The following is a 61937-nucleotide window of genomic DNA, read 5'->3' on the forward strand; positions in this document are numbered from 1 at the left end:
CTTTCCAGTTCAGCTTGTTGTCCACTATTACACCCAAGTTCTTGTAAAAGGTCTTTATCATTAATACAAATTTGATTGAAGAAAAAAAATCCCCTAAAATCTACCACCTGCTCTTTGGTCTTTAGTAGATTCAGGTCCAGGTAGTTGGCCTCACACCATTTCACAAAGGACTGTTGTTTCCCTGTGGTGAGTATTGTCTCATCTTGTGACACAGCTTACTATAGCAGTCATCAGTTCAGTGTTGTGTGTATAGACATTTGTGTAAAGGATACACAGGAAAGGTGACACGACCGTCCCTTGCGGGGGCCCCCATGTTTGTACATATCCGATCCGATACTGCCTGGTTCAGTCTTATGAACCGTGGTCTATTGATCAGATCACAATCCATTTGATTATGTGTGGGTTGAGATGAATGTCCTAGCTTTTGGGCCAGAAGGTGGGGTTGTATGGTATGGAAAGCACGGGAGAAGTCAAAGAACATTGTTGTCACCACACAGCCAGGCTTCTGCAGGTGCTCTGTGGAGATCGAGAAGAGCATCTTCAACAGCAGTTTTAGGGCGGTCTGCAAATATCAAAGGATCCAGGTAGGCTGCCACCTCGGCTCTTAATAAGGGCATTCAAATTTGTTCAATCATAATGTAATAAAGATATAAATAAGTAATATTCTTCCAAAATCAAAGGGTTTATTTTGGTCATAATTCTATAACACCTATTCAATTGTTTCAGATCAGGAGCATTTGAAATTCAGAAAAATACTTCAGTAAGTTAAATGTTATTAATGTGCAAAAGATGGACAGTGTGTTTAAATGAAAAAGGAAAAACCTTTGTCTCGCTTTATTGCTATTACAAACTGTACAATATTGTATGCTAAATTGAACACCTGATAGAATAACGCTGCAAGTATGGATGATGAGGTACACCTATAAGTTCAACCTGTCAGGAAACTCCTGAACATGCACAAACAGTGCCTCCTGTTTATAGGCTCAATGACATCAATTTCAGAGATGAACCAGGTATCTATTCAGTCCTGAAACTGTTTTTTACCGGCCATGCTCAACATCTCATTTTAAGTAAGTGGTCTGTATGGAATGTCAAAAGAAGACTGTCCAGTAGCTATCCAAACTTGCCACCCTACTGCCTGCCCCTGCGTCGTCCCCTAGTCCCCCCAGGTGTCTGTGTTCTGGGGGGGGTGGCAGGGCTGTGTGGGGTTCGTCTGAAGGGAGGACATTTTGCGAGCACGACGGCGTCTGGATGCTTCTCTCCAGGCCTCCCTCTGCTGTCTCTGGGTCACTTCAGGTAGATCTGATATCAGCACCCTCTTCTGATAATACCTGTAGAGAGAATGAGTATGAACACAGGCTCCACAACACAGATACACACTAGGTCTGTCATAGTAGAACCGCCCACACTTTGCTTTTGGAGAATGTGCTTATTGTTTTCTAGGTATTATCACTGCAATGTTGGAGCTAGAAACACAAGCAATTCGCTGCACCTGCGAAAACATCTGCAAATAAACTTTGATTTGATAACCAGTCATAATTAGACCGTACACTAATTGAAGTAAGCCTAAACCTTGGTGGACAGTCATTGTTTTACATTTCAGTAAATCTATTTATTTTGTTTGGAGTGGTACACTTCCACATGGAGATTAAAAGAATGAATGACGCTGTTTTGCTGCCTTAAGTCGTTTATTTATCAGCCCTCTATAACCGGCAGATGCTTGATAGAAAACATGAACATGCATGCAGCTGTTGCACAACATTTAAAAAATACTATTATGGCTAAACAGAGTTTGGAGAGCACACCTCTGTGGTGTAGTGCAGCTCGCTCTACTTTGTCTTCTTGGCAGGTGGCTGGTAGTCAGGTTCTATGTCCTCTTCATCTCCCTCAGTTCTATGTCCATCATCTTCTCCCACTTCCACATCTGCAGCCCTTTCGTCCACTCCTTCCCCAGTGCTAACGTCACCCTCCTCTCCGTCCTGTCCCTCTTGTCCTTCCAGGAGACTACCACTGGTGGCTTCTGTGGAGTTGGTGGGGGGCTGGATGACAGGGATATCTGTTTGAAGAAAAATGCTAGGTATTTTTTATGCAAGGTATATCTTCAATAAAATAAAGTAGCATACATTCTGCAATCTTCACTTTAATGTGTTGCTACACAGAGGGGAGTTGTTGGTGTATGCTGTTGTATGTATGCTGTTGAACGTATACTGACTGTACAAAACATTAAGGATACCTACTACCATACCTTGTTGAAAGGCACTTAACTCTTTTGTCTGGCCCATTAACCCTCTGAATGGCACACATGCGACAATTGAGAAATGGATTGTGTAAGGCTTACAAATCCTTCTTTAACCTGCCTCCTCCCCTTCATCTACACTGATTGAAGTGGATTTAACAAGTGACATCAAAAGGGATCATAACTTTCACCGGGATTCAACTGGTCAGTCTATGTCATGGAAAGAGCAGGTGTCCTTAATGTTTTGTACACTCAGGGTATGTTGTGTATGCGGTTGAGAGTGGAGAGTAACTTACGCTTCAGTAAAGATTCATAGTATTTGAGCAGCTCCTGGAGGCAGTCCTGCTCCAGACCTGGCCAAGGGTTGGTGGGCATCATGATTGTTACTCCCCAGCAGCCTCCATGGGACTGCTTCCCTATGAGGACGGACCTAAAGCCCAGAGCATGCACTTTCCGGAGCTGCAGAAGTCAAAAGAGTTTACAGAATTATAATTTCAATCAGATGGCTGCTAATCATAAATACAATAGGAATTAGTTCAATTCAAATAGAATAAAGCTAAGAATGTGTCCAGAAATATGGAGGGTTACCATTATAAAAAAATGAGTCCAGGAACCTGGCAACGTTGTTTTAAAGGATGGTCGGTCTTGTCCACTCTATCAGTGTCTTGTCCATTGCATTATTTTGTAATTTGTGGTATTTCTTAAAAGGCTGCACGGTTTTGCAGCTCTCACATATTTTAGAAGCATAATTTAACAACCATTTGCAGTTGTCACACACCTTCGTTGAGCCATGAGTTGGTTAAATTTGATAAAGAATGAACAAAAAAACAAACAGAAAGGCGTCAAGGAGAGCACATGGTTAGCACACTTGATTTGACAATAAACAGAAGTTGCAGTCAATATTACCTCTTGAACAGAGACCCTGAGTGTGGCTTATTACGATCAGCTAGATTGGGTGGGTTTTGATAATATGATAGCCTTAAGCATAGCCTCCCCACTCCCTATTAATCCCATTTCAAGTGCAAAAAAAATGAAATAACCTACTCAGCAGCAGAGCACACACATCAAGTACAGGTTGAAGGAATGGGGGGTTAATGGAGATTTGATTGATTTATGGACAATTGAATTTAAACTTGTTTAACATTTTACTGTAATTTAAGGTGCGAAATTGATTAGCTACCAGTCAGAGAAATACACTGCACTGTCAGGAATAGACTAATTCCAATCCTCAAGCTAGATCGGCAATGGAAAAATGCAGTTTAATCCAAAACAGAATGTTTTATCACAAATCAATATTATTGAAAAAGATAACATCTTAAGCCCCCATGCAGTCTTTGTAATTCTCTTTTTAAATCACCACTGTATGTCTAATAAATTACTGTGTTTATTTAGTGAAAATAACACCAACATATACTGTATGTTTAACCATTTATTTCCCTGAGCCTCCGTTGGCCCTTAAAATGCTCAGTCTGTTTGTGTGGGCATTAGGAAACACATTTGAAGATACAGTATTTACATACACAGACCCGATTGGCTGATAGGATGGTCTAGAACCCACCCCCTTACCCAGATGAACAATCATTGGTCTATTATAATCAGATCACATTGTGACGTCATGATGTGGGCCAAAAGTTCCAGCCTACCTGAACAGGCTTAAATTCCAGGCAATTTTCAAACAGCTCTTACACAAAACAGGCATCATTTTCACAATTTCTGAGTTTTATTTCAACCTCATTGTGTGGAAATATAACAAAAAGCAGGAAAATCAAGTTTAACTTCACTGCCCCTTTAACACTGTAGTGAAATGGGAACTCGTTCCGAACAAAACTGAATTTATCACACTGATTTTGTTTACAGTAAGTCAACAAAACTTCTTAAAGAAATCTGTCAACATAAAAAAAAACACTTCCGGTAATCATTTAGAACATCATTATAACATACAAGTTATAAAATCACGTTTCCCCATCACAGACAGCCAACAGAAACATAGGACAAATATTCCAAGATGCATCTCGTGATAGATGATAGAACTCAATTGCAATCTGTAGTGGTGATTGATTGATATTAAACAAGAGCAACATTACAACATTTGAAGCTATGCATCATGTATGTGCATCCTTGTTTGTATCTCCTATGAAACTGGTTCACCATTCAAATTCAGTCAGGTCTTTGAGGAAGGCGGCAACTGCATCGGTCTTCCTTTGCACAACTCTTCCAGTCCTGCGGCTCACCCCGGCTTCTGAATCAAGGTACGAAGAGCATTTGGTTCCTTCATTTGGGTTTATCCCTACTAGAAACCTAAACAGTCAACATGGAAGCGTTAGTCAATCCAGGCAATCAGGCATTGCTTTCACAACTCTTTCAATTCGGGTTGCAAAGCTACGGGTAATTTAGAAATCTAACGGAATCTTCAGTAATTTTGGTAATTAAGAGAAAATGTATGGCAATCTATTGTAACTTTGGTAATTTATACTTGAATAAAAATATATGTATTCATATATAGTATTCATTTTTTTTATTTTTTATATCTGTGTCCATATTGTCCATGAGTTTCTAGTAGATATGGTTCAAGAGAAAATAGCCTAATTAATGAAAAAAGCATCTAATCAACTTTGGCATTATTTTCAATTAACTCTGCAAATCTTCCAACGATTTACTTTTTTACAACTGCCACCAGTTTGACGCCAAAACATTGACAAGAAATACATACAGGGCGGACGGTAGCCTAGTGGTTAGAGCGTTGGACTAGTAATCGAAAGATTGTAAGATCGAATCCCCGAGCTGACAAGGTAAAAATCTGTCGTTCTGCCCCTGAACAAGGCAGTTAACCCACTGTTCCTAGGCCGTCATTGAAAATAAGAATTTGTTCTTAACTAACTTGCCTAGTTAAATAAAGGTTAAAAAAATAACACATTTTAAAAAAGAATGACATAGTAAAATAAATAAGTGTGTAAAAAATATATGAAGGATACTTCATGCTGAAACCCTCATATGAAACACCAATGGTATTCAATAAGTTGATGGTTTATATTTAGGATGTTTTACAGCTTTGTTTTTCTATTTTAAAATATTCTTCTTTAATTATTTCATATATTTACATGCGATAAGGCCACACAGAGGGCCAGAGATAATTACAGACACCTGTGATAATCTGAGGTACCCAAAAGGGCCACCATATGTATTGTAATAGATTACATAAAATCCTTGAAAGATACCAAAAATCTGGCAGTTTACTGGTAAACAAATGTTTCCAGAAATATACCCTCCCTTTGCAACACTAGGTAAGAGTCTCAACACTGAGATGCAGTTAAATTACATTTCGTCTTTGCGCAAGGCATGCAAGACAAATATAAGTGCTGGATCAATAAATGTTCAATACTTGCCTCTGAATAAGCTCCAGTGTTGCTGAGGCTGTCTCATGGTACTCTGTATTGAACACGTAGAAACATCCGAAGAGCACAGAGAGGGCAGCAGCAAAGTCGGACTGATTTTCCAAAACACAGACCACTCTCCCCTCGATCGACACCATCCACTTAGATGAAGCCAGCAGGGAACTCCCTGAAGTATACAGTAATAATGATTGTGTTAAACAAGATACTTTTTTAATATAGGCCTACACAATATATTTCTGTTCCACCACAATTAAATATTACAGTATTTAGGCTAGAATTCATCTTATTGTTCTATTCTTCTGTGCAGCGTTAACATTATGTAGTTAAGTACCAGTACGTATTTCTGGTGGTTTATMTAGCCMMACCRTSGACATAAKCTGAKTYATGAATATGATMATCTCCAGTCCATACACAAAATGTTGTCATTACCAAGCATGATAAGTCTTGGAGTGGCCGGCAAATGCAACTGAGCCTCTACATCCATCTGGGTGTCATTCACCTACATTAAACACAAAAAGAAGAATGTTGTTGAATCCTGATATGATCAATCATGTGTGTAAAAGCACAGTTAAATGTATATAGTCCCAGTATAAAACAATCAGATTACATGTTTTATTTGAATAAAATCACACACACAATAACTTACATCAGCCAAGAGGAAGAGAGAGTCCTCTTTCTCTCTGAAGTGGGACAGCACCAGAAGAATGGCAGCACAGGCTGTGAGGTTTCCACTGACGTCACCTTCAATGTCATTGAGGAGACTTTGGATGCCTCTCCTCCAGTTGGGTTTCTGACTTCGGAAGAAATTGACAATGGTCTTTCCTTTGCTCCGGAGAGCGTCACTGAGGCAGCGGTCGATCTCAACTCCAGTGAGCATGTGGAAGTGGGCGCAGAGCCATCTCTTGGCAAAAAGAAAAGGCCATTGTTCCTTGACGTCACCAATGCTTGGGGCTGGCCATGCATTTATCATGTGGCGTTGGTTAATGTACGTAAGCCTCATGAATTCGTCCACGTCTCCCCTGTCCACACCACTGGGGCTTGCACTGTTGAAAATGGTGGCCATAATCTGTCTCTTATTTTCCAGGGAGTCAGGAGTCTCTCCTTCCGGAAGGTCCTGTGGGTGCCAGTTGATGCACCCATAACTGTCCACTTTTGTTCTTGCTGTTTTGACTTGTCTGTTGCTGTTTTCCCCTTTTTTGTTCGTCTTGGGTCTGCGTATTCGATTTTCAGTGTTCCGGTTCACATGCTCCACTCTGGTCTTTATTTGGGTGAGCAAGGAGGAGTACCTTCTGCTAAGCAGTTCCCCTTCTTTTGACAGGTCTGCAAAGCTCTCTGGATATTCTGAAACTATAGCTTTGGCAATTTCTGAACATACTTTCTTGTTGGGGTTGAGGCAGTGTACACGCATTGCATCAACGGTGATCCTCACCATCAGCCGCCTATCTGCCGCCTCGACTCTTCGTCCCTCTGCAATGGCTCGCCTGAGGCTTTCAGGCGTCTGCTGCCAAGGGACATGAAAGTTGCTGATCCAATCCTCATCATCATCATCATCCTCCCTAAAAAGCAATACCAATTGCATGGGATAAATTGATGGTTGCTTGTGTGGCAAGTGTTCACAGTGCTATACAAAGCCAATATGTTATTATATGTTTATTTTTGCCTGAGCCAAGAGGATTTGGTACATCCAATGAATCCTGGTAGAGAATTATTGACAATGATGATGGGAGGCTCTTGTAAAAGTCCATTTTCTTTCAAATTTGACCATTTGTCATGTCCTCATTAGCAACAAGGTGGATCATTTTGTACTGGTCTTTCGCTGTTGACAGTCCAAGAATAGGTGTCAGAGTCTCTTTGATAGGGATCTACTGACAGAAGCGTATCCTGGCTGTCGCATCGGAACCAAGACATCTGAGCTGAATTGGCTCAACATAGCGTCCGGTTAGACCATACACCTTTTCCATTTATACTGTACGCAGATCTTTCGTGACAATCAATGCTTCTTAAAATATCTATTAAAATTTGTAGGTTGTACAATGTAACAGCAATATTTAGACTTAGGGATGCCACCCGTTAGATAAAATACGGAACGGTTCCGTATTTCACTGATAGAATAAACGTTTTGTTTTCGAAATTATAGTTTCCGGATTCGACCATTTTAATGACCAACGGCTCGTATTTCTGTATGATATTATGTTATAATTAAGTCTATGATTTGATAGAGCTGTCTGACTGAGCGATGGTAGGCACCAGCATGCTCGTAAGCATTCATTCAAACAGCACTTTCGTGCGTTTGCCAGCATCTCTTCGCAATGCTTCAAGCATTGCGCTGTTTATGACTTCAAGCCTATCAACTCCCGAGATTAGGCTGGTGTAACCGATGTGAAATGGCTAGCTAGTTAGTGGGGTGCGCGCTAATAGCGTTTCAAACGTCACTCGCTCTGAGACTTGGAGTAGTTGTTCCCCATGCTCTGCATGGGTAACGCTGCTTTGGGGTGGCTGTTGTCGATGTGTTCCTGGTTCGAGCCCAGGTAGGAGCGAGGAGAGGCACAGAAGCTATACTGTTACACTGGCAATACTAAAGTGCCTATAAGAACATCCAATAGTCTAAGGTATATGAAATACAAATCGTATAGAGAGAAATAGTCCTATAATTCCTATAATAACTACAACCTAAAACTTCTTACCTGGGAATATTGAAGACTCATGTTAAAAGGAACCACCAGCTTTCATATGTTCTCATGTTCGGAGCAAGGAACTTAAACGTTAGCTTTCTTACATGGCACATACTGCACTTTTACTTTCTTCTCCAACACTTTGTTTTTGCATTACTTAAAACAAATTGTACATGTTTCATTATTTATTTGAGGCTAAATTGATTGTATTGATGTATTATATTAAGTTAAAATAAGTGTTCATTCAGTATTGTTGTAATTGTCATTATTACAAATAAATACATTTTCAAAAATCAGACGATTAATCGGTATCGCCTTTTTTGGTCCTCCAATAATCGGTATCGGTGTTGAAAAATCATAATCGGTCGACCTCTAACTTAGACTAAATAATGTTAAACAAGGTTGGAATGTGAATCAATGACATGGGGTATCAGTCTACTCGGTGACACCCACAGAACACAAATGTGAAGATTTTACGCAAATATTAGCATTGTAGCTCTTATCACTGGACTGTGACTGTGTGAAAACACCTCCCCAGTCAACCCATTGTGTGTATTGACATTCATATTGCACTGTACAGCTTTACCTATGGATTGGAGATCAATGAAATGCGGTATCAGTCTACTCAATACCCAAGATATTTTTTTACAACATCCTCCTCAGAGTTATCAGACTCAAACATCCATGTAGTATTGTTTTTCCTCAGGAATAGTGTTAACATAGATTGACAATAAATGTGGCTCAATTCACAGTTCTTTCAGAGTACCGCAATAAGAACTACGACACTAATGTTCTCTGGGTGTCACTGAGTAGACTGATACCCCATGTCATTGATCCACAATCCATAGGTAAGGCTGTACAGTGAAATAAGTATGCCCCCAATGCAATTCTAAAGTTTAATAAGTGTGATTTCAACAGATTTGTCAAATTAACAAATTATTGTCTTCTGTTGATTTTATATAACAACATTCCAACCTCGTTTAGCATTATCTATTCAATTATGGCATAATTATACTATTTGTAATAATTTGCATCACTGTCAATTATACTTTTATTTTGAAGGCTAACCGCAAAGTAGACTATTGTGGCTAATCCTTATTGTGGCTAGCTTCACATAGATGGGTCTGACCACCATTAATCAGAAGTGTCTTATAAATTAGGGTTATTTCAGATGATGACACCTAGCTATATAGTTAGCTAGCTAACTACTGAGTATAGCTACTGAAACGTTTTGCTATGTTTTTGGGGAAGAACATTGTTTGCATCCATGAGCTAGCTAGCTTTTATGACCAGCACTGTAGGTGCGCGAGACAACTTTACCAGCATCATAGCATACGTATCGATGAATCGTTGTGACATATGAAATACGAGTGATAGTATAATCAATGTATAATAACTATGTAAAACATGTATGAACGCGTTAAATTATTATGTGACGTGCAGTCATGTTCAGGTCCTGATTGGTCAACAAGTTTATTTGACACTTCAAATAGTGTTATTTAACACGCAAAGACCCACACGGTGTTTCATAGTATCCGAAATCCTGGTTGAGAAAGACACGACTGAACAAATAAACAACTAAACAGCACAGCAAGTAAGTGAAATAAATAGGTTTTGATGTTTTACTGGTAATGGGGACATGCGTAAATTCCAACAAAATAACTTTTTGGTCAGTGTGGTGTGTGTGTGTGTGTGTGTAACCTTTAACTAGGCAAGTCAGTTAAGAACAAATTCTTATTTACAATGACGGCCTACCCCGGAAGACGCTGGGCCAATTGTGCGCCGCCCTATGGACTCCCAATCACGGCCGGATGTAATACAGGCTGGATTCGAACCAAAGACTGTAGTGACGCCTCTTGCACTGAGATGCAGTGCCTTAGACCGCTGTGTCCATGTGTGTGTGTGATCTATTTAACTGTACTAGAATGCTTAAAGGGCCGCAAAAAAAAAATTTTGGCAAGGAAAATATCGGAATCGGCCAAAAATGTCATATCGGTGCATCACTAATTGTAATGTAATCTACTGTGTTACACTGCAAAACACACTGAAGGTATTTTACTGTGGATTTGTGACAGTCTTTCACAGCACTGATAAATAAAAAATAATTGACAACCCAGAACCCAGGCCTGTCAAAGCAGGCCTGAGTTCTGGACAGCCAGACTGTGTGGATGAAAGGTCATACCTGCATTTTGCCCTCTCCTTGTAGGCCCGCAACTTCTCAGGGTCAGCACGGATTCTCTCTCTGTATTGCCGCTGTGTCTCTGCGCTTGACAGCCTCCCTGATGTCAAGAAACAATAGAACCGTATTGTTATTGGCATGATCCTCTTAAACCTGAATTTAACTTGGATTTTACCATGAACCTCATAGCAGACAGTTGTTTTTAAATCCATAAGACCGCTTACAACTTTACAACCCCCTCACCACTCCACTATAAAAAAATCAACAACAAACAAAAAAGGACAGAGACAAGACACACAAGCATACTTTTCACACGCTCTGTCGATGTCTCCTCAGACAGTTCTGAACGTCTATCGCCTGGACTCTGGCTACCAGCAACAGAAGACGTTCCATCAGACTCTTTCCCCAAGACGTGCATCGGGCCTAAGCCCTCCTGTTGTTCCGCAATGCTCTCCTCACTCATCTCCCATTTGATGTAGAAGGACCCAGTGTCAGCAGGCTCCTCTTTTATCACTGGGCTGGTGACTGGACTGGCTGATGGGGACTGGCTTCTGGTTCTCTCTGCTGAAAGCCCAGGAGTCCCTGCATTGAGACCTGGGATTGAAAAAATACATTTTATCTAAAGCTGGGGTTGGTCTCAAACTGGCCAGGTTTGAGCATAGACATGTTCAAGTAGCCTTTACCAGCAGATCAGTTACCATGAACAAGAATATGTCTCATCATAGGCATTGCAATGCTAAATAGGGCAGTAACTAGTACACAATGATAATCTGCAGAACATATACTGAGGCTAGTAGGGTAGTTAGCTACATGACCACATGAGAAAACATTTTATGTCATGTACCAGATTTGTCCCACTATTGGCAATGGCATAACTTTAGCATATGGGGAATATCAACTATGAATGCATTCATCATGATATCATAGTGTCTATAATGATGTACACACTGACATTTATGCACCGGTGACCTGAGTGGGAATGTGCAGTATTATGAACTACTGATAACCAAGCAATTAGGACAGAGCTACTCACTGGGGAAATCCATTCTCCAATCATTTTCGCTTGCCACCTCGTTCTCATTGCACATTGGTTTTCCAAAATCTCTTCCTGGTGAAAGTGCAGAAAATTCAAAGGATAGGCCTACTCGAAATGCTGTTAATTCGTCTTCAGCTTTTTTAAGCTTACATTTAAGCGTTTCATTTTCTTTGTCCCTCTCGGCCACCTTCCTTTCATATTCTAGTATTTTGGTACTGTTCATATTGTAAATAACATCCATGACAGTATTTACCGCTGTTCTGATAGCATTTTCCACTGCACGAGCGTTTTCTTCGTTTTGTAAACAGGAATTCATTGCTCTACTAGGGAGATAATAAAAATTCACCGACACAGCCTAACGTTACCTAGTTTGCTAAATTGGCCAAGTCACAGAGTGAAGCAGCAATACCAAAGATACTTATAACTAGCTAGCTAACCCTTTTGTCTGTGGCACTGTAACGTTAACGTCACTAGCTAGCTCAGCTGGCTAAACAGCAGCAAACAACTTTACCGATGTGTGCGTCAGTTTGTAACACTTCAGTGACAATATTATCGAAGAGAGAAAGCGAACTAAAGTGTGGTATTTCAAAGGCACTTTCATAAAATATTCGGAAAAAAAGAATTTGACATGTTTTAGAGAGCAACTGTATTGCAGCTAAATGTTTACCTCGCAGTTCACTTCCGCCGCGTTGAACGCGCGCGTCACGTGTCAAATGTGTTTGTGGTGGCTCAATCACAGCACCATCTAGTGGTAAATCAGTGAATAATCAAATAGCAATAGGTGTACAATGTGAACTAATTTATTGACATTTCTAAAAAATTCATAAACATACAACATTAACAGCCCCAACCAATTCATTGAATAACTGGATTGTTAGAATATGATACAGAACTCATTCCCTCAACAAAGGAGATATCAACAATTATGATCCCCAAATCCCCATCTTTGTTCAGTAGCCTAAACTCATCTGTGCAGGCCTAATCCCCCCCCCCACCGAATTCCACCCTACTGCCTGCCCCTGCAGTGTCCCCTAGTCCAACCAGGTGTCTCTGTGTTCTGGGAGAGGTGGCAGGGCTGTGTGAGGTTCATCTGGAGGGAGGACATTTTGCGGGCACGACAGCGTCTGGATGCTTCTCTCCAGGCCTCTCTCTTCAATCTGCGGGTCTCTTCAGGTAAATCTGATATCGACACCTTCCTCTGCTGATTCCTGAAAAAAAGGAGTGAGTATGAACACAGATATTATAACAAATACACATGATCACAACGTTAAACATATTGCATGCTCTGTTTTCAAATGTCTATGAAATGAACGTCTCCATGCAGGACAATGGAATTAAGATGAATTCTATTCACGGTAATGTCAATATTCTCATCAAGACTATTGAAGGTGGACACCCAGACTGTGGTAGTGAAAGGTACTGTAACCTATTTACCTGCGTCGTTCCTTCTCCTTGTAGGCCCGGAACTTCTCAGGGTCAGCACGGACTCGCTCTCTGAACCTCCGCTGTGTCTCTGCACTTGACAGCCTCCCTGAGACAATAGAACCATATTGTCGTTAGCATGATCCTTTTAAACCTGAATAAAAAAAATAAAAAAAAATCATTTCACATGCATACTTTTCAGATGCCTGGTTGGTCTCTCCCCATACTCATGTCCACTCTGGCTACCAGCAACAGGGTGAGTTCCGTCTCTTTGCATGGTTGGAGTTCCACCCCTCTGCTGGGCTTCATACTCTTTTCCCAGGACGTGTGTCGGGCCTAGGCCCTCCCGTTGCTCCCCAATGCCCTCCTCACTCATCTCCCATTTAATGTAGAATGTCTCAATGTCAGAGGGCTCCTCTTTTATCACTGGTCTGGTGACTGGATTGGGTGATGGGGACTGGCCTCTGGTTCGCTCTGCTAAAAGCCCAGACTCTTCTGCAGAATGGGAGGAAGGGTTCTGGTGATGGGACATATAAATAGTTGATGCCCCAGTGGGAAGAGCTGTGTCTTTGCACTGGGAAAAAACCTGTGGAGGAGTCCTTCCACCAAGACCTGTGATCAAAACAAAGATATTTGGACAAAAGCAGGGGTTGGTAAGTGTATGTCAAAGAGTTAAACATTGGGATAAAATCAATCGGGACAATACTCACTGGGGAAATCTATTCTCCAATCAGCTCTGCTTGACACCTCGTTTTCATTGCAAATTGGTTTCCCTCTTTGCATTTCTGGTGAAAGTGCATAAGTGCTTGACCTGACTTGATGACATTCATTTCCAGAAAATTCAAAGGAGCCTCGCAATGCTGTGATCTCTCGTTCTGCTGTTTTAACTTTGCGTTTCAGCGTTTCGTTTTCTTTGTCCTTCTCGGCCAACTTACTTTGATATTCCTGTATTTTGGTACTGTTGATACTAGAAATAACACTCAAAACATTATGTATCGCTGTTCTAACTGCATGTTCGACTGCACGAGTGTCGTCTTCATTTTGCAAAAAGGAGAACGTTGCTCTACTATGGAAATAATTCATTTTCTTTCTACATGAAAGCCGGCCACTAAAGACTGCATGTGCACCAAGCAGTGCTAGCCGACAGCTTCTAACACAGGTGATGAGATAACAACAAATTGGTAAGAGAACGAACCGGCGGTATTTCAAAAGAACACGTTAATACCAGAGAAAATAAGACAACAGACCCAGTTCATGTTGATTATCTCCAAACAACATTCACTTCCGCGTGTATTTTAAAGGTGGTGGCGAAGTCACAGCGTCGTCTAGTGGTGGCTAACTCAATGCTGATTTTGTTTAAAGTTTCACGTTTTAATGTCACATGCGCAAGTACAGTGAAATGCCTTTCTTGCAAACTCAAAACCCAACAATGCAATAATCAATAACAATGTATCACCAGAAAGGAACACACGAGAAATACTAATAAGAAATATGAAATACACAGTAAAGCAAGTAAGTAGGCATACTATATACAGGAAATATTTAAAAAGTCAGTTCCAATACTATGCATGTGCAGGGATACTGGAGTGATGGAGGTAGATAGGTATAAGGGGAATAGGCAACAGGATATACGATAGACAGAGTAGCAGCAGCTTGCATGTGAGTTGGCTTGCGGGTGTGTAGAGTTTGTGTGTTGTGTTGGAGTGACAGTGTGTGTGAGTGTGGTGCCCTGTTAGTGTGCATGGAGACATTGCAAATATTGAAATAAAAGGGCCAACTTGCAGTAGCAGCTTTGCTCCACATGATGGTAGTATACAGCAAATAATATGGACATAAGGGAAGAAAGTTGCCCATTGCTCCAAAGCTGTAGGTACCAGCTTTTGACAGATGGTCACAGTCCATCATATATGCACAGGTGCATTATATCATCAAAATAAAGCCAGAAAGTTTTATGGGAATATCTTTACAAATTAATGTGGATATATCCATATAATGTGGTTTGCTGGCTCATAACATTTCAGGTTATGGATATGCATGGAAATCTAAATAAATTGTTGTGAGCAGAAAGTATGGGATAGATTGGGGTGGAATTACAAGTCTAACAATAGACAACCAAAAATATAACATTAAAAATTATAGCTTTGGACATTTCTTGATCATTGGAAGGATGGACCAATATGAGGTAAAGTCAGGTAATCTGTATACATATCCTGCTTAGTTCTTACTGTCTGACTGAAATAGAAAAACACATGGAGTCATCACAAGTGCAAACACAGTCACAGCATGTTCCTTTTTAGCCTTTTTGTGACCTGGGTGTTAGGGGAAGCATTCTTTTCATTAGAAGTGGCTGAAATGACTCTCCCAGGTCTAGGGGTTTTAACGCTCTTGAGGCTGCTTCACCAAGTTGTTCTGTGACCCGGATACTAAAGCAAAGTGGTGGAGGTGTCTTATCGTGGGGGGTGTAGGACTTGTATGTTGAGAGTAGATGGAGGTGGTAGGGGGGAGAATGCAGTCTTGCAGCTGTGCGTGTGCTTGTGTGTCCGTGTGTTTGAATAAGGGGGGGCAGAAAAGATTCAGAAGTGTTGGAGCAGAAAATCTCTCTCCCTCCTCTTTTCTCTCACTCCTTTTCTCTTTCTCTCCCTCTGTCGCTGGGCCAGACGTAAAGCAACAGCAATTTGCGCGATTTCACAGCTCACTGGGTCCCTAAAACTCTGACTGCCCTGCAATGACAGAGGGAGAGGAGGAGGAGAAGGGAGAGGAAGGAATGAGGAAGAGGACAGAGATAAAGGGATGGAGAGGCAGGGTGGTGGCGAGGGTAAATAGAGGAGGAGGATTAAGAAAAGCAAATTAAAAAAGAACAGAGAACATTGTAGAGAGATGGGGGAAGATTTATTATAATATATACATATATTTGGCTAAATGTGAGGGCAGGGCAAGATGTGTACTGTATTGTGACGGAAACAAGAATACATGCATGTGTAGCACTGATCCAACACTGAAACTGTCAAACCTTGATGAAGACATGGGGCTAATATATTCCCATCTGTAAGAGACTTCATCTTACTTAAACAGTGTAAACAGTTTTATATCTCAGGTCTATAAGGAAATACTTGGACATTTCATGAAAATACTATGGACCTTTCTGGGAATATGTGTAAGAAATAATAAGAGCCATTTTGGATGCTAATCCCAACATCTGACCCGGAGTCCTAATCCGTTCATCTCTCCATGCCCTCTTAGACATCAATAGGGTTCCCTTTGGGTGGTCATTACCCTGCCAAGTGTCTGTCCTTTGGAGCAGGGTCACCCTCGAGACCCCTCAAGGACCACCACCAACTTCTGAAGACCTGCACCGCACGAGGTTAGAGACACATTCTTGAACAGAGTCACAGACAGGGATACATACAGACCAACTTTTCCTTTCTTCATTTAACTTCATACAGATAGCGGTTGTCTTTGTCAGTGGCTCTCGACCTTGGTCAGCTATTCTTAAACACCTTGCAGCAGGCATGCAGCAGAGGATTGAGACCAAGAGACTCAATTCCATCCTTAAGTCTTTCAGAACCCCAGTCCAGTCGAGGGATAGTCGACACTCCGAACACCCTCTCTCAAGACTAGAGGGCAGGGAAAGCCGTTAAGAGGCTGAGCAAGAGAGAGGGAAAAGAGGGAGCCATTGAGATAAGAGGTGTCACCTGAATGCTTTGTCTTGAGAGAGTTAAGAGCGGGTTCAGGGGTGGTTCAGGACATCTGGGCAGGGTTTGAAGGGTCAGCCAAGGGACAGGAAACCCTCCTAATCCCCCAGCTGGGCCTGGAGGAGAGGATTTGGCCCCACTCGGCCCCCGGCCCCAATCCCAACACCCACAACAGTAGCTAATTGAGCACCACTCTGATCACAGCACTCCCATCTAAAGCCTGAATGCTTTCACAGGCTTTTGGAGCTCAGCCTGGAAATCTGTGCTACTGTATCTATTATGGTAGATTGATAACATCTATGTGCACAGCATATAGGAAGCCTGCGAATTGAATTCTAAGCACTTCACACAGATGTACAGATGGCTGCAAAGGCTTTGAATATGTTCTGCCTGCATGTATGCATACAATTATACACTGTTGGCAGGCATGTTAAGAATATTGATAACAAGATAGGCGGATGGATGTACTTAGAGTTCAATGAAGGAATAGAGGGCAGTAGTTTGTATACAAAGATGTGCAAACATAGCTAAGGCAGGCTGGTACATAGTTAGAGGACACTGGCCTTGAGCTCATGTTGTGTGGCCTCTCTCCTCTCAAATAACTGCCCCTCCCCCTACATGGCATTACCATACAGGCCGAGGGGTCAAGTGAAGGTGCAGTCCTCCACCAGCCAACTGGAAAACTAAAGAGTTCAAGAGGTCATGGATAAGCAGCACAGTTGGCTGGTTGGTCAGACAAATCAAATTTACATCATATTGTGTTCCCTCTTAAATCACGGTACATATGGAAATAGGTTGGAAGACTGCAAATTTAATTGAGTTTATCCTGGTACTTGACCAAAATATTGATAAGAAATGACATTAGATCAATTGACAATGCTGAATTATGTTTTTTAAGTTTTATTTAGCTTATCTAATAATATCATGCAAAATTATTACAACTTTAGTTTGCTGGTTCTCATGAAGCAATGTGTGTGCTTATACAGTCCATTCTGAAAAATATTCAGACCCCTTCACTTTTTCCACATTTCGTTACAGCCTTATTCTAAAATGGATTAACTTATGTTTCCCCTTCATCAATCTACACACAATACCCCATAATGACAAAGCAAAAACAGGTTTTTAGAAATTTTTGCAAGTTTATTGGAGTCCACCTGTGGTTAATTCAATTGATTGGACATGATTTGTTAAGGCACACACCTGTCAATATAAGGACCCACAGTTGACAATGCATGTCAGAGCAAAAACCAAGCCATGAGGTTGAAGGAATTGCCCGTAGAGCTCCGAGACAGGATTGTGTTGAGACACAGATCTGGGGAAGGGTACCAAAAAATTAATCTGCAGAAGGTCCCCATACACAGGGGCCTCCATCATTCTTAAATGGAAGAAGTTTGGAACCACCAATCTGGCCTTTATGGTAGAGTGGCCAGACGGAAGCCACTCTTCAGTAAAAGGCACATGACCAGCCCGCTTGGAGTTTGCCAAATGGCATCTAAAGGACTCTCAGACCATGAGAAACAAGATTCTCTGGTCTGATGAAACCAAGATTGAACTATTTGTCCTGAATGCCAAGCGTCACGTTTAGAGGAAACCAGGCACCGCTCATCACCTGGCCAATACCATCCTTTTGGTATTGGCCATCATTTTTCAGCGAGAGGAACTGGGAGACTAGTCAGGATCAAGACAAAGATGAACAGAGCAAAGTACAGAGAGGTCCTTGATGAAAACCTGCTCCAGAAACTGATATTTCATTTTTTTTATTTCTAAAACCTGTTTTTGCTTTGTCATTATGGGGGTAGATTGATGAGGGGAAAAAATTATTGAATCTATTTTAGAATGAGGCTGTAATGTAAGACAATTGTTGGTCAGGTCATGTCATAGTTCTTTGTCCCTGCTCTTTTGAACAGTGCTGAATAGACTGTTGAACAGCCATCACTAGCCGTCTACCGGGTGATGCACACTCACTCACACAAAACACACACACAAGCTATCACACACACACACCTCATACTCACAAACACATGCACATACACTCATACACACACAGCCAATGCTGCTGTCCCATGTTGGAGACATTGAACCACTGGTCACTTCCCGTTTCACACTGTGTATTTAAATACTGTATCCCCAACTTAGCTCATCATAATAGTTCTACTACTGTACATTGTATTTTAGTTACACTGTTTATACACACATATGTATTTACAGAATACACTGGATTCTTGACAGAGCTTACTCTAATATATCCCCTGCTATACATATGCTATTTGGGTTGTTAATCAGATTTGTTCCAGATTTCTTGATTTCTTGTCCTTTTTTGTATTTTATTTCCTTACATTTTAATTGTTTGACATTTTACAGCATTGTTAGGCACTAGTAACATAAGCATTTCACTGCACCAGCTATAACACCTGCTAAACTGTACGCGACCAATAAACTTTGAATCGATTTTTCTTTGAATCAGTTATTCAGTCCGTTTCATGTACAGAGGACAAGCTAAAAGTGAAGGGGTTTGGGTCCAGTTTGCCACCACCACCCACAGGGAGATGTGCATTACATGCTACATTGGTGTTGGCACCTCTCATCTGAACTCACTATCTCTGTAATTTCCTTTTTATCCCTTCCATGACTTTGACCTTCTCTGCGCTGCGAGCATTTGGTAAGCAGTGATTTATCTGCCAAATAAATTTGTTGGCTCCATTGAAATGTGTTTAAGGTGGGGGTCATTCTCCAGGCCAAAGATGGCAGCTAATAAATCTAAGTTGGGTTGAGGGGCGAGAGGAGAGATAGATGGACCAGGAGATAAAAGGGGGGAGTTAACAACTCTGTGAATGGGGGGGGGGGGGGGGGGGCATTCTAAGGAGATATAGGGTGTTTAATAGAGGCTTGAATGCTAAACGTCTCGTACAGTGCAGCGTGGGAGACCTCACCTTGAGTGAGATCCGCATTAAATGGAGCATCATCATGTTGACAGTTTGAGGTTGAGCCAGCAGGTTAGAGGCTCATCTAAAGAGTAAAGGGCGGTGTCCCTCCCTCCCAGCTCTCTGGGTTTAGAATGCTTTAGTTACATCACCGGCCTGAAAAATGACTGGCCTCATTCACATTATTACCCACAAACACTTCTCTACTCCTAGCCTGTATCACTGGCATTATACATTACTTTGATGATCTGACTCTTTTAATAAGCATTTATGACAGTGTATATGATTTATGAAGAAAGGTGAAGGTTCGAATCTAGTTTGAATACTGTACTACTATCCCATATACACTCTTAGAAAAAAAGGTGCTACCTAGAACCGAAAAGGGTTATTCTGCTGTCCCCATAGGAGAACCTTTTAAATATCATTTTGGTTCCAGGTAGAATGTTGTTATATAAAATCAACAAAACACAATTTGTTAATTTGACAAATCTGTTGAAATCACACTGGATGTATTATACTTTAGAATTGCATTGGGGGCATACTTATTTCACTGTACAGCCTTACCTATGGATTGTGGATCAATGACATGGAGCATCAGTCTACTCAGTGACACCCAGAGAACATTAGCTCTTATTGCGGGACGCTGAAACAACCGTGATTTAAGCCACATTTATTGTCAACCTATGTGGATTGAACACTATTCCCGAGGAAAAACATTACTGCGTGGATGTTTTGGAGTCTAACTCTGAGGAGGACGTTGGTGGGAAAAAATCTTGGGTATTGAGTAGACTGATACCCCATTTCATTGATCCCCAATCCTTAAGTAAAGCTGTACAGTGCCATATGAATGTCAAAACACAATAAGCTGACTAGGGAGGTGATTTCACACAGTCACAGTCCCGCGATAAGAGCTACAACGCTAATATTTGCGTAAACTCTTCACATTTGTGTTCTGTGGGTGTCACTGAACAGTCTGATGGCCTTGAGAAAAAAGCTGTATTTCAGTTTCTCGGTCCCAGCTATGATGCACCTGTACTGTTTCCGCCTTCTAGATGGTAGAGGGCTGAACAGGTCATGGCTGAGGTCCTTGATGATCTACTTGGCCTTCCTGTGACATCGGGTGCTGTAGAGGTTCTGGAGGGCTGGCAGTGTGCCACCTGTAATAAGTTGGGCTGACTGCACCACCCTCTGGCGAGCCCTGTTGTTGTGGACGGTGCAATTGACAGCCCAACAGGATGCTCTCAATGATGCATCTTTAGAAGTTTGTAAGCGCTGTTTGAAAGTTTGAAAGCGCTGTTGCGCCTTCTTCAGCGCACTGTCTGTTTGGACGGACCATTTCAGGATGTCAGTCGAGGAACTTGAAGCCTTTCACCCTATCCACTGCGGCACTGTCTATGTGGATGGGTTACCTACTCTCTCTGCTGTCTTCTGTCCACGATCAGTCCATGATCAGCTCCTTCGTTTTGCTGACGTCCTCCATGGATTTGTTGGGGCAGTATGCAAATTGTAGTGGGTCTAGGGTGTCGGGTAAGGTGGAGGTGATATGATCCGTAACTAGCCTCTCAAAGTACTTAATGATGACAGAAGTGAGTGCTACGGGGCATGCAGCCTCTTCTGTGTAAAAGAGACTGGACTCAGGTTTTTCTTACCAATGCCAAGTCGCTCACCCACCATTGCACCTTGTATGAAATGGTGGGCTGGACCTCACTTTACATGCGCAGACAGCTACATTTGTATGTGTTCATCCACAAAACCCTTCTGGGTAAACTCCCCCTCTATCTTGGTACCCTGCTCTCCTTCACCACTATCATTTATCAGATGCTTTCTGCTAGGTGGTTGATACTAAACGTCCCCAGGGCCGTTACAGAGTTAGGCAAGTCTGCCTTTTCCTATTGTGCACGGGAGGAATGGAACAGTCTGCAAAATACGCTTCACCTATATGTACTAGTGCCCCTTAGTGAGTTTAAAACTCTGTGTAAATGTTTCCTGTAGGCCGGATCAGCTCTTAATGATGTGCTGTTTTTTATTGCATGTTTTAAATGTTGTAATGTTGTATTGACTGCTGCTGCTTTCTTGGCTAGATCTCCAATGCAAAACTGTGTTTCAGTGGGTATCTTCCTGGTTAAAGAAAGATTAAATAAAACAAGATGGTGCTACATATTCCAAAATATTTCTAAGCATTGATCAAGAAACATCAAACATTCTGCAATCTTAAACTAAACCAAGGCCAATACAGCACATGACTGTACAAGCAACTTGTTGGCGAGCGTCGCTCAGTGTCAGTCTATCCATGATTGCCCTTTTGTTTACCTTAATTCACCACCAGTAGTTTCGCCACAAATGAGGTGGCCAGCGCTGGTACCAGGGGTCGTTTGGTTGGTTCACGCTGCTATGTATTGCGTCACAGTGGGAGGAGAGGGGAGTGCAAGTGGCCAGAACCCCGAGCAGATGTCAGCAGCTCACCATTAATGAGGCCTAATCACTAATTAGGGAGGGGTGGCTAATGAAGGTTACTACTGAGAGGGAGCCAGGGAGCAGCCTGGAAAAGGGAGGATAGGACAGTCACTAGCGTCTTATCAAAACAGGGCTGTTATGGAAGGTTCACGGTAAACCGTAGACATATCCAAGTTAAATGTGCTCTATTGTTGTCCTTGGGCCAGATGCCGTGTCTGTGAACGTTTGAGTTCTGAACTGTACACGACCGCCGACCGGGGGTCAAGCACACGCTTGTTTGTCTTGGAATAGGAATAACTTTGTACTGGGGATTGCATTTGCTCGTGAAGGCAGCACAATGAGGAAATCAAAAGCGGTAGTAGCAGATGGAGACAGAGATGGATGGAGGGTCCTAAGAGGCAGATTTTTATGGGCCATTATTTACAAGCTCTTTAATCTGGGCTATTTCCTCGCCCTTGGCAATGGACAGGTCTATGGGTCACGCTAGCTGAACCCTTCCACTCCTGGTCATCCATCTCCCACTGGCTATGAGATACAGAGGGATGAAGGGATAGAGAGAGAGAGGGAAAGAGGGTGGAGAGAGAGAGGACTAGTGGAGGGAGGGAGAGAGGGAAGATAGAGAGAGACATGGAGCCACTCCACTGAAAAGCTGTCACAGCCATTATTCATGAATCTTTCTGTCGTTCTTTCACTCTTTTTCTCCCTCTGCATACATTAAATTAGTGGAGCCCTTACAGTGTTGTTGCGATGCCAACAGCGCTCCTCTGGCCCAACTCTTGCCTAATTTTCTCATCTGCAAGATGAATATTAGCCGAATTGCTGTCCATATCGATTTGAGCTAAGGTTAAAAGTTTTGAAGACCTTGGCTTGAATATGAGTTGCCTAGCAACCGGCCCTTCACCCGGCCCCCCCCCTGTTTGACTGGGGTCCCGGCCTACCCAGACAGCTTAAGCCTGGACCTTGATTTCYTCTCCCATYTGTGATTAAATGCAGMCCCTTCWGCCTGACACGGCGACCTTAACCCCGGACCTCCCTGCTCCAGGGTCACTTAACCTTGAACCCAATTACAAGATAAGGTTACTTAAGTGTGACCCACGCCTTGCTTCACTCAGTTAATAGAACAGTCAGGAAAAAGGGCCAGCGCAGCTGATTCGCTTCTAGCTAATTCGCTGGGTTGACAAAGGTCGGGTGGCTTCCATAAAGAACGGGCAGCTTCGATTTCTCATGCAAAATGAGACTCAGCAATACAATATTGTGGCGGACTAAACAGCAGCGCTAGCAAACCTGGTATTCAGATAGGGCGGTTTCATCACTTCAGACACCTCTGCTGAGCCTTGTCTTCTGTGTTGCATATCAAGTAGGAACTGTCTTGTAGTCATAGAGCTATGCTCTACTAAACAAATATATTGTCTATTGTCAGTCCAACATTGTTCTAACAAATCCAGTTTGCTTTGCTATGATGCTTGGGACCCGTTATGGCTGAATTAACTAGTCATTCTCTTGTTCTGCCGTTCACCCCTCCAATCTGGCACTACTCCTGTTGGAACCTGGCCAATGGGCTGGCTTAACAAGCTGTGCTACATCCATAGCAGACCAGAGGGAGAGAGATCAAAGTCTACAACTGACGAGCTAGCATTAGCAGCTAATCCTGCTAGCTTGCTAGTTTTAATGCTGCTACTGGTGTTGCTGCTACAATGTACAAATGTGATACAAATGTATTCAAAGACTAGAATAATACAAATATATTAATATGGACTGCAACTGTCAAACACTACAACTACCAAGCTAGCAATACATCATTACAGTGTGCTAGTTCTAGTGCCGCTACTGCTTGTTAATGTATCATTATGGGCTGCGTTACTGTTATTGGTGTTACACTTTGTATTATTCTCCTGATCAATTTAAGATAGACTTAAGCTAAGACTTAATATCTGTGTATGCTACTAGCACCATGTATTTTATGCACTTGCCGTCATAGCAAATATCTTCAAACTCCAGTTCAAATACAAATAGCCATGTATATGAAACAATGATCTTTGACCACAATGAGCAATGCGACAAGGGAATGACAATGATGTGAGCACACCGGCAAGCGTAATGGCAACGACTGGCATATGTTCAGCCACTGACTGTAGAGGACACACTGTATTATAGTGGTCTGGTTTAGCCTACATGGGCTTTGGGCTTGTTTTTAGGGTTGGGTTGTTGTGTCACAGTGGTCCTGAACTCTCTGGAACTGCCCACAGATCAACACATGGTTAACCTTATCAACACATCGCCTTTTTTTATCAACTCCCAAAATAGGTCACACATTTTACCCATAGTGAAAGACAAAGGGTTTCTGATCAAATTTTGCGACCATGTTTGCCGACATATGGATTTAACCAGATCACAGCATGTCAGGTCATACACACGTACTGTACAACCTCATCACAATCTCCATCGTGAAATAAATACTTTCATATGGCGGACCACAATGTACCATAACACAAATTTTGTTAAATTGGATAAAATCTCAACTACAACCACTTTACTTTGGGTATAGTAAAACGGTAAACAGGCAAAAACATTTATACACAGACAAGCATGTACTTAAACACTTAGCCAAACACACAGCGTATATCTCCCTCGATCGAGCACGCATAGAGGGAACAATATGGCCATTGTGTTGGCTACGGCAGTAAAAATAACACTCGTTTTTAATACACTCCTTTGGAGAGAGTGCTGGCTGATTGCTTAACGCAGTCAAAAAAGAGATGGAGAAAGGAGAGGGAGAATGAGAAAAACAGGGGGGAGGGGGGCGAGCAAGCGAGAGAGTGCCCTGGTAGCAGCTTGCTGACCGCCAGTTGAACCTATCACTGAACTGAGGATGAACCCTCAACTTGAGGAGCGTCCGTCACAGATCTCCCTGGGAGCTACAAGCGAGGGCAGCCACCGCTGGGACACACACACATTGGGTACGTCATACACGCATAATCCTCATTCATCCGGTACTGGGTGTGCAAACATACGCCCAGACACATCCCCATTCATGCACGCGTGCGCACACACACACAACACACACACAGCAATGTAATAATGACACACACTCACATGCACACTTTCGATCCCTGACACACAGGTCGACCCTGCGTGCCATTTTCACAAGCACATGCCCTCTGGTCCGCAGAGGCGTGCGTGTACAAGCAGACATGCAAAAGCATCACGCACAGCGTTTGTGTTCACACACACACGCAAGCACGCACATACACAAGCGCAGCTAACACAGCTAACACTTTACCAGACACATTCGCGCAGCTAGCCCTTTAACCATCCCACTGTGACACGCCCATGGGGCATGGCAGAATGCACCCGCAGGGTCATGGACAGGTCAGCACAAGCAATACCAACCCTGTCCCGGTTTGGCATTCATCTCCAAATGTCAGGGGAGGGGAAAGAGAGAGATGTAGGGGAAAACGGTTAAAGGTTGCAGAAGGGGCGCTGTTTTTCATGTTATCTGACTTTCTGAGGGGTATTTGGTGTTACCATGAGATCCCAATGGAAATCCTACCTGTACGCAGTGGGGCCAAAGGGAGCTTCGGGGTGGAGGAACGACGGTAACCAGGAGGATTTCGGAATCACAAACCCCCCCCCCCCAACCCTCCTTGTCTGGTCTGGCAGGGTGCTGTCAACATGTCAGACACAAAAGCACAAGAGTTCCACGTACTGGACCCCCCGTCATGTAGCCTGCCCCTTCCCCCCCCCCAAATGTGACTTTTCCTTTTGTTTATTTTGATTCAATCACATTATGGCGACCTTGAATCTAAACGCCACCAGGATGCACTGTGGTGGAAATTTGGTCTGTTGTTAAATGTTTTGACAAGGCCACAGACTCATAGGATTACAGTTTGCGTGGTATGTACTGTGCGTTGCGTTATTGTCACAGATGCTTGCAGCAAATATACAATATTCCAAATCCATTTAGTCTACAACAGATTGTCTATCCTGAAATACACAACAATATATTACGCAACCATTTATGTCGTAATATAAATGCAGGGATATGTGTATGGTATTAATAACATATTTATCAACATATATTATTCATTGCCCAAAAAATTCCTAAATACTAGTGTAAATTGATTTTTGTCAATTCGCATTTGCTCTGTAAAGGTAAGCACTATTGTCCACAAATGGAATTGACTCTGGCTTGGACACAGTCAAGCTTCTTGTAGAATTTACAATATCCCATTGTTTGAGAATAGCTGAGTATTTCATTGAACGGGTGGATGAAATAAAGACATTTCCTATGTTTCCTCTGATCATTTATTCATATCCCAGAGGATGGAAGAAGGAAAATAACAGAAGCTTGGTGTACTTGTACAAATGGGCTTACCCCAGGGACAATCATCACACAATCATTTCCTCTTTTATTGGTGTTATGTTCTGTCTAATTTCTTCTAACGTTTTTTAGTCACTTAAGTGGATCCCAATTAAACTGTAGTTGTTGTGTCAACCTCCTTACACTACATTTGTAATGGATGAGACACTGCATAATTGGATAACCTATTACAGGGTAACTACACCTAGGTCCTTCCACTGGTTGTATCTGGTGTAGGGCTTATTCAATTTAAAGTGTGACCTCTTTATTTTATATAATAAAATGATCTTGAACCTCTTTGCAGAACACGCATCTGTCAAAATGATGAAGACATAGGTCTGTGTAAATGACAAACGGTTTGAAAGACAAACACACACAAGTGATTTTTAGGAGTGACACGAGGTAAGAGGATTTCCAGTTGATCCTCTGTTGTTTCCTAACTGCAGATGGATATGAGTGTCGTCTCAGGTCAGTAAGTTATGTCAGACATAGGTCACGGAAGCATGTCTTACCCTTGTTGTTATCCAGGCCAGCAGGCATCACATTGAGAGTCCTCACAGAACACTTTAGGTTTACTTGTGATATCACACACTGTGAGTGAAAAAGGGACTGTGTGACCCCTGGAGGGGCTGGTGGGGGCCCCCCGCTGTGTTGTTCTGTCCTCCGTACAGGGACACTGAGGTCTTTATTGAGTACTGAGGAGGTTTGAACATTGGCCCATGAGGTCTATCATGTTGGGACGCTTGTTTGTGAGTGTATAATTAAAATTCTATGGATGTGATATGAAAAATCTACAGTATGATTGCGTATCAGAACGTCCACATCTAATTCTAAATTAAGTTCTAAAACCAAGACAAGAGTTACAGTCTATTGACCTGCAGTGTCTAAGTTTTTGTCCTCATTGTTTCAATACTGAATGAGACCTCTCGAACCAATGACTCTCACCATTAATGAAATACAAAGGAATAAATATCAACCAGCAGACATTTGGGCCTTCATGGAAACGTGGCAATTTTCTGGACTTTATAAAAACAACAGCTGGGAGTCTGGCTGTCCCTGAGGTAATGACAGGTGTTGGTATCTCCGGGTAACGTGCCTATCGACAGCTGCCATGGAGACCTGGCTGGGCGTTGGCCACACAGACACAGAGCAGGGGAGGCTGACAGGTGGTGGAGAGGGAACCGCTGTCAACATCCCTGTCATGAGTCATGACCTAGGATGGGGTTTCACCTCCAGGCAACTGGTAGGTCATTGATACACATACACAATTCCCTTTGATAGAACAGTGGTGGTTGCTTTGTTATCGTTCCTCACAAATACCGGAACAGTGTCCATACTGGTTATTCGAGGGTGACTCTCACACTCACTTTCTAACTTTCTCACTTTGAGTTTATGTGTGTGTGTGTGTGTGTGTGTGTGTGTGTGTGTGTGTGTGTGTGTGTGTGTGTGTGTGTGTGTGTGTGTGTGTGTGTGTGTGTGTGTGTGTGTGTGTGTGTGTGTGTGTGTGTGTGTGTCAGTGTCCAAGCCAAATAACACAGAATTTACAGCATTGATGGAATTTCTTTCATTCTGACCCCTGTGAAGAATTCATACACTCATAAAAGACTCATTTCACCAACACACAAGTGCACACCAACATACACACACACACGCGCGTGCCCAAAAGTCTCACTCTTTAATCACACTCGATGAAGCACTCAGGAACATACAGCTGCATCACCCAGCATCAATTATCATGGCGGTGACCTCACACATCCGGGTCAGTGATTCCCACAACAAGAACAAAAAGAAAGCTCGTCCTGGAATCCCTGTTCCCAATTACTCTACAGTGAGCTGCCCGGTGGACAATGCTGCAGGTGAGAAGTTGGATGGGGCCTCTGTTAGAGCTTGGCAGAGACACAATGGAACACTGTGGCTTCGGCTGGAACAGCTAGGCTACATGCTCGCTGGCGATTTGGCGCTCGCCCTGCTCTTGTATCATCTGATATTTCATATAAAGTATGACAAGTCACAATGCTGGAAATGGCTATGCTAGTTTTACTACCTGTCCTGATCTGGCATCTCTCTCTATAACTTTTATTTAAATGACAGTGCATTGTCTTTATTCAATTTCAGATAACATAATGATCCATAAGGACATCAAATGTTAAATATCAGATTTTAAACTATTTCAAATCTGTTCTCCACTTCAGTAATACATTCTATAGGGTTACATGGAAACAAAGAAGATGAATGTATGAGTTGCAATGCACAGACCATCTGAGGGCAAAAGCAACAGAGCTCTCCATTGATCCCACATGGGTCAAAATACATCATGGGACATTTACTCCTGAGCCCATTGTAATTGTTTATGTTTCTGGGAAAACTTGCAACATGTTTTCAGTCCATCTCCGCAACAATTACCCTGCCCTCTCTGCATCCTGTGCGCTCAATGCAACATGCATGTGATCTAATATTCCTGATCTATGGCCACTGGTTTGAGGGCACTGGAACCAGAGGACCATAATTAGTCTACTGTACAATATAATGGAATTTTTCCTTTCCACAAAGAGTGGTTACAAAATCTATATGGTATAAAGTGTTCTCTTAAAAAATATAAAACAATGTTGATCTGCGAACCGAAACGGACTATATGACTGACTGACACTATTCACTCCAAAGACCAATCCTGAAATGGATGATATAATGGATAATCCATAGTGGATGATGGTTCGCATTGACCCCAGCAGCCAAGGCTTCAATGTCACAACCTCTGTGGCTCTTCTGTGGTTGGATGTTTACGCTCAGTTCACAACCAATTACAGAGGGACCCTTCTGCACACAACGTGCGATTGATATCGCCTCTGGGCCATGTGAAGTTGACTTAGTGGGTCAAATGGAGCCTGCAGACATGGCAGTGAATGAGAGAGAAACAGAGGGAAAGAGAGAGGAGATAAGAGAGGGAAAGACGGAGGGAGCAAAAAATAAAAACTGAAAAAGAGAGGGGAACAAGAAAGAAAGATAGAGGGGGAGGGAGACCGAGAGAGGGAGAGAGCAAGTGAGAGAGTAATGGAAAGAGACAGGGAACAAGAGAGAAGGAAAGAGAGAGGGAATGATAGAAAGAGATAGAGAGGGAACAAGAGATAGAGAGATGCACTGGTGAACACCCATGAGGTGTACAAAAAGTGGAAACAGACGGGCTAAAAATAGATCATCTGAAATATTTAACTTACTGACCCAGAAACAGCCCCAGTGTAATCATATCTGTGCTCCAACAGAAGAGACTGCAATGGCACAGCCATGATATCATTTGTGCCAATGGAAACGGTAATGAAATGCCAGGAGTACGTGGCTCGTCGCAGGAGAATCACACTAGAAAACCTACGCAAATGAACCACATAATGTCAGTGTGTCGGGTATAATGTTGGCAGCGAAAATCTGCATGACTGAGACCAGAGTACCATTGAGTAAAATGAAGACACTCACTCAGAACGTTTGATGCGGTAGTAATTTATCAATGAACTCATAACACTTTTCACTATGGTCCAGTTTTTAAACTCTCACGTGACCTTTCTCTGCAATGAACAGCAATAGGGTATTACCTTTTTAGATATCTCAATCAGATATGGAAAATACAACTTTTGCATGGCAATACTGAAAGAACATAAGAACAATAGTCCTTCTCCTTATGATAGAATGGTCGAATGAAAATAATTGAAATGTATTTGTGTATTTGGATCCAAGTTAGCTTTTTACTCTTCCTGGTGTCCACAAGAAACACAGTGACTAGACAACCGTCGACAGACACGTATTGTGATGGTGAAGATGTTGGAGAAGACCTGGTGATTGGCATGTACCTTTGTCCCTTTCTAGCTCAATCTCCATGTCCATATTCAGCAGTGAGATTGGCCTATAACCCCAGCCCTGTTGCCATTACCATTTTAGAGTTCCAACTGAGCAGCGGGGAAGCTGCACAACACCATCAATATTAATGTTCTGTGGCTAAACCGGCTTTGGAAGAACTTTCTCCCACATTAATATTGATGCTGTTGCCATATATTGGAGTTGGGCTCTCTTTAAGGATTTATAACAGGAACAGTGGAGGTGCACTCCTCGCGAGGGGCAATGCCATTTTGGATCCGTACCTCGATGATGCAGACGATTTCTCTCTGTTCGTAGCAATATCCGTGGGAGAGGGGTGACTTCTGTGCACCCTTGATGAGATCTGAGGAGAGAGGGTTGCCTTGACGCAGATCCAATTCCCTTCCGATGCTGCATGGCCGGGATGATTGTTATGAGCTTTCCATTTCAAGGGATCTGGGAATGTCAAATGGGTTTGTTGATTCTGGAATACGGGGTATTGCTTCTGGAACATCTTCACAAACAGTCCACTGTTTAGCCACACACACTGACTCCCATATCACATTCATTATTAGTTTCGAAGATGCATTTCTTTACATATCAAGTGTCAAGTGGGCTTACTTATAAAAGCGTTCCAGGCCTGGATATTTTGTCATGCATTCTGTGATAAATTGACTGTGTAGAAAACCCAGTATAAATTAAACGGATGTGAATGACCTTGACATCGCTGCCTGACATACAATCATTCTATCAAGACTTAATAAGGAATCCAGAAGCATTGGTCATCTTCTTGACTGTTACATTTAGTGACAGAGATATTATTGGACATGATTTTGGGGGTCTCCTTCTGAATCTTATGTCCCTACTAGCACTTTATGAATCCGTCTATTTCCATCAAGGACAAACATTTCTAACTAGGCAACACAAATTGCTTATCATACACTACATGTCCAAAAGTGCTGTACACCTGCTCGTCGAACATCTCATTCCAAAATCATGGGCATTAATATGGAGTTGGTCCCCCCTCTTCTGGGAAGGCTTTCCACTAGATGTTGGAACATTGCTGTGGGGACTTCCATTCAGCCGCAAGAGCATTTGTGAGGTCGGGCACTGATGTTAGGCGATTAGGCCTGGCTTGAAGTCGCCGTTCCAATTCATCCCAAAGGTTCGATGGGGTTGAGGTCAAGGCTCTGTGCAGACCAGTAAAGTTCTTCCACACCGATCTCAAAAAAAAAAATCTGTGTGGACCTCGCTTTGTGCATGAGGGCATTGTCATGCTGAAACAGGAAAGGGCATTCCCCAAACTATTGCCACAAAGTTGGAAGCATATAATCGTCTAGAATGTCATTGTATGCTGTAGCATTAAGATTTCCCTTCACTGGAACTAAGGGGCCTAGCCTGAACCATGAAAAACAGCCCCAGACCATTATACCTCCACCAAACTTTACAGTTGGCACTATGCATTCAGGCAGATAGCGTTCTCCTGGCATCCGCCAAACATAGATTAGTTTGTCGGACTGCCAGATGGTGAAGTGTAATTCATCACTCCAGAGAACGCGTTTCCACTGTTTCCACTCCAATGGTGTCAAGCTTCACACCACTCCAGCCGACGCTTGGCATTGCGCATGGTGATCTTAGGCTTGTGTGCGGCTTTTTGGCCATGGAACCCCATTTCATGAAGCTCCCAACGAACAGTTCTTGTGCTGACATTGCTTCCAGAGGCAGTTTGGAACTCGGTAGTGAGTGTTGCAACCGAGGGCAGACAATTTTTACATGATATGCGCTTCAGCACTCGGCGGTCCCGTTCTTTGAGCTTGTGTGGCCTACCACTTCACGGCTGAGCCGTTGTTGCTCCTTGACATTTTCACTTCACAATAACGATACTTAAAGTTGACCGGGGCTGCTCTAGCAGGGCAGAAATTTGACTTACTGACTTGTTGGCATCCTATGACGATGCCACTTTGAAAGTCACTGAGCTCTACGTTAAGGCCATTCTACTGCCAATGTGTGTCTATGAAGATTGCATGACTGTGTGCTTGATTTTATACACCTGTCAGCAATGGGTGTGGCTGAAATAGCCAAATCCACTAATAGTGTATATTAAACATTTGAATTTGCATGGAACAAAACGTGTCAACAATGAAAACCATGTCTTGGCTCAGACTCCCAATGAACATGTTACTGACAAACCCATATATCTCTGACATGGGTCGCCAAATACAGCTGTCCAGCTAAAATCCCCCTCTCTCCCTCCCCCTCTCTCTCTCCATCCCCCTCCCTCCATCCCTCTCTCCCTCCATCCCTCTCTCCCTCCCTTCAGCCCATCTAGCTTTTGCGTGCGAGCCAGTAAGTGGGACCTCTTAGGGGACAAAGAGTGACCTCAATTCAATCTGACGTCTCGCCTATCGATCTCCTCCGATGGCGGCCTGGGCTGTCGTATCCCCCGGAGACAGACAGCTTGGCCGTCCTTGTAATGGCTGACGTTCACGTTTAAAAACCTCTGGCCTGTTTATCAAGCACAACCCCCCATCTCCCTCTACCATCCTCCTCTCCGAAATATAAATTACACAGGCTGAATCAGAATACAATCCCCCAACTCCCCAACCCTGTTTTACAGGTTTTCCTCATGAAGTGTTTGTCATAACAGATTGAGGAGGTGTCTGGGTTAAATGCATGTGACTGGTGCCTGTGTGTGTCATCTCCAGAGGCACCTGCGTGTTTTAGGGGGTGATGGGACGCGGAACAATTACTGTCAGGCTACGGGTGACATATCAGCAGGGTTATTGTATTTATCATCCCAACCTCTGACTTGAGCCTTGATTGGTGAGACTTAACCTCCAGATTGCATGCAAGTCTTTTGCAATGCTGTTCCAATATTGGTTTATTCAATGAAATACTTCTATGTTCACACATGGGGAAGTACTATACAACCTTGAATTTGGTGTTTGACTCCACCTACAGATTCATATGTCTATGTAGTCATGTTTTGATGGTATGTGTAGGTGGAAATGTTCGCCGTAAAAAGGCAGGTGTGCAAAACGGAAGGCAAGAGTAATTATTCTCAAGCCATTCAAAGCAGCCATGTCAGGGTTTGATTTACCCTTACCCCCAGTAGTGCACACACACAAACACACACACACACACAGTCACTCACACACACACACACACACACCTTTGGGCCACATGTGTTTTTTATATTCATACCAGGGGAGGGAAAAAAGTGTGCTTCCAAAATGGGGGTTGAGGGGTCATGGTGTTTGGCCAGGAGTGACAGCTCTGAAATGAAGGCATAAGTCACTCTCCTACTCACCACACACACCATTCTGGGATAGTGTGAGAGGGGAACAGAACAAGGCAATGAAGGGTAGGGGACTGTGGAGGGAGAAGGCTGTAAGGCAGTTGGTGGGAGGGAGGTGGGGTGTAAAGGGCACAAAGTTACAGTGTGGGGTAGTGGTGTGTGATGGGAGGAGGGGGGCGGGGGAAGAATGACTGAATATAAAGCATGTCTTTAGGGAGGCGGAGGACCTGTGAGCTCTTCTCTCTTACCTTTATCAGGCTGACACAGAGCTGCCACTGAGTGAAGGACCACAGATGTTGTTTACACATACAGTACCCACCCACCAAGCCACTCCCTCACTCTCTTATACACACACACCACCTTGAACTGAAGGGTCGAAGACCATGTGTGCACTTTCTCTTGATTCTCTCTCAATTTTTCTCCCTGACTCAAACACACACATACATCATTAAGTGAGAGGTTAGAGTGTTTGTTTACACTCTATCTCTCACACTAACAGCAGGGGAGTATCAACATTTGGGCTGCACCCTGCCGTGAGAGTTGGGGAGTCCCCCACTTTGTTTCTCACTGATTGGTTTAGAGTATTGATTTGTTTCATGCCTCTGTACCCCATCATATCCGAACAGCTTGAGATAAACACACTGTCCACACTGAGCGACTACTACTCATGGCCAATGCACTACATGGAATTACCCATATGACTTGAGCCATCTGTCATAAGCTCTGTCTAAAATGGCCACTTGAATTCATATYGACTTGGTGTATCACCTGATTTCAGCCTGTTCTTTGGTAAGAGAATTTAGTTGTATTACGTTGTAGTCATAATGACAGAATATGCCATGGTGATTCAAGTGAATAAACCTTTGATAGTATAGTTAAACATCTCAAATGTTAGTCATTGTTATGACTGATTATGACATCTGTAAGTCATGTGTTAACAGCATTAGGCAATACGTTGATAGAGTAGGATGTTAGCTGTTTCGGATCACAGCAACACAAGATGGAGAAATAACTGTGAACAACACATTTTTATTTCAATTCATGGATCCATWTTTCCAAACAAAAATAGAGAGAAAAAACATACTCTTATAGAAATATTCTGTGAACAAATTTATCAACAGACAGTCCTGTTCTCCAAGGTCCCAATGGCTTTCAAATCCCAATAATTGTTGCTAAAACCCCAGTGCCACGTTAAAAAACAGACTGGTCGTCCAACAATCAGTGTTGCCTTGCAGCCGTCATCAATTGATGGTAACACAAACACATAATAATATCTATGCTAAATCACAGTAGATGACCATTGTAACTTTATTGGAGGTTTGGAGGTTAGTGATACAATGTCCTAGTATGCTGCTTGAATGACAATTGAATTGAGGTGGCCTCTACCCTACATGACAATGTCATGTGGAGGACATATTGCCTGTCATAACAGGTMACTTCAGATTATGGCACAGTCATAAAATAAATGCTCAGTGACAAAATCTTGTTCTAAGGCAAGTACAACTAGAGTTTTCAAATGCTTATTGATCCAGGCTCCATAACAATTTACATTTTTCACAAAAACATCAAATGTGATTGTGACATGAAACTAACAGGGATTAACTGGCATGTGTTATGTCATTCCTATGACAGCATTATGTAGATGTTATGAAGGGATACTTGTATAATATTCCGCTTTGGCGGAAGTACACTGACCATTGGCGGAAGTGGCGGAAGTACACTGACCATTACCAGTTAGTGGCCCTGTAGTTTTGACCTCAAAATGGCGGCTGAGGAAGAATCTACCAGTGCTGTGTTTATGATGGGAGTGGGTCAAGTGTGGGTTCTGGATAGTTTCACATTGCAAGTGCCTATTTTTGTATATATATTTTTTGCAACTTCCCACACCCTCTGTCATCTAAATACAAGTAAAAGGTCAAATTATAGACAAACCAAAAGGTGTTTTTGTCACCACTACCACAAAGATAATCCAAACAATTAATATCCATGTTCCACTTTGGTACAGGCTGTTGATAGGTGTTTTGCCCTATGTGAGGCGTGATTCTCTGTTTCCTACTGATAGTGGCATGTCTGTCCTGTCTCCCCAACCTAAACCTGAGCTAGTCCCAACATACCCCTTAACGTGGATGTCTATGAGTCAATGACATACATATGGACACAATCATGAATTTCTCTCATTATAAACAGTGCTAATACACACACACACACACACACACACAATAAATGTCTTCTGAAAATTCCAAGGAAATTTGGCATTTGTTTTTTAATGGCTTCGGGTTAATAAAAAAAATATTGGTTGATGAAGAACCTTAGGCCTGGCTCTCTCGGTCAAGCAGTTCTATCGGCAAAGGCCTTGCTCTAAATCGCCATACAGTGGAGATTCTTGGACATGTCTCCTTTAGATGCAAGCACAGTGCCGACAATAGAGTGACTGCGTCGCCAGTAGCCGCCACCGCGTCGAGTCCGAGACTGACAAAGTCGTCTTTAACGGCGTGAATCCGACAGAGCTGCAGGAGAATGGCGCAAAAACCCTTCTGCCAGCCGGCCCGTCTAGTGTCACCTCTCAAATGTGGCAATGGCGAAGTAGGAGGGGCCATGACAGCCACCTTGTCTCTCTATTGGCCGTGGTCACCTGGAGAAGAGGCGTGTGAATGGCTGGATTGGTGAATGGGGTAGGGATGTGGTGAGGTGGTCAGTCTGCTTTTTGGCAGAACGGTGGTGGTCTTCCAGGGGATGGAGGGAGGAGATAAACGGAGGGAGGTTATTGAGGGATGGTCGATGAAGGATGGATGAAGAGCTGAATACGCAGCGACTCGTCCTCCTCAGGGCCCGTTTTCATTGTAGTGGAGGGAGATGGGGCGGTCGCGCTGCACGGGCATGTAGGGCCAGTTGTAGCTGGAGCCGGAGAGGAGCATGTCGCGCAGCAGCGTCTCGATGGGCGTCTTGCCCACCAGGCGYACRAAGAAGAGYTGCTCGATGACGGGCGAGGAGACGATGCGGAGGGAGGGCAGCCGCAGGAGCAGGCGGCCGAAGCGGTTGGGCTGGCTGGGGTACTGGTTCCTCACATACTCCTCCAGGGCACACTGGGACTTCTCCTGGATGCTCTCCACATGGGCCACATCCGACAGGCCCATGGCATTGTGAAAGGGATAGGAAGGTTAGGTGTTGATGAGTTTCTGGTTCATTATGGTTCTGATGAGTTGACCTCACACTGACATGCAATGTGAAATTGTGTCCAGCTACGTACAAACATTAGAGCTGAAATGTCTGTATCCCTAAGTAAATATGTCATTCTATGTAGTGGAATACAATTTCCTTTGCCTTCAGTTGTGGGTCGAGGTTTTGTCCCTGCTCTCACACCTTCCCTAGCACCAGTCCCTGGTGTGAGTCTCACACACCACTTAGCACGCGGTCCCTGGTGTGAGTCTCACACCTCCCCTAGCACCGGTCCCTGGTGTGAGTCTCACACCTCCCCTAGCACCTGTCCCTGGTGTGAGTCTCACACCTACCCTAGCACGTCCCTGGTGTGAGTCTCACACCATCCCCTAGCACCGTCTCTGGTGTGAGTCTCACACCATCCCTAGCACCGGTCCCTGGTGTGAGTCTCACACCTCCCTTAGCACCTGTCCTGGTGTGAGTCTCACACCTACCCTAGCACCGGTCCCTGGTGTGAGTCTCACACCTCCCTAGCACCGGTCCCTGGTGTGAGTCTCACACCTCCCCTAGCACCTGTCCCTGGTGTGAGTCTCACACCTCCCCTAGCACCTGTCCCTGGTGTGAGTCTCACACCTCCCCAGCACCGGTCCCTGGTGTGAGTCTCACACCTCCCCTAGCACCTGTCCTTGGTGTGAGTTTTACACCTCCCCTAGCACCGGTCCCTGTGTGAGTTTTACACCTCCCTAGCACCTGTCCCTGGTGTGAGTCTCACACCTCCCCTAGCACCGTCCCTGGTGTGAGTCTCACACCTCCCCTAGCACCTGTCCCTGGTGTGAGTCTCACACCTCCCCTAGCACCGGTCCCTGGTGTGAGTCTCACACCTCCCCTAGCACCTGTCCCTGGTGTGAGTTTTACACCTCCCCTAGCACCGGTCCCTGGTGTGAGTCTCACACCTCCTAGCACCTGTCCCTGGTGTGAGTCTCACACCTGCCCTAGCACCTGTCCCTGGTGTGAGTCTCACACCTCCCCTAGCACCGGTCCCTGTGTGAGTCTCACCACCTCCCTAGCACCTGTCCCTGGTGTGAGTTTTAACCCCTGCCCTAGCACCGGTCCCTGGTGTGAGTCTCACACCTCCCTAGCACCTGTCCCTGGTGTGAGTCTCACACCTCCCCTAGCACCGGTCCCTGGTGTGAGTCTCACACCTCCCCTAGCACTGGTCCCTGGTGTGAGTCTCACACCTCCCCTAGCACCTGTCCCTGGTGTGAGTCTCACACCTCCCCTAGCACCTGTCCTGGTGTGAGTCTCACACCTCCCCTAGCACCTGTCCCTGGTGTGAGTTTTACACCTCCCCTAGCACCGGTCCTGGGTGTGAGTCTCACATCACACAGAGAGTGTGTTGAATGTGTGTGATACTTTTCACATCCTTCGAGCGCCGTGGTTATGGGGTCAGAGATGGGTGAACTCAAAACAAAGTCCCATTTAGTGTACTGCATGGTGCTGTGCTGTACTGCAGTTCTACTGTGCCAGTGTTTCTGTCCCCAGTATGAACCTTGTTTAAAGGCTGCATCGAACAGCGAGGGTAATTTTCTCCCAAGTGCTTTACTCTAGTGTGCAGTAGAAGCACTGGGCCAGGATTTTTTTTTACCCGCCACCCAGCATGCTAGTCCCTTTGTTACAGTACCCTTTAATCGGCCCCCTGCGCAAACTTGGTCCTGCTGAGCTTCAGTTCCGCGTAACAAAAGATTCATGTGCCTCATATTTTTGTCGCAGAGGCCCCCCCCCCCCCCAGGTGGGGTATAACTGCAAATTCTGCCACATTTCCCACTTTGAGGGCAGGCGTGCAGTTTTTTAGCTATCCACCATTTTAGGGTCTGTGTGAGGCATCAGTGGCTGAGAAAGCTAGTTCTGTCTGTGTGACTGAGCCCTTGCGTGCTACCACGACCCCTCCGCAGGCATCTTTTACAGGCACCTCCTCCCTTTGTCTGGCTCCCTGGGCACACACAGCCACACTCTGGGGATGAGGATGGTGGCGGTGGTAAGATGGCCGCTCTTTGATTTAGGGTGATGGGACTGGGATATAGGGTGGAATGTCTGAGGGTGGAGGTGAGAGGGGGTATAGAGATTTTGTCTGTCCTTGTTAGCTCATGCAGGCAGGTCTCGATGGGGGGCCTGGTCTACGAATGGTCTGTCTATCTCATTGTGTGTACATGCATGTGTGTGTGTGTGTATGCGTGTGTGTTGGCTGGAGTTGTGGGACGGATCACATGGATGCTCAGAGCTACAGGGGTTGTGTAGGTCAGGGCCTGGGCTGCGGCGAATCCCCCTTGTTGCTGCAACCCACCATGAATAATTCAAGCACGGTGGTGGGGGCAGGGGTGAGAGGGCTGGGGTTTGGAGAGGAGGAAAGGGGAGGGGCTGCCTGACTGGTTTCAATAATAGATGGAAGCGTGAAGGAGAAGAGGGTGATGAAATAAATGAGAAGAGCGAAGGGGTTCTTCAGCCATCCAAATGGAAGAGTGCGAGCCAGAACTAGGTACATGCAAAGTGATTCTGACAAGCTGTGTGATGGAGACGAGGAAAAATGTGATCGACAGGAAACAAAAAGCAAGACCTCAGAGTTGGATTCTCTCACACTCCTACCCCCTGGGTCATAAACAATGAATCCTCAACACATCCCAAACCCAGATCTGACAGCATTCTGGGTGGCGTAGAATAACCATAATTATCTACTGTGCCTCATACAGTGGCAAAAGTGGTGTATCAAAGCAATAAGCAAACTATTGTTTTTATATTGCTATTTCACCAATATTTACGCTTCTTTAGCTCATATAAGTAGTCCATCCATGATAATATTGATATGGTATCCATATATTATAGATACATTGTTTACAAATACATTGTTAACCACTTGGTTGTTAACCACATGCTGTACTGCAGACTCTATACGTCTGCTAACTTATCTGGAGTGACCACTATGACCTAAATGTGTAGTTCTGCACAAAATACAACACAAACTATCCTACAGATAGACATAAACAAAGACATATAGAAACAGAAACCACTAAAGTCAACGCCACTCACCGGAGGTGAAGAGCACGATGGATTTGAGGCAGGAGTACTCAGCTGTGTCCACCTGCAGAACCTTCAGTTTCTCCACCTGCTCCTGGAACACCCGGATGTGGTCCATGAACGCCACCACGCGCTCCGCAGACATGGGCGATGCGTGTAGGCCGGCCGCCGCCAGCAGGGGCGCCACGTGCAGCGGCATGGAGCACTGGGCCGCGTTCAGCACAAACAGCTCGCTCCATGACATGCGCAGGAGCGCCACCTAGGGCACGGGAGGAATGGTGGTAGAATTGGTTAGTTCAGAGTGGACAGAGGGTGGTTCTGGGAAACAAGGATAATAGTGTTAATCTTCCTTATGCAGATGATTGAGTATGGCAAGTGTTAGTGATATGCTCCAACTTAAAGGCTGCTGACCCCACAATTGAACCTTTACATGACATACCAATTGCAGACATAGACATATTTGTTCTGGGCAATATCTGTGTTGAGCATCTACAGCTCATCCATAATGGACTATCCAAATAAAGTGACCACACCACATTCATAATTTCTATTTTCTAGTCAGGCATAAAAAAGATTATAGTCAGGCATAAAAAATTGTCATCCTCACCTGGTCCATGAGCTGCAGGTCAGGGAAGAAGGGGATGTTCTTGGCCCACTCCACAGCGCTGAAGAGTAGCCGTGCGGCCAGCTCGCAGATGTTCTCGATGCCCATCAGGTTGTTTCCCTGCATGCACTGGGACCCGTAGCGGGACGTGGGATAAGGCTCGGCGCGCAGCAGCAAAGAGATGAATCCTGATAGGTAGGGCTGCCCGTTGTAAGGGTCGCTGCCATTGGTCAGGTACTGACCCGGGCTAGACTGGGAGTTGGACATGCGGCCTCTCTGGACAGCTGAGGGAGAGAGAGAGAAAGAAAGAAAGGGTTAAGAAAATAAGGCGATAAAGCGTTTGAATTTTATGAGCAAAATACATTTTCCCTCTTTTGACATTTCATAAGCGAATACTCAAGTGCTAGAAGCTAATTGTTTGGCATGGAGCTAACTTGGTTAGACTACTGCACCTTTCATTCATTCATGTGGCTGCACTCTATCCATCTATCCTAAGAGGCTTTATTTCAATCCAAGCTGGCACAGTTACAGTAACATTTAGGACCTGAAGCTTCTCTGCATTCACATCGTCATGACTGCGTCCAACACTAACTGCCTTGATTTAGTAGGCTGCAATTACCACTGTGTCATAAAGCAGCATCTAGAGGCACTCAGACGAGTCTGCTCTTTCTCAATGGGAATATATAGGGCCAAATCACACTGGGGCTAGCAGCTAAAAGCCATGTCTGGGGAGAGGAGGAAGGAGGGTGGAGGTTGGAGGTGGGGGGTGCAAAGCGTGGAGAAATGGGGGGAAATTTCTGCGGCTCTAAATGTGTCGGCACTCTGTCTCCTGACCGGCAGACCCCGGTGCCGTTCATCAGTGAGTAATGGCAACCAGCAGCCAGTAAAGACACTATGGTTCTTCACACCTCTGCCCCCCCCCCCACTGCCAAATGGCTCAGCCGAAGATGAAGGGGGCACGCAGAGGCTAAGCACACATCCCCACCCCCGCCGAGCTAAGAAGCGGCAGCTCAAAGCCCATTTGGAAAACACCTGTTCAGTCATCCCCGCTGTCTGACTAATAACTCCCTCTACAGTTAAAGAACGAGGAGAGAGAGAAGGAGAGAGAGAGTACGAGGGAGGGAGGGAGGGAGGGAGGGAGGGAGGGAGGAGGGAGGGAGGGGGGAGGGAGGAGGGAGGGGGGAGGGAGGGAGGGAGGGCTAGTGTTTGGAAAATACTTGAAATATCAGCATCACCTGTCCTTCGACACAACAGCTGTGAAAATTGTATACACTGCAGTGTACCAAAGAGGGCAGGTCAATCACTCAAGAACATAGTAAGTCAATAGATATGTCCATAGAATTTCAAGACTGTTGAATGATAAGAAAAACGTTTGAGTTTGTGACCAAAAAATACTGGTCTCCCTTGAACACAAGCACTCCTGTCCCAGGGAAAGAATGTTGCCTCACTTTGCAAACGACAACGTTAGCGTACAGAGACAGCATTGCACAATGGGCCGTACCATGTCACTCACAAAAAAACAACTCCTGGTCGTACCCAAACCTGAACTTTTTCTAGAACATGGTTGTCCTTCATTAGAGGTTAGTATGTTATTATAACTATCTGAATTAAAATAATAATAATCCATGCATCATAATGATTAATGCCGTAATCCACCAGATGCCAAATCCACCCCATCCACTTGTCTTCTGAAAAGCCTCTTTGAGGAGGTTGTGTGTGAATGCATGAGTCGAAATGACGCATCAAAAGCATCTCTATGTGAATGAGCAAGGGAAATGAATGAGACAGGGAGAGAAGGGCATAGACAGGGTAAAAGGGAGAGGGAGAAAGATAGTGAGTGGCATGGGATGAGAGAGAGTGAGAGTGAGGATGTAGAGACAGGTTTGAATGCCTGCCATAATCGATTTCCCGATTTCTAATTGGTCGGCGGTGGCTTAGTGTGATTGGAAAGACCAAATCCCCTATCTGTTGACAGTAGAGGTACTGGCAAACAGTGGGACCAAACAACTAAAGAGCCTAAAACCCCAAACAGAAAGACCATGGCACTACATCTAACATCAAGGTACATAAATAAGGCAGAGGGGAGAAAAGGGCACGAAACAGGTATCATGGGCGATTTCAGCCGTGACTTTTAAAAAACACCACCACAGCAAGTCACAGAGAGTGTGTTGCCGTGGAGTTAAGCATCCCACCAAGGCTGTCCTTATTTGGCCTTTAGTCACTGTGCTAGAAGTACAAGACAGTTGAAACTATTGTAGATAAATACAATTAAGGACTATCTGCTACTGTAAAAGATCATAGACAGGGGCTATGTACCAGAAGCATGACAGATTTGGCACAGCCTCATTGTCAACTGAGATAAGTGGTATAATGGTTTTCGTGTAGTCCCTTAAAAGTCTGCTAACATAAAACACAAGATACTGTAACATTCAAACACAGATACACAAAAAAAAATGCTTATTTTGGACAGTAAAGCAGTGTGTATTGTGTAAGCCCGTTCAGAGAGGAGTGTCTGATGAGTGTGTGATGAGACAGTCATGTGTTATTCCTGTGCTTCTCACAGACTCCTTTAGCTTGGGTTGAACTCTGGATTGAACTCTTGGGTCACTGCTCTCACTCTGCATGCAAGGGTTACAGTGAAGCACCAATCCCCCGGCAAAAAGTCAAACCATTTACCTGTAGTCAACTACAAATTCACAGAGGAAAGGGGGCCAAGGCTGTGAGAAAGACGTGGAGAGAAAGAGAGGAAGAAAGGGTGAGAGGAAAGGAGAGAAGAAAATAGGTTGAGAATGAAGATGAAGGTGAGTTTAAGAGTAGAGAATTGAGAAATAGAGGGATGAAGTGAAATAAACCAATGGTTCCCAAACTGTGGGGCGCGCCCCCAAAGGGTCGGAAGGGGTGGTCCCCCCCACAAAAATAAAAAAAATAAAGGAACTCAGTCTGGCTTTAAACGTACTCTTGAAAGTTGTAATAGTAGAATGCACAAGGTGCAATTCCCGAAATTGGGTAGTGCATCATCAGTTCCTCTTGTCATGTTAGTCACTGCATACCTTAGAGACCTATAAATATCACATGAATACACATTAGACATGACAAAATGCGTAGAATTGCAGAAAATAAGCTTTAAACCTGCAGAATTCTCTCCATCAACAAGAGGGGTGTGAACAGTTTGTGTCATGAACAGTGCTTGTGCCCATAGAAATAGACGTGGCGCGTGCGCGCGCGCGGGATTTTCCCCAATGCTGGAAGGGGGGGGGGGGGGGGCAGAGTGAAAAAGTTTGGGAACCCCTGAAAGAGACAATGGGATCAAGGAAGAGGGAGGGAGGGAGACAGAGTGAGGTATGACATTGTATGGAAAGGGAGAGGGAACGGGTAAAGAGACAGGGAGAGAAATACAGACAGACGGAGATGGAGAGAGCTTCCCGGTGAGGACGCTCAGACGCATTAGCTGCAAACGTAGCCTCTTTAATATCCACCCAGTCACGTTGGCGCTGCTTTGATGAAGCAGATATGAATTAATAACAGAAATGCACCCTGCACGGAGGAGTGCTCTGGCTTTCTATCCTTCTCTCTACTCACTCATATCCATTTCTACAATGGAAGAGATCACACAACAAGCTATGCTATACAAGCGATTCATTTTCATTACATTGAGTTAAAAACTCAATGGCTGTATCTCAAGAAAATTGGTGTAAATTGGCCTGGAATCAAAAACAACACAATACTTCAAAATGTAACAATGGATATGGATAACGCTGGACTTACTGTAAAGGCTAGCCTTTCATATTGTGGCAATAGGCTAACCTGGCTATTGTACAGACAACAGAGAAAATGAGAGACTCAACAGAGAAACATGACAATATGACACGCAATGTATCGTGAACTGGAGTCTATTCACCTTGAGGTGTCAAACGAAGCCCATCTCTGCAGAGTGAGCTCTATTCCTCCACACACAGCCCCCTCCTCTAAAATATTAAATCCTAGCCTTGGGGATATCAGAATGGGAAACGACTAGTGCCTCAGCTCTATGGTCTCTTCGTGGCCTGTCACTTCAATGGAGGCTGCTTTCTGACAGTGAATAATGGCAAGGCCTCTGTCAATATGGAAGCCATGGTGCTGGAACCTTACAGCCAGCTTGGACTTAAAGAGACCTATTCTAACATGTCAATAAACTATGACAGTATTGAAATAGGGGAATGTTTTGGCGGGCCAGAGTTTAGGGGTCAAACTAGTCTCGGTTTGTGATTGCCTGCTCATACAAACTGAACAACGTGTATGGATTAGTCAATAAAGGCAGTCAGCTAGCGAGCCGTGGTACTTACTCAATAGAGTCAACCTCACATTTGGACCTTGAACATCTCCATTATTAATGTTTAGTTTCTGGTTCCCGTTGACCTACAGTATATCCGTCTCTGTGTTTAGTCGGTGTGAACCAAGGGTCACCAGCTGTAGCAGCGAGTCTCGTCAAGAGTGATGTGTTTCATAATCCTATGTATGAGTAACTGAATATCAATATACAGGACTTTCCCTGTGTTATTTACCATTGAAGGACACACACTAGGAGTCACAATGAAGATAATCTGTCTTTGAATGTTCTGTCTATGAACAATCGTAACTATGTACTTACTATGAACAATCTAGAGCAGTGTTCTCCAACAGGTTGATAGCGAGCTACCAGTAGCTACCAGATCACCTATGAGTAACTCGCCAAACAATTCTGAAAGTACATGCAATTTTCACGTATTCCACGGCACACTGTCATAAACAAATCTCACAAGTATCAGACACCACAAGCTCCCAGCTACTATTTATTGATATTATCCCACCCCTAGTTAGCCACTATTGGCTTAAAATGCCAAACCTAACACCATCTGCCAATAAATTTCCATCAATATTGCCCCTGTCTGTCTGTGTGGTGCGTGCTTTTGTCACTCCGTGTGTAGCCAGTTGATGTGATAAGCGTCTTGTGGGTTGACAGAAATACTTTCTCCCAATCCTTCTCAATTAAATATTAACTGCAAAGTAGGCATACCTGGCAGAAGTATATCATGAGTAAGTATATCATTTGTATCTATTATTTGAAAACGTTGCCATGAAATGAGCATTAGCAGTACAGAACCATCACTAGACCAGCACATTAGATGGCACAATCCTCACTTGCTAGATTTGCAATTAAAAGGCCAGATGCACAACTAAAGGGGAATAACACACAAAAAAATGAATTTGCTAGTTTTATTTCCAGACCTACAAAAGGGTCTTCTGATTTAATTTGAGCTTTGACATGGACTCACAACATCCAATTTCGTTGTTTCTCTATGAATAATTGCAATTTTGAGAGTGAAAAAATCTGAAAATCTAAAACCAGGAAAAATAAAACTAAGAAAAAAACATTGGTTGGGAAAATCTAAAACAGAATTGTGAAGAAAAATTCTATAGGACCCCGCTTGTTTATTAACCATTATTTTAGCAGGTATATTGACAGAAAACATAGCTAGAAAAAATTAGTAGCTCGCGACACGTTTCATTTTTTAAAAGTAGCTCCCATACTGGAAAAGGTTGGAGACTCCTGATCTAGAGTGTGTACTCTAGTGGACAGTGTGCCTGTCCATGCCAATCTCTGGGTGCATGTCACCATGTGAGTTGGTATCTGTGACCATGTCACTATGTGTGGTAGCTGGTAGGGAATATATTGTATGCATGAGAAGAAGGCTGCTAGTTGTGAATGTAAAATTGTCAATGTGTCAAGTATACAGTGTGTTCTTCGAACGTGTGAATTTGACAAACATCACAGTCTATATTGGTCTTTTTTGGTCTCCCTAAGGTCAGAGGAGCACATACGGAACATTCCGACAGCCTAACATGATATGCACTTCTCTCCCAACTAGCCCAAGGAACTGTCAGCCAGTTGCACAGGTTCACTGTCTCTCTCTTCCTCACTACTTCCTTATCCCTTAAACCAGTGTTCTACTCTAAGCAGTAATGTCATTGAGAAACATGGAGAGTAGAGATGCCAGAGGTGCCAAACAGGTAGAGCAGTGAAGAGGTAAACATGACCTTTTACATGACTGTTTAGTATAAATCAACCTTTAACACGAGATATTCGATATCTATGTGGGCTGAAATAGAGTGACCTCTCAGTCAAGTTACACACTAAGGGTCACCGTAAAGATCAACTGAACTGTCCAAATAACACTCCTGAATTAGCCAGCGAATGTGACACTTAACTTAAATAATGCAGATGTGTGTGAAGTACATTTTGGAGCAAGTTACAGCATAGATAGGATCAATTACTTGTTTTTTTGTACCTTACTAAAACGTTGCCATGTTTTACAGAATTTCGCCACTAGGGAGTGGTGCATTTTTGGAGAGGGAGGGGAGATGCGGGGCAGCGACTTGGTCGACAAGAAAGGCCCGCCTAACCACAAACATAACCTGTCAGGTTTGTTTTTATACGCTTTGTTGTTGATATTCTGCTATATTTGTTTATTTTCACTGGCAGAGGCCTCCTACACCATCAATACGTTACTTTTACGCATGTTACCAACAGTAGAAGGGCGTGGGTAAAATCACTGGGGAAGCCAGGAAAAATACCATATTACAACCTACTCTATGTGTTGTGATAATTACATTGTTTGCTCTAAAACCTGTTAGTTCATATGCCTTGACACTGTGATATATAGGCCTAAAGGCAGAGACAATAAGAAGACACAGTGGTAGAATAAATTCAACCACACCTTTGTTTCATCACAAAACCAGAGAGCAACATCTATCCGGTGAAGCCCACAAAGCATTTTGCATGTAACAAATAGTTACATGACCTACAGCATGGTCAAGCAAGGTAATGTTTCCCACATTTTTGGACCACTAAACAACTATTGATTTAGAACCACGGAGAGTTACCACAAGTTGCAAAGAAAACAGGAGCTGCCTCCACTATTTCAGCACCATTTCAACTTCAACATTTCAACCTATGCTTTGTCTAATACAGTGACAACTAAAAGATACAAAAAACTATTTATTCCAATCATCAAGCTAAATATGATGTGGCTGTCCATGGTTGATTTCTGTGTGTGTGTGTGTGCGTGTGCGTGTGCGTGTGCGTGTGCGTGTGTGTGTGTGTGTGTGTGTGTGTGTGTGTGTGTGTGTGTGTGTGTGTGTGTGTGTGTGTGTGCGTGTGTGAGTGGGAGAGAGGGAGGATTGCTAGAACAGGGGATTTTTTGGTCCTAGGCTACCTGGCTAAAATGTTTGCTCACTAATTCTAACTTCCTTTCATGGGCAATATTAGCTAGTTACATTAGCCTTCTAAAACTTGCTACATATTGAACTCCATCCTCTCAGGCCAGGGGCCTAATGGTTGGATCAGAATCACCTTTATAATTTATTGCCAGTACCAGAGAAATTAAGTAACCACAAGTCCAAATCCCTATTCTCCATCCATGTCTAATTTAGGAAAGGGACAATTTTAGCTAGCTACCACCGGATGACAACAACACACACAACGCAACAATCAAGTTGCTTCTGTCAATGACTATGCTCTCAATTCAATTTGATAGGAGTGACGCCAAATCCAAGCTGCTTACCTTAACACTTTTGTGCTTTTGGTGCACCAGGACCATTCACAGTTGAGCTCACTCAGTTTCTGCTCAATGCTGATGGCTATTATTTGATGCTTTTTTATCAATGGAGGCCAAATGCTCGCTGGCTTCCCTTGCATTCAATGCTGACGAGAGGCAACAATGCATTACTCTTTAAACCAGACAGCATCAGATACATGGACTAACATACAGAGACAGAGGGGCAGATCATTATAAGGTAATCAGTCAGTTGAAATAAATGAATTAGACCCTAATCTATGGATTTCACAATGACTTGCAGGGCACAACAGGGTGCCTGGGAGGGCATCGCCCACCCACAGGGGAGCCAGCCCCGCCAATCAGACTCAGTTTTTCCCCACAAAAGGGCTTTATTACAGACAGAATACTCCTCAGTTTCATCAGCTGTACAGGTGGCTGTCTCAGATGATCCCTTAGGGAAGAAGCCAGATGTGGAGGTCCTGGGCTGGCGTGGTTACACATGGTCTGCAGTTGTAAAGCCGGTTGGACATACTGCCAAATTCTCTAAAATACGTTGGAGGGCAGCTATGGTTAGAGGAAATGTATATTAAATAGCTCTGGTGGGACATTCCTGCAGTCAGCATGCCAATTGCACACTCCTTCAAAACTTGCCATTGTGTTGTGGACAAAACGGCACATTTTAGAGTGGCCCTTTATTGTCCCAGCACAAGGTGCACCTGTGTAATGATCATGCTGTTTAATCAGCTTCTTGATATGCCACACCTGTCAGTGATGGATTATCTTGCAAAGGGATTTGCTCATTAACATGGATGTAAACAATTGGTTGCCATTTTGTTTGAGAAATAAGCTTTTTGTGCGTATGAAAAATTCTTGGTATTTTATTTCAGCTCATGAAACACTTTACATGTTGCATTTATATTTTTGTTCCTATTCTTTTTTTTTCTTGGTCAATTTTTTTGTCCGCCTGGCTTCCTTGGCAGCCATGAATACACACCACTGTTACCAATCATTTCGAGAATAGCATGATATTTAGTGATTTATTTGTGCATGGCTGCATAACCACAATAACAATACTTTAGTGTTTCTTTATATTTGGGGAAATTAAAGAAGATATTTCTGATGACTGTTAAAGACGTGATAGTCCTCTGCTTTAACCCAAGAGCAAACACTCGTTTTTGAATAACTATCACAAAGTTAATTATTGATAGTTTCAACAATCAATTTGAGATGATTTCAAATCCATATTCAGGGCAGGAATGTACATTTGTCTATTTCCAAAATGTTCCAAAATTCACACGGATTATAACTCAGAAAGCCCAATGGCCTCCTCTGTCAGCCGACCCAGGTGCATTATGTAGAAGAAACATGACTTATGTATGACCTCTGGGGAAGACGAAAAGTAGCTTTGGGTGTGTAGTCTTACTCCTTTCTCGCTGCTACCAGTAAGCCTTTAATGTGATTGCAATGCTGCATTTGTGTGTACAATTGGTGCTTTTATTATTAATTATCCCCACCATTAGGCTATCTCTGAACTTTTCAGGGCAAATAGTTAGCAGGACTTTATCTTAGGCCCTATTGCTGAGTTAGAAACATATATGTAGACTATTTCACACCAAATTATGCCTCTAATATTTTGTTAATTATAATCTGACTAAAAAGATCATTTGATTTTCTTTCAGGGTTTGAAAATGATTGGTAGACCTAAAGAAAACAATTTTGTTTTAAATATGTTTTATTTACTACCTCACAAAGGTTGCCGTTTAAAAGCATTGCTAACACTTGGTTGTAGTACAACACAACTCTGCATAACATTTCAATTATAATTATTGATTGAATGCAAATTAGAAAATTAGGCATATACAAAATAGTTATGCCTAGGCCTGCATTAACCACGTCAGTCATCATCAATTTAAAACCAACACTTTTAATATTTTAAAGAAGTGCGATTTCAAGATGTTCCTCAAAGGCACTGACACTTACGAGGACAGGTCTCTAGGCCTATAATCCACGATGAGGATGAGTCTGTTTTGCGTATGACAGACCTGTACCAATTTAATCAACACTTGAAAGAATTGAGATTTCTGAATCGTGTTTTTGCTGAATATTATTCTAGACCATATAATAGTAACATAGCAAATCAAATCCCTTTTAAAATGTTATCTGCAGTAGTTAATATATAATGTAGCCAAATAATGGTCTGATAACATACTGAGCATGTTTATGTAGATGAAAGGTCAACAGACTGCGCTGTGTCAGGAGATTTCCTCGGGAAAGGGGCATGGCTGACTAAATTTACCCTGCAGTGTTTTACATGAACTGTGTACAGTGTACACACGAGCACACTAACGAGATCCCTTGAATGATAATTGTAGGCGATAGGACGGGTATTTCCACCTAAAATGTATTGTATAGTTCATTATGACAGAGGCTACTGTATTCAAGACCTCGTTTGTAATAGGCCTGCCTGCTTGATACACTCACACACTGGAAGTTAAACACAGCGTGCTTCCTGCACAGAGCGCACGTCTTCTGTTGACTACTGTTTGTGTCACTATTTGCACTGTTTATGGTCATATCATAGGAACCTTTTGGAGTATCCACAACAGCTTGCGTGGCCAGGTTAAGCAAGAATTACAGTATATAATTTGCGATAAAATCTATTACAATAAACTAACAAGGTTGACTCCAGAGTAGGCTACACTGCACAGCGATGCACATGTATTTATGATTAGAGAAATGTAGTATTGTTGGTGGGTAACGCATAAAACACAGAGTACACCGACGTCCAGCATGGAGACATGCATGTGCAAAGCTTTGTGAAGATTACAAGTGTCTGGTTGGCGTGTTGTAATTAACACAACTCATCTGATTGAACATGACGCGGCAAGGTCCAAGCTGACTGATTAAAAGTGAAACGCAGTGCTTTGCGAACACGTTGCCACTGTTCTTCTTTCGCACTAATTGACCCGTTCTTAATCATGCACAATACAATACATGTAGCGGGCCCTCTTGTAGCGGATAGGGTGTAGAGGAGCAAACACCAGAATTAATTGGGGAGACAAAGGGAGCCCTTTTCTGAGGGGAGAAAAATAATTGCATACTATGGATTGAATAGGAAATACAAGGGTAGACGATCTGAAACAACAAACATTGCGTTACAGAAGACTACAAATGCCTTTTAGGGGAACTATGACTGATAGAAGCAGGAAATCTATAAGACACGGATATCCATCGTTAAATCACTAACGTTATATGGTTTCAACTTTACGCACCGATATTCTTGACATCAAACGTCCGCCAAAACTCAATTTGATCATTTTATTAATTTACATTACATTTCCATAAAGGCTACAGTCTTCACCGAATCTCAAATCCTGTCTTACCTTCTCTTCTCATGCCGACTTTGAGGCACTTCTTCAGTCGGCAGTACTGGCATTGGTTCCGATGATGTTGGTCGATGGGACAGTCGCGGTTCCCCCGGCATGTGTAACTGAGGTTCCGTCGCACCGAACGCTTGAAGAAGCTTTTACAGCCCTCGCAGGTGAATTGGCCGTAATGCTTGCCACTGGACTTATCCCCGCACACCATGCAGTCCACGTTGGGAATCTTGTCCCCGGAAAGTGCATCGTTCCCCGGGGTGGAACCAGAGGGGGTTCCCGGTGTCCCGCCAGGCTCCTGACTGCAAATCTGGAGCTGGGACCCGGGATCCGCCGAAATGTTCTCTTGCCACTGGTTTACTACCATTGCCATGCTATCCTAAAACAATTTGGTTAAACAACAGATACGAGTCCAACTCCGTAGCGCGGGGAGAAGATAAGAATCCGTTCTGACGTCTTGGGAAAACAAGGCAGGGCGAAAAGGCGCTTCCCACTTCCTCCAAAAAGTATTTAATATATTATCAAATAGATGTTCTCTAGTTAATCAAATGTCCCTGTCGTAAACGTATCTTCTGTAAACTTATATCAAAGTTTACGAAGACAGCACGGTATCAACATGGCTATTGCGTAAGAATGGAGGCTACTGCCAGTGTTCTGCTCTGCGCAGAAATCCATAAACACGCTCTCTCAAAAACTTAGAGTGTATTTGAAAAGTCGACTAACAATACAGCATGTACAGAATGGAGAAGTGGTCGTTAAAGTGTCATTTTCATGAATATCGACTGCCTCGAATCTTATTCTGCTTAATATTCGAACTGAACTAAATCAAAATATTCTCCCAATCACAAAAACACAATACTGACCATAGTTCTACGCAATTATGTGATCGAAGTTGTCTTGTGAACTCATACGGACGTGCAATCCCAAAAGAAAAGTTACTTTCGTTCCTCTACTGTTGTGCGCCACGATGAGGTCTGAATAGAAATGTTGATAAACCATGGATGGAGTGCTCTGTGGTAGATGCAGTATGTTTACAAGCAGATATCTTTGCCAATCATGTACTTCACCCGTCGGCTATCTGTCCCATCTCTGAGAATCATAGTTAGAATTTGGTGAAAGTGACACTAAACAGCCGTGCTTGTAGCCCCCCCATATAAGGCCAAAACTACCATATAAGGCATGACCCCTCCTCTCATTGAGATCGGTTTTACGCATGTGCGGGCAGATTCAATTGGCCAGAGGAGAATAAAGCAGTAAGGCACTCTCCAATTGGCGCAGCCGCCGATTAGCTATACAGTATGTTCTGGTTGATAGAGTGGCTGTGTTATTACTGTATAGCAGAGTGTAGCTGTATACACAAAGCAACGTAGACATAAATCTTGATTTTTTAAATTTAATAACACAAAACTGTTAGGCCTCAGTCGAAGGGTAAAATGCTTTTATCAAAGTAATAGGCCTATGTCAAATACGTCCCCAAACATCAGTCTTTATCAACTGTTCCACTCTAATTTACCTTTTATTTTCATTGTTTATTTGATGGCTATTGAACTCAATCATACCCATTTTAATTCACTTTTTTTAAAATGTTTTAATTACTTGTATGTCCTACTGATACCACAATGCACTCTTTCTGAATGTTTAATGTTATGCCCACGTGCTGAAAGCTATACAGTTTTCACAGTAAGATTATCGATTGTTCCAAACCAAGTTGTCAAACTTCTCACCAAGACACACATATGGAGTGTTAATTTTGTCAGTTTGTTGTGCAGCTAAACTTGCCATCTGGATATCAATGCACAAAAGGCCATAGCAGTAATTAACGATGGCTACTGTGTTTTTCTCTAATGGGGTTTTCAAGTTGAAAACAGCAGGGACCTCATTATTTTTCCAGACAGGTCCTGATCTGTCATTTGAGGAGTAATAAGACCATTGTACATGACCGCAGCAGAATCCCATGTGAAGACTAGAAGTAAATTCAACTAAAATAGTACATGTTTCAAACCCTTCACTCTACAGAATTTGATAACCTAGGCCTGGGTCATGAGATATTAATAGCAGTATATGTAACAGCCATTTGTTTGTGACTTGATCATAGTCAAAATCGAAGGTAAGTTATAGGCCTAACTCAAATACAAATTCATATTTTCTAACTCCGGCCTGAAATGTCAGATGTTGATAACAGCATATAAGACTAGCAACTTTGACAACATCAACAATGTATGTTTTCTCGCAACAGATCTGTGAGTAGATTTTTTCCCCCAGACGTGTCATAACATGCAGAGGGAAATACTCCCTAAATGTCCCCAACCGTTGTGCGCCAAAAGTTAGCTCTCTTAAGGCCAATAAATTTTCACAAATGGAAATGCCATTAACCCGTTGAAACTATTCTGACTTGAACTCATTCACACAATTTTAAGCTGTGCCATTTAGAAGGCATTTTCTATTTAGCGTTCATGCTGTTTGAACAATTGTACCAGAACAGACCGAACAGTGTGTGTCGTGAAGGCTTTGCGCTTTCAGAAATGCAAAGCTACACACATTTTGCTTTTATGATTTTTACTTTTTCAATGAGGATAACTCATCTTTAAAATATCTTAATTACAATGTCATTAGCCAACCTATTGCCGGTGCAGGTTGGTTTGAAAATCATGCGTAAAACCAAATATTCAGTAGCCCTAAAGTATAAACAGAGTACAGCCTGGGTTAATCACATTCACAGAAATGAGCTACGGGAACGGAAAAACTTCATTAAGGTTGAAGTGATTTACCCAAAGGAAAAAAGCGCGAAGAGGACGGGACCCACTTAGCTTTTAGCCAGGTTGAGTGCAGTGCTTCAAGTGCCCCGGGCGAAAACGTTGGCCTCGCGCTCGGCATAATTGTTGTCACATGTAACCTTACCTGTCTTCCAATTAGCCCCTTGACTCGCTATTAGAGCATTCCATTGACTATAGGCTAGTGACCAAGGGCACTTTTTGGTTTGGAGGCCTAATAATTAGGGTGTAATTCTATACGTTGAAGGCTTATGACAAAGGCTGGAGGAGTTTTCAAGTCAATTTAATTGAGCAAAGCGACATTTAATGAGGTTCAACCAAAATTGCTCATTTTTTTAATGCATATTATATGTACTCCTCCTCCATTCTTCAACATAAGTAGATAGACCAATACTAGTTGTATATTATGTTTTCATTGCCTTAAGTGAACTGTTGAGATTTGGAACTAGTGAAATTGGATCCGTTTCCATGGCAGATTAATTAGAATGCATTAAAACGATCCATCAAATTCTAATTGTATTTATTTGTCACATGGTTCGTATACAATAGGCATATACTAACAGTGAACCGCTTATTATGAGTAATTTTCTATCAATGCAGAGTTATAGATATAAAATAAAACAGAAATACTGACAGGAGGAAAAATTACACAGTGAATAACAAATACCAATGAGTAAAAATAACATGGCTATATACAAGGAGTACCAGTACAGAGTCAATGTGCAGGGGTACGAGGTAATTGAGGTAGCTATGTGCATATAGGTAGTGATAAAGTGACTAGGCAACAGGATATATAATAGACAGTAGCAGCAGCATATGTAGTGAGTGTGAAAGTGTATAGGCTGTGTGTGTGTGTGTGTGTGCATGTGTGTGGGCGTATGTAGTGTGCATGTGTGTGTGTGTGTGTGTATGTGTGAGTGTGTGGGTAGAGTCCAATGGATGTGCATAACCAGTTCAAGAGAATCATTGCAAAAAAGAGTCAATGCAGGTAAAGATGTGCCACCTATAAAGAGACATGATTTGATGGACCTTTGTTAATTGCTTATTAAGATGACAATAACACTTCTGATTGTATTTCTGAATATAAATTATGGTAATTGTTGTTGTTATTTAGCTGTAACTTGATGATTGAAATTGATATTACAGCTTATGCCAACCTAACCCATGTCAAAACTAGTTAGTCCTAAATTAATGAACCAATACCTTTGCATGTTTAAGTGATAGATGACCCCAGCAACTGGTGGTTGGGTTTGGGTTTAAGGGGTAAGAGGGGTTGGGGGGTCAACATGACCGCATAGGATTGCCTAGCAAATGCAAAGGCAACAGGTTTACTGGGTCATTTAAGGAGGCTCTGACAACGCCAGAGGCCCACAGTGCAATGCTTCTTCTGGCTATGCTAAATATGACCCATTTTCAGAAAGGTGTCCATAAACTGATCAGGTATGTGAGCTGAGTGTGGGGCGAAAATAGAAGTGGGACTTGAATGACCTGTTGGACAGGGCCTCGCTAAGGCCCTTAGAGACAAGAAGTGGTGTTTGGATTCTCTATGTATGTGATCAAGTCCAACTAGTTACATGGAGTGTAGTGTTCAAGAACTAGGCTAGCACAGAGACAGACATAAATGAAAATCCAAGGAAATGTGTGTTTGTGTGTGTGTTTGTGTGTGTGCTTGTGTCAAAGTGAATGTGTGAGCATGTTTACTTTTTATAGCGGTCTGAGCCGACAGTTTTTTGGCCTTGCTATTTCCTTTGGCCGATTGGGGTTGATTAAGAGGTTAACCATGGAGAAGCATGGCGTCTTTAAGGGAGATTTATCTGTTCCTGCACTGACCCCGTAGGGGTTGCTTCCCTCACCCCTGTGTCCTTAGGATTTATTTAGTTATTTGTTTGTATGTTGGAAGGGGTCACATGTTTCCCCACTCCATTTTCCCTGTTTGTCCATCCCAAGCTCATTCCTCATCCTTTTTTTGCACTGGTTATGAAGTTGTTGCCATTTTGCTGAGCAAGCTATGTTATGACATGAATGAAGTCCMTGCTAAGTCTCATGACCTTTACAAAACCAGTAAGACACTCCCTAAAATGTTGTATTTTTGTTATCAGTTCAACTTTGACACTCGGATAAATGACTGTGTTTGTTTTACAGCATTCACTGCTTATTTCAATTCAGTACCATCTTATGGTTTTCAGTTTCCTACTAAATTTATTCCTACATTATTTAGTTTTTTACATTTTTAACAAACACGCTCACTAACTTCCTGTACATTTGTCCAAAGAGGAAGCTATGACACATGATCAAGCTTGTTATAGTTATATAGATAAGGAGTTAATAGTTCTAAAACCATCTATTATAATTAAGTTATTCTAACTACTGATATTAGGACTTGGGTTGGAAAAACAAAAATTCTAAACACATGGACACTTTCTCCCAAAAGTCTTAAACATTTTCAACCGACTATCTTTCGAACACACACACTTACTCACACCTATTGTGTAGGGTCCTGCCACAGCCTAGAGTCAGTGGGCCTTTTCCAGGGGGGCTATACAGGGAATGCTATGTGCTAGCATGACCTGACATGTCTCTGAAGCTGGAGGGGGTCTCGACCTCTGAACTCAGGCTCCAAAACTAGGAAGATGAAAAAAGGGATTGGGTGGGAGGGTTGCTCCTAAACAAGGGCTTCTGTTTCGACCACTCTAGGAATGTCAGTTCCATAAAAAGATGCCTACAGAGAGAGAGAGAGAGAGAGAGAGAGAGAGAGAGAGAGAGAGAGAGAGAGAAAGAGAGAAAGAAAGAAAGAAAGAAAGAAAGAAAGACAGAAAGACAGAAAGAAAGAAAGAAAGAAAGAAAGAAAGAAAGAAAGACAGAAAGACAGAAAGAAAGAAAGAAAGAAAGACAGAAAGACAGAAAGACAGAAAGAAAGAAAGAAAGAAAGAAAGAAAGAAAGAAAGAAAGAAAGAAAGAGAGGGGAAAGTGGAAGATACCGCACTTTGCCCATAGTCCTTTACTTATTCACCAAAAAAGATACCCTATCACACTTCCACACTATTTATGATACCATAAATTGTCCACAGTTTAAGAAGTTGTTAGTTCACATTTATGTAACAAACAAATAATAAGCAGAACTCTTGTGAAATATGAAGTGCATTTAAAATCTTCAGTAGTGTGTTACTGTTTCCTCTATACAGTCTATTGGCTGCACCACATGAGGACCATGTAAGTGTGTGACTACCTAAATCCATACATAAGACTGTATAAGGAGGCCTTGTGGCAGGCAGCCTTGCGTCCTGATAGACACAATTATAAATGATCAGGCGTTGAGACTGTGACCAATGGGCTTAACAAGATAGTGTACATGGGGCTGAAACAGATACAACCTTCATAATGCAATGTTTACAGGCATTTCTACACTGATCTGCGGTCATGCGATCGGGCAATAAATGAACCCCTGGCCCCTGCGGAGGGAAGGGAAGCCCTTGTGACTTGCTAGCCCGTGCGCACTAGGCTAGCCTGAACAGTTCTGACGTTGCATGGCTGGGGCCAAGTCAGATAACCTTGTGTGACACTGTTTTCCATTGAAACAACCATGAAGAAGACAGACATCTGGAGAAGAACACCCAGCACCGCCCAGCAAGGCTCCTAATGCATTCCCAGTGGAACCTCGCTGACACAGGCCTGCCAACCGTACGTCTCCTGGAAGCGGCTAGTGTTTTAGCCAAATGTCGTCTTTGTGCTCTTGTGGTGATAAGAATGCCAAAAACAGGAAATGAGGCAGCATATGAGCACAATGCGGAAAGATTGGGGATCCTGATGCCGTTTTTTTATTATTCATCTCCAATAACTCCAGCATGAGATTAATTATCTTCTAATGTGAGGAGGTTTGTCTGTGTGGGCGATGATTTAGTCTATTCAACATAGTCTGTCTAGATGTCATGCTTTTGGACAGCATGCTGTTAGATTCACCTCATCAGGCCGTATAGATTATTTTGTGATCATGATTCACCAATGGCCATGTCAAGGGCCACCCAGACTTCTGACTGATCCCAGACCTGCTCTAGTGTCTGATTGCATCAGATGTCCTCTATGTGACGTCCTTATGATGGAATCTCAACTAGCCAGGCTATAACCCATGGTCCAATCTCTAGGCACAGAAGACAAGAACCACCAGCAAACGTTTGGAGAAATCCTCTGTTCTTAGTAACGTAACATTAGGCCAGCAGTCTAGGTCAGTCCAGCCATCTCTGCGTAGTTAACGTGTGCAGGGGTGGAAAAAGGCCAAATTCCCTCCCCACTGTTAAAATCTCAGATGGTGGTCTTTAACACATTCTCCCTCTCCCTCTCTCTCCTCTCTCCAATAAAAATCTCTGACCACCAGTTGACCTTTTCGCCGTCGGCCCCTCCGTTTCCTCCTCCTCCTCTCCTTCCATTCCCTTCTTCTCTCCCTCTAACCTCCACCACTGAAGCTCCACTGCCGGCCAATAGGGACCAGCAGCTGTGGGGAGGTGGGAGGAATGGTGGGTGGGGGGGTGGGGGGGTGGGGGGGGGGTTGAGGTCATGAGGTCATGGCACTGGTAAAGTCATGTCTGGGGCTTCGATGCGGGGCATCACTTCCCCTTCAAAGCCAGTGTGATGACGTCCATAGCCCCCCCGCCCCGTTTTCCCCCGCTGTTCCTGGGTCTCAGGGTCGAGACAGCCGAGGGTTAATAAAGTGATACCAGTGTTGGCCGATAGGCTTTTTTTCTTCTTCTTTTTTTGTTTTTACTCACGCCACCAAACTGGGGCCCCCTGTATTTCACACTGCTGAATCCTGCTGGGGATCAAGCATGAGAGCTAGCTAGCCAGGAGGGGTGGCCACGTATGTCAACATGAAACCCCCTCAGGTAGGCAGTGAGTCACAGAGACATGGTGGACGTGTGTGTGGTGGTGTTGTGTGTGTGTGTTGTGTGTGTGTGTGTGTGTGTGTGTGTGTGTGTGTGTGTGTGTGTGTGTGTGTGTTGTGTGTGTGTGTGTGTGTGTGTGTGTGTGTGTGTGTGTGTGTGTGTGTGTGTGTGTTGTGTGTGGACATCCTAAGCAGAGGGGAGGACACATGTCATGTGATGGCAAGCTGAATAGCATCAGAGTTCCAATGGGCCTCTATGACAATATGGGTTAACTGAGCCACAAAGTGTCTGATTATGTACACGGAGGAGGATTTTAGCCAAAAAGATCCAAGCCCAATCCCACCAGTCACTTTCCCGGCTCAGTGGATACACAAGCACAGATCAGAGGTTTATAGGGTGGTACACTGGGGCGGCAGAGAGCCTAGTGTTAGATCGTTGCGCCAGTAAGCCAAAATATTGCTAGTTCGGATCCCTGAGCCTGAACTAAGATAAAATCTTGTTGGTTTCTGCACCTGACCAAGGCAGTTAACCCACTTTGTTCCTAGCCGTCATTGTTATATAAGAATGTTCTTATGACTTGCCTATGTTAAATTAACGGTTACATTTTAAAAAAAATGAGTTTGTGTGGGGTGCTTTGCAGCCCCGGAACAGTAGAAAAGAGGACCCCCTGAATAGCTGTGAAGATCAAACCCAGCGAGTGAAGAGCAACAGAGGGAAGCCATCAGCGGACAAGTGCTAGCGGCTGCAGCCGCGATGCTAACAGAGAGTCCCTGGCATGTGTGTGTATATGTGTGTAAAGCTCAAATTACAGTATATACAGCAAACAACCACCAGATTTGGTTACAACACCCCATGAAACAACTCATTGTAAAGCCCCCAGCCCATGGCCCAACCAGCAATTCATATCAGTCCGATGTGGTTCTGATGGCACGTGAAAAAGGGGTCAGGGCCCGGGGTCTGTTCCATCAGTCTTGTTGTGTTTATAGACTGCAGCAAATGTACCTGTCACAGCAGGAAAAAAGTTAACAAATGATACATGTATTGTTTGCTCTGTGCTCCATCCATATTGAGATGCACTGTTTTTCCCAAGTGGGACCAATGCCATGCTTTGGGAACACCCCCGCGCTCTGTGGTGATTGGCTCGTGATTTGCTAATGTCATAGGATGTCGAACCGACGAGAGCGGACAAGACGATCAGATTCTCCGGGAGAATTTCTAACAATGCACTACCGACATTTTCCCAACATGCTCCGAATTTCATTCACATAAAAGCGATGGTACTTAACTCTTCCGAGTCGCCCAGGTCTAAATTGACCCTATGGGCTCTGAAAGAAAGCCTCCAGCGTACACACACAGGTTCCATGGCCGTACCCCCATCGCGTTTAATGAGGGCCTCCTAATTAACGCTAATTAACGTCAATGACAGGCAAGGGCCATTAGTCGATCTAATCCGTAGTTTACATTTTCCCCTCTCTTGGAACCCTGCTGGCGATATCTCACCCCAATCACAGAAAGGACACATTGTTAAGAAGCCCAGCCGGCATCAAAGCTACGGCCCCCTCAACGAGTTGCCCCATTAGGACCTGAGAGAGAGAGCCGGGCCTGATCAGAACACACCACTCACACAGCCCTAGGACTGGAAGGGGTGGTTGAGGGTGAAGCGGGGGTTGTGCCCCCCGGCCCCCCTGAGTTTATACCCCCGCCCGATCCATCAATGACTCGTTTGCTCTCTTTCATGATCCCTGGTCGTGTAAAAAATGTTGAGCGTGAAAGAGGTTAGTAAGGGATCTGAAACTGTAAACAGGCCTCAGTGTATAGGCTCTGTTGGGATGGGATGGGGGCCTGAGAGTGGAGGGAAGTGTGTGTGGCTGAGGGGCAAGGGAAGGAGAGTCTCTGGTTTTGGAAGGGGGAACAGGGGGTGGTGGGAGTAGGTTCCCTCCATGGCTCCAAGACCCCAAATAGAGAGCACAGCTGTCTTCCATTGTACTTATCCCATGAGCCACAAAATAACACAAGACACTCTGAAGCCGACTGCCTGGCTAATGTGCTGGAATTTTCTAACGTTTACTTATCCAGGACTTGTTAGGAGAATGAGTGAAAAAGGTGTTGGACAGTTACATGTGTAGAAAGCGTGAGGGGCTCACTTTGATGATTTTCAAAAAGAATGACTGATTTATGGACATACAGGTGGCTTTGTGGCTGATAAAGTTACACAGAGAACTAAACAGCAGAGTTTAAAGGGACATGTCAGGTCAAAACCCATGGAGAATTAGCTGGAAGAGTGTTATATATGCACGGATGCAAAACATGGGGAAAGTCATTCAACTACGACTGCTATCTCCTCAAGCCATGTTTGTTAAATACAATCAAGTGGGATTGGTAATAGTATTTAATCGTGGATGGTATATTGAACATTACTATATAAAGGAAGTGTTGATTTATTTCATTGAGCCACCAGCAGTATTTCTTTATTGCGGAATAAACAATTTGCTGAATGCTGCGATACTGTACGAGCAGCCCATAGCAAATTATTCAGAAATGTCTCCAGAAGCTTGGGTGACACTCCAACCAACCATAATGTTGAAGTAAATCTAACTTTATTTAAAAAGTTCATTCTGTTAACTCATAGACAAATAATGATGGGACTCATTCTATATTCGTATTTGTAGCCAAACTATAAATTGGAGGGAAAAAAAGACTCTCAAAAACACCACATCAAAACTTATCTCAGACATGTTAAAAAAATATTGCTATTCCTCATACGAGGATGATGTCATTATATTTCAATTTTTAATGACCGGTATATGCCCACACATTCTGTTGTTCGGTGTTATGCCGACACCTTCCAACACTGAAAATATGCTTTTTAACGTACTTAAAGGGATACTTTGAGGAATTTTGGAATAGGTCTCTGCGTGCAGTTTTGAATAGAAGTGGCTAACTACGTGCTTGCAGCAATGTTGCTTGAACTAGCGTTAGCGTAAGAACTGGACGTTATCTCTCCTTGGTT

At 43.4% G+C, this 61937-nt stretch overlaps 3 protein-coding genes across 3 annotated transcripts; all 3 read right to left on the bottom strand.

The window, feature by feature from the left end:
* Positions 1 to 3652: 3652 nt before the first annotated feature.
* Positions 3653 to 12223, bottom strand: LOC111965124 (uncharacterized). The gene is made up of 7 exons (XM_023989129.2): positions 11513 to 12223; positions 10786 to 11073; positions 10483 to 10579; positions 6275 to 7184; positions 6058 to 6127; positions 5620 to 5794; positions 3653 to 4534 (listed from the first exon to the last, which is right to left on the bottom strand). Exons 1-7 carry the CDS (start codon positions 11829 to 11831, stop codon positions 4381 to 4383), a joined length of 2013 nt encoding a protein of 670 aa, XP_023844897.1. The 5' UTR covers positions 11832 to 12223; the 3' UTR covers positions 3653 to 4380.
* Positions 12224 to 12299: 76 nt separating this feature from the next.
* Positions 12300 to 14234, bottom strand: LOC111965125 (uncharacterized). The gene is made up of 4 exons (XM_023989132.1): positions 13648 to 14234; positions 13133 to 13549; positions 12950 to 13046; positions 12300 to 12723 (listed from the first exon to the last, which is right to left on the bottom strand). Exons 1-4 carry the CDS (start codon positions 14018 to 14020, stop codon positions 12522 to 12524), a joined length of 1089 nt encoding a protein of 362 aa, XP_023844900.1. The 5' UTR covers positions 14021 to 14234; the 3' UTR covers positions 12300 to 12521.
* A 20277-nt stretch (positions 14235 to 34511) lies between these two features.
* Positions 34512 to 52407, bottom strand: nr2f5 (nuclear receptor subfamily 2, group F, member 5). The gene is made up of 4 exons (XM_023989133.2): positions 51289 to 52407; positions 40335 to 40615; positions 39740 to 39986; positions 34512 to 36641 (listed from the first exon to the last, which is right to left on the bottom strand). Exons 1-4 carry the CDS (start codon positions 51653 to 51655, stop codon positions 36325 to 36327), a joined length of 1212 nt encoding a protein of 403 aa, XP_023844901.1. The 5' UTR covers positions 51656 to 52407; the 3' UTR covers positions 34512 to 36324.
* Between the last annotated feature and the right edge of the window lie 9530 nt (positions 52408 to 61937).

Source organism: Salvelinus sp. IW2-2015, linkage group LG6.1 (genome assembly GCF_002910315.2).
Source record: "Salvelinus sp. IW2-2015 linkage group LG6.1, ASM291031v2, whole genome shotgun sequence".
NCBI classification, from domain to species: Eukaryota; Metazoa; Chordata; class Actinopteri; order Salmoniformes; family Salmonidae; genus Salvelinus; species Salvelinus sp. IW2-2015.

Coding starts and splice junctions, on each gene's coding strand:
- LOC111965124 (XM_023989129.2), bottom strand. CDS start 11,831: ATGAATTCCTGTTTACAAAACGAAGAAAACGCTCGTGCAGTGGAAAAT. Junction 6,128..6,274: donor CTCTCTTCCTCTTGGCTGAT/GTAAGTTATTGT, acceptor TGTTTAATGTAG/GTGAATGACACCCAGATGGA. Junction 4,535..5,619: donor ACACTGGAGCTTATTCAGAG/GCAAGTATTGAA, acceptor TTGACTGTTTAG/GTTTCTAGTAGGGATAAACC.
- LOC111965125 (XM_023989132.1), bottom strand. CDS start 14,020: ATGAATTATTTCCATAGTAGAGCAACGTTCTCCTTTTTGCAAAATGAA. Junction 13,047..13,132: donor ACCAACCAGGCATCTGAAAA/GTATGCATGTGA, acceptor CTATTGTCTCAG/GGAGGCTGTCAAGTGCAGAG. Junction 12,724..12,949: donor AAGGAGAAGGAACGACGCAG/GTAAATAGGTTA, acceptor CCTTTTTTTCAG/GAATCAGCAGAGGAAGGTGT.